Below are 60,948 nucleotides of genomic sequence, written 5' to 3'. Positions count from 1 at the left end.
ATAGTTGTTGTCTATCATATTTGTTTTTCGGTTATTGTTATGAACACACCTGGTCAATCATATTACAATCTTTAATTTCAATTTCATAAAAATATATTGGAGAAGTCTTTGGTCGTTTTTACCGAGAACCATCTATAAGTTTTGTGGCAGAAGATAACTTTCACCATTTGTTCTTTGCGAATAATTTTCGACGAACTATTAGAAATGTCAGAAGCATTCATACAACAATGTTTCCCTCAGTTTTGGTTTCGATGTGTTACTATTGAACGGCAGTATACTGCTTACTGTTGCCTTTTGTTACATTTTTAGTTTGTTATGAATTCTAATAATGTTCATCGGTTCCTGTCCATATTCTACATTTGCGGACATTTTGGTGTGCATTTACAAGGATTTGTATAGTATACTATACAAGTCCTTGGTATTATCAAGAAACGCCTCTATTATATATCTTATATATTCAAAAAAATCAATGACTTTTCCCTTTAATTGTCTCTGTATATATATATATCTTTTAATATTTTCTAATTAACCCGCGCACACGTGTAACTTTTTATCATGTAAAACGTATTTTCTTTTTGTCGCGCAAACGTATTGTTTTTCTTGTCGCGCAAACGTATTGTTTTTCTTGTCGCGCAAACGTATTGTCTTTTTGTCACGCAAACGTATTGTCTTAGTGGCGTATTTTTTAGCAAACGTAAGTCAATTTCGAGCAAACGCAACGTACCAGAAAAAAACACAAGGGAAATGTGCTCTACATCTTTGTTAGACTTTGCAAAAGGGTATACATTACTTCATTCTATAATTGATTTGACGGACATGTCAGTTTATATGTTCATATATTGATAGCAATGGTTGCATTCCGGTCTCGACTACATATTATTTGCGAAATAGTTGTTTTGAGTACGGGATACATGCTCCACCCTGAAAAAAGAAAGCAAAATAGATAAACATAAAGCACACAGCCCTGTTCGGGAAAATTTTAAATATCTTTGTGTTAATGGGAATTTTGAAATTATTGCACAATTTTATCAGCTTTTTCTGAAATTACAATCACTTATATCATGTATATCGCATTCTTTCAATCATCAAAAAATCGCAATAATGAATGCGCGCCAATATTTCTGAATCTACAGTATTATTTTCGGTTTGAACAATTAAAGCACACATTTTTCGAATACAACAAAATGATATGTTTGAAAAAAACGTCCTTGTCCTTCTTTTTTTTTTATTGTAACTACATACGTTTAATGTTTTTTTAATGCAGTTGTTGAATTCCTGATCCTCGAATTCGAACGTAATTAATTCGAATTAGACATATTTTTTTTTAAATTACATAAAATAGTACAAAAACTTTATCTAAAAAAACAATGATGATTACATGACGACAATTATTTTTATAATTCACCACGTAGGTTTGGGGTGACATTCACTTCCGCATGTTATCATAGCTTCTTTGCATTTGCAAGTCTTGGTTGTGCACGATCCTTTTCATTTTCACCTTTTGTTTGCGAGTGAAAAGCTAGCCTTTTTGTAGCTGTGTACAGTGATACCGAGGTCCGTTGGGCCAATCCTAAATGTCTACGGTGTTTTTAAGAAGCTCTAGATCTCAAATATCGTAACATGAATTCAATACACCATATTCACAAGACAACTAAAATAAACTATGTTACTTTCTAGTGACTTCTTGTGTAACAGTTCAATAAGAAATTTTTGGATTTGTTTTTTTAAGTCGACATATTGCCATTCACTCGTTATAACAAATTGGTAATGACCATCGATCGGTAATAACCATCGGTATAAAATATGTTTATTATAGTTTTGACAAGGAAGTAAACTGATTAACTATGTGAAACTTTTTATTTTTATTTAGCTTATCTTTTTATTACAATAAAATAATAAAATTACCTATATGATAGCGTCTTTGTAATGAACGGTCATATCATATGAAGAGTTAAGAAATATTAAAAGTAAACTGTTACAGAGTATTAATTACCTCGACCATACTCGTACGATCGGATCATACGCGTATGGTCGGACCATATAAGTATATACCCATATTGGCATGACGATACGCGTATGTCCAAATACTCATATGGTCCGGAAGATTTATATAATTTAACTTGTCCTAATACATCAGTTTGAAATAAAAAAATTAAAAACTTAAATAGTTTTTCATACTGCATTTAGAATTCGGCTAGACTTCAATCTTTTCACAACGTTTGAACGTGATTTCTCGCAAAATACGAGTCTACAAGTGAAGAAAAACATTTCCAGATACAAAAATAAAAATTAGTAGATGATTGCCATTGATACAACTCTCCACTAAAAACCAAATACCATAGAAATTAACAACTATAGGTCACCGTACACCCTTATTTAAGAAAATAACTCATACTGCATAGTAAGCTATAAAATGCCCCGAATTTACAAATGAAAAAAAAACAACAACGGATAGAGCTATGCACAAAACATCAAACGAAAAACAAAAACGTGTTTCATTAAATAAAGACGGTAACAAATTGTTCTTACGTTTTTGTTACAAAAGTTGTTTTACTCTGCTAAAAAGCACTTTATAACCATATTGGTCAATGAGAAATTGACAACACACAATTGAAAAATAAAAGGATAACAAAAAGGAGCCTTATGTCTTGGCAACCTGTCACAAGTTTGTTTCAGACGTAATAATTTTAGTTGATTGTTTTCTATATTGTTTTCACGTATGGTTCAAACAAATATTTTATTTGTTCGTTAAAATAACATTAAAAAACGAATCGAACCTCTTCTTAAATGACTTTCAATCTTTTAAAAGTCCTATCTCTTGGGGAATTATTATGTATCTACGAGATATCTTGTTTAACAGTGATCGCTTTAAAACAATTTAAAAGTTAACTGTTTATGTTCTAGGTAACAAGTGTTCTTTTTATTTTGAAGTGTTTTTTATTTCATTTCAAAAAATAAACTGTATTGTCAAGTTATTTTTTTTCAATACAGTTTAATTGACTGCAAGCGAATTGTCTTATCAGAACAGAAACTGTCAGCATGAATAAATCTGACATTTGACTAAAAGACTGAAAATGATTCAATAACTTATGATTGGTTTTTTAAAGAGCTTTTCAAATCATATTGAATGTTTCAGAATAATGGTTAACTGTTAACTGTTAGACTGGATAATATGCAGTCACGTCCTTTCGGAAATTGATATGATGCCTCGAGAATTAACAAGTTAATTGGACAAAATTTTCTGCATCAGATAATCAATTTTTCAATGATGCTCAAAGCCAAACTATTTGAAAATCTAAAATTCATTTACAAAAGGAAGAGCTTATACACCAAAACGGACAAAAAGTATATTCATTCATGAATCGCCTGCATATGGAATAAATATCTCCCAGCTGATACAAAATGCTAGAGCTTTCTTTTTTCTATCATGATTTCTTTGATAGAGGCTTGCACTTTACAAGGAAGATTCAAATGAAATCTATAGTTCCAAGTTGGGAATGTGATGTCAGCTTTCCGAAAAATTTACGTACACCATTAAATTGTTAACCGTTATGGAATATCTGTTTCACAGATGACGAATGATACGTTCCAATTGTCGTTACTCTAATTCCGTTCTCTTTACTTCAAAAGTTACATACCGAACAAGATTTATTTCGAGGTTTTTACTTAAATGATCAACACGACGGGTGCCACATGTAGAGCTAAACCCACTGCATTTGTTTGCACCTGTCCTAAACCAGGAACTTGTGGTTGTAATTTGTCGATGTGGTTTATAAGTGTTTCTCGATTCTCGTTTTTTATTTAGATTAGACTTCTGGTTTTTCCTGTTTTCCTGTTTGAATGGGCCCTTTATAGCTTGCTGTTCGGTGTGAGCCAAAGCTCCGTGTTGAAGGCCGTACTTTGATCTATAATGGTTTACTAAAAAAAAAATGGTGACTTGAATGGAAAGTTGTCTCATTGGTACTCATACCACATCTTCTTCCTATATCTATCTAAATCTATGTACTCTTTGGAACACGCGAGATCACCTCTAAATTTTGATTCAGTTCATGTTGATCAGTCTTTAGTTGTCTATGTTGTTTTTGTAGACTGTTTATATTCATATTTGTTATGCATTCATCACTTTAAATAGTTGCACTGTCACTTAAAATGATAAAACACTCAATTTTATATTTTATTTTATTTTGAACATATCGGTAATTGACATTTACCTTTTCACTTTCACATATGTACCCATTGGTTGTGCTGCACATAATATCATTCCATTGATAGTTATGTGACTTCCTCATTTCAAGGCAGTCCTGGTTTCCTCCACTGTTACTTGGTTGCCCAGGATACCAATCGGTAGAAGTTGTGTTTGAGAAATCTACAATCCATAACCAGTTCCTTTCACTGAAAACAGTAGCCCCTATCCATAAACTACTTCCTATAACTAAGGAATATAGAAAACAAATTGAACAAACCCATATCTCAGATATTAAAACTTTTGACAAATCTTTATATTAGAATAATGCTATAAGCTGTTCACGTGTTTATACTTTACCATTTATTGGATCTAGTTCATTTCACAACTGGTGTTTTAAGGGGGCTTAAATTTTACAATTTTTTAGTTTAAGTACAGCTTATTTGAAAAAAAAATGATAAAAAATATAGGTCACCGATGAGTTAAAAAAGATATTTCAATTTGAATGCAAAAATTGCACTTTTGCACCAAAGGGAGATAATTTGGAGCTTTTTCAAAAATATAAAATTTTAAAAGTCATCTGGGGCCAAAACAAATCGATTTTTTGGTTGGATTTTGTACGAAATCATAAAGTGACAACTAACAATATAAGAAATAAAACTTGGAATGAAATAAAAAACGTTTTAAATTTTGCTGAATTTCTTGTACCCTCGAGCCTCCTTGAGTGACTTTAAATGTTATAAATTAAGTTACTAGTAGACGCATTCAAAAGGTCGAAAAGGTCTGAAAACATATTAAAGGAAGTTTGCACTACCTGCATCCTTCGGTATCATATGCTACTCCCAGTGAATACTAAAATCTCACAAGGACATACCCGATGAGACAAAATGTGACGACTGATGGAGTAGTAATTATCAGCTAGTGGAAAGTCCTTTCTGTTGTTTTTTTTTTATTGTATTGGTAGTTTTTTATACGAAATATATTAAAATTATAGTTTTATAAGTTAATTCGTATCTAAAATTTATTGCATCTATACATCTACACAATTTAAAATTGCATGTAATGGTACAAAAATAAACATGGTCTAGCATTTCAATTTGCCTGCATTAGGTACATTTGTAACTTGTGTTACAAAAATAGTATATCGATAGGTTGCGCTTTCTAAATACAGCGGTTTCACAAACCATCATGCCTCTTTTATGGATTTATATGATATTTTACTTTTTGCCCATTTTTCTCCATTCTTTATATTTTAGAACCACACAATTCTCTAGTTTCTGTGTCTATTTTTCTCTTTTCTATACACTCTCATCCACACCCTCAGATAAGATCTCTATGTTTCATCTCATAGAGGAACACATTTTGTCCCCATTATAAATACGAACGGATAGCGGCCACATTGAATTCTGCGGAAGACCCAGAGTGAAAGGAGCGATAGTACAGAATTTAAGTATAAGTTTAAACCTTTGTACAAAAAGTACTGCATTAAATATTGCAAGGATATAATTCATTGTAAAAGTCGTACAGTTTGAATAAAGGCAACAGTAGTATACCGCTGTTCGAAATACAGAAATCGATTTAGAAAAAAAAAAAAAATCCGGGTTACAAACTAAAACTGAGGAAAACACATCAAATATAAGAGGAGAACTACAACACTAGAATGTAACACACACAGAGAAACGAACTATAATATAACAATGGCCATTTTCCTGACTAGGTACATGACATTTTAAAGAAAAATGGTTGGTTGGTTTTGTGGCTAGCCAAACCTCCCGCTTTTATGGCAATGTTAAATATAACATAAAAATGACAACATTACATGACAGGAGTACAATACAAAAAATCCGTAAGGGAACCCAGTGTCTCGCCTACTTTTGCTGTTAATCGCAGACTCAACAATAATGAGGAAAAACATCAATAAAAATTTCCCTCTCGATACTGCCTTTTGATTGAAAGAAGCTTCCAAGTTTGGTAAAAATCCAGGATAGTTTATGAATTTAATAAATGTTTTATAAACTTTGACTGCAGACTGTATGTAATGTTAACTGGAAGAAAAACTAAGTCCATTTTTACGTAAAATACGGAAAAAGTGGATTTTTTTTTACAAAATTTACTTCTGAATAATATCTTATGATCAGAAACAAGCTGTTGTCCAAGTTTAGTAGAAATCCAGGATAGATTAAGAACATTATAAAAATTGTAAAAACCTAAACCACAGAGTGGTTTGCTTTGTTTCTGGCAAAAAAAAAAATAAGTCCAATTATAAGTAACATACGGAAAAGTGGAAATTTATTTTTACAAAATTTTCTTCTTGATACTATCTTATGATCATAAACAAGCTTCTGTCCAGGTTTGGTACAAATCAAGGATAGTCTATGAAAGTTATTAAAATTTTAAAAACTTTAACCACAGAGTGAATGTAATGTTTCCTCGCAGAAAAACTAAGTCCATTTATAAGTATAATACGGAAAAAATGGAATTTTATTTTTACAAAATTTACTTCTGGATACTTTGTTATGATCATAAACAAGCTTCTGTCCAAGTTTGGTAGAAATTCAGTATAGTTTAAGAAAGTTATAAAATTTCAAAAACTTTAACCACAAAGTGAATATTTGTGGACGTCGCCGACGACGACGACGACAGAATGTAAAATCGCTTAGTCTCGCTTTTTCCACTAAAGTCGAAGGCTCGACAATAAATGGGAGAACATATAGGACAGAGAAATACACAAATAATAGTTATCAAAAGGTACCAGGTTTATAACTTAATACGCCAGACGCGCGTTTCGTCTATACAAGACTAATTAGTGACGATCAGATAAAAAAGGTTCGAAAGCCAAAACTTTACAGGAGTTCCTATCTTGGGAAATTGCATTTTCTCTATTTACAGATGTGTAACTAAACAATTCAATCGTTGATTATAAGTGCTATAAAATACCTGTTTATTCTGAATATACATATGCATATACATCATCAACAGTCTCGTCAATACTATAATGATTTGGAATATGGTTACGGAAAGTATAATAGTTAGCAAAAAAGGGAGGGAAAATGCTAATAATAATAAAATCTATAAAAAAGACAAAAATAGTTTTGACTTAACAGAAATGAATAACCTTATATGCAAACCCGTAATCATTTACTAAAACATACCACTCGCTTGTTGCTTTAACCAGGTACTTTCTGATTCATTATTCACTTTTGCCAAATAACCTCCGATCTTGCGACACGATCTCTGTAAGAATATAGTAAGTATATATAATTTATATCATTACAGAAATTGCATTATATTAAGGTGCTTGCAAAATCAGGATCTTGAAGTATTTGCTTTTGTCCCGAGAAATTTGTTCATAGTTATTTTTTGTTTAGATTTTAGAAATAGAAATAATATTTTGGAAAATGAACTGAACAAACAGGGATAAGTGGTTTTAATTGATTTCTTTTGAATAAACATAGAGATTTGGGTCAATATCGTTTATAAATGAATCCCTTAAATGTTCAGAGTTAGTTATAGATGATGACATTTGTTTGAAAAGATAACTAAATCAGGAGATATAATTATTACACATTTTGTCAGTGAACATATGTTGAATACTTGTAAAAGTGTATTTAAGCTTTGGTCTTGTATCATGCTGAAATTACTGAACGTGTATATATACAATATAGGGCCCTTGCCAGTCTGTGTAATATAAATCATATTTGCGACAAAAGTAACTATACAGGTGACTTGTACAAAACGGTTTAAAATATCTCAGTGCATTTTTGTCCTTCAATACATGCAATATGACGTTTTTGAATAACATACTTGTTCTAAGACTGAGCTATATTGTATTAACCCCGTTAGCGTGGTAAGTATAAGCTGTGCTTTTTCTATTTTGTCTTTTTCCTCTCGATTGGATACCTTACGGTCTTCTACTGTACAATATCTGGATATTTTTCAAGTAGATATTGTTGGTGGGTTTCATAGTAACATAAATGGTCTTATTTCATGCTTAAAAGAAACATGAATGGTTACCAATCATTGACAATTTCAACATTTGATTGGTTTGGATGTAGATAACCAAAAATTATCGAAAAAAAAAACAGCTTACCTCTGCTTCACTCCACGTAACTTTGGTTGGGATAAAGTTGTAGCAGTGATTTTCGAATTCTTTCCAACCAGGAAAACATCGTACAGACTTAGCTAAAGTGTAACAAAACAAAACATCGTTTGAAACTTACATAGTGTCCCTTTTTGATAAAGTCAAAACATCCAGTATTAAACTTTCTGTCATACAAACTTTCAAAGGAGATATGTTCCCAAGGTGTTTTTTTGGTATAATAAAGAATAATGAATAACCTATGAAAATAGTCCAATGAAAACAGGAGCATTGTGCACATAATACTTGAAAAGTACGAAAGCGTTCTGTTAATTGATGACAAAATAGATATAAGAAGATGTGGTATGGGTGCCAATGAGACAACACTCCATCCAAGTCATAATTTGTAAAAGTAAACCATTATAGGTCAAAGTACGTTCTTCATTTCTAAAAGACGCCAGTTCTGTCAGTATTCAATATTTGAACGCACAGAAGTGACATTTAACTTCTGTGAGAAAAAAAAAACAATAAAAAAGCGGTACAAACTACACATGACGGATAATAACCCACTTACGCATGAAAGCGTTCTGTATAAAAACAGTTTTGCTGTTTAATTCCGTCAAAATTCCATAACTTTTTTAACCTGGTCTTTTTAAACAGGTTAAAGTCTCAATTTTACTGATTACAATACAGGTATAGTTGTGCAAAGAGAATGTGACAATAAATAATCGTATCTATATTTCTGTCTCTGGGTTTTGAAAAGTTCAAATGGATGTTCGGAATTTATTACCAAATCCCCCATTGGAGGAGGACAATGAAGCTAGCTATATATTTGAAATGTACGTTAAGTGGTATATGTTCCTATTCGACTACAGTACATTTTTGCACGCATTTTTTGACAGAACTGTTTATATGTTTTTCAACTTTCTCAATGACTTATACTAAAAGTTATTTATCTAATTGAACACCTAAAGTTCAGAGGAAAATATTGTTATAGTATTTAAATTTAAAGATAGGTTTACTATATTACATGGTCAGTAGTTTCAACCGAACACGTTTTGTTTGTGCAATAATCGAGAATAAAAGAAAGTATGGTTGATTGTTGTCTCATTTTAATAATACTGCATCTCACTCTTTCCCTTTTTGTGCATTTATTCAAATTTAAGTCTTTGTATTTTAATATTTTGTCAGCACGTACAAATTAAATATATTTGTGTTGTTTATCTATTAATTGTAATTTATTTTATTCTCTCTCTTTTTTTAAATATTATAATTTTGCAACTTTATTGTTGTTTTAATATTCAAGACACTTTGACTTACATAATTACATATGAGAATGATATAAGATACGGCTTTTAAATGAACAAATCAAAAGTTCTTTTCCAGTTAAGACTCGGGACAATGACAGTTTCCCTTTTCTGATTGTTTTTTATGCATATCATGTCCACTGATTACGATTAAAAGGAGAAACAGTGAGAATAAAACGAAACTTAATCACATATTAATCCCTTGTAAATATGAATGTCGTTTGATTATTATAGGTCTGCGGTTAGCTCTAATGGACTAATATCCTTATCTCATTTTCATTGTTGTAAAATCAGTTCAATGTTGAAGATAGAATAATTTTCTCTATGATTTCATGATTCTTTTGTAGAAATTTAACATAATAAAATATAGTTTACCTTTCAATTTTGTTTCCAAGGTCTGTAATGCAGATTTTATACCATTCAATAAAACTTGCTCTTCATGTCCAATGCATGATTGAGCTGAGATAACAGATAGGCCAAAACACAACACTATAACGTTAAAAAGCATCTCTGAAATAACAAAAAAGCAGAGCAAATGTAAAGTAGCAAAGTAACAAACAATGAATTATCTAAAATCAACTGATGTTAATTCATATCCAATCTAATTAAAATTCAGATTCTGTGTCAAAACTTTGAAAAAAGGCTCTGAAAACTTTCCATTCTACCTTCTGTTTACACGAATATTCGGGATCCTCTTTTTTGTCGAATTAACACCAACCTTAAAGAATTTGAAGGCTGAAATTTCATTGACCGATGTTACATTTATCAGTAAAGAAAGTAATATGAGTGGTGTCAGATCTTTGTAGGCACAGCTTGAACCATAGAATTAATATTTTTTATAGGAGTGAGTCGTATTTCAATCGTGTGCGTCCTGACAACTGAAATGATTATACATGAATGAATTATTTTTTATGACTTCCTTAATATTTTGTCTCACACCTCCGAAATAAGTCTTTACTGCTTTTACATAGTCACTCTTTTTTTTTAAATAAAAATTGTCTTCTTTTGAATAGTGTGTTGAAAACCGTTTAAGCGACCAACAATGCAGTTAAGCTCCATTAGTGTCATTTTCATATATGATACACATGAAGATATAAATATAATTTAAAACTCAAATGGTATTTTTTGACAATCGTATTCGACTGTACTGTAGCATTAACATATTCGTGAATAATAAACTAATACAAAAGCATTAAAAAATATAGTACGTCTGTAATATAAACTTTACCTGTACCAAAATTAAACCGCTTGGTTAAAGCACTATTTTCAATATACAAAAAGAAATGCTGTATTATATGTACTCGTATTTTGTTCAATATTAACTGCGCATTTGTTTAGCGGAAGACGAATTTAACAACTACATGTCAATGTCTGTGAATATTTAATGCGTAAATATTTCGGAAATGACCTGTGTCTATATTGTTCACTTCAATTATGATTTAAAACGCCGTGTTCTTATATTTCTCTTAAGCGAATTCGAACAAAAAAATGAATCGATGTTAACTTAAACCTTTCAAGCTCACCTGTGTTTAGAAAACGTAAGCATCATTAAACCAAAGACAGTAAATCTGTTTCAACTTCATGGCAATCCAAGTTTAATACTGTTTGACTTCTATAAAAGTATATTAATCAATTAAAATAAAGGAAACATTAGTAAACCGTTGTTAAAAAGGCATCAATCGATAAAGGTAAAAATAAATCCGGGTCAAAATCCAAAACTGAGGGAATCACATAAATTATGAGAGGAAAACGACGGATTGACAGTTTTTGTTTATCTTAAACATACATATTTGCTGTCGTATATTTAAGTGTTTTCTTACTACTATTCATTGAAGAAAGCTTTAATTTGACTTGTCAATTTGGTGGCGTGTATATGCCACTGATCGTTTTTAACACGAGATTATTGTTATGTTTGATTACCTTATAAATTTAGAAAACATCATGAGATAGTTTCGACCTGTTGAATCTCAATTGCATCATCCACGTGTTATGTTTACGGAATCAACTTTTAAATTCAAACTTTGTTGTCATTAAACGTTAAAATCACTTGATGAGATAAGAATAAGTGTAGGTGTTGTTTTTCAATGCAGTTTCTATCGATATGTTCAGAAATTAAAATAACTAGTAAATCATAGTTGCACACTAAAAAGCAAATAATGTGAGAGGTGAATATCTGGGTTTACGTTTATCCTTTTCAAACTGCAACTTAAAAACATAACAAAGCTCCACGCGTATTTGGAATTTTGATCAAAGTTTTAAAATTTCAAAATTTCAAATTGTGTAAAAGTTTTGAAATTTTGAAATTTTAACCAAATTATTAAAATATTAAAATTCTAAATATCGTTTATAAATTTGATAGTTTAGGAATTTGATCAAACTTTTAAAATACTAAACATAACGTGCAATTTTGATTATTTCACTTTTTGAAAGTTTGATTTTTTAAATTTTTGATTAAAATATCAAAAATAGAAAAGGGGCGAAAAGAGGGGTACCTGTAAACACTGATGTAAAAACGGCTCTGATAACATTCATTCTTAGTTATAAATAAATAACACGAAATATATCAAATCATTTTTAATTACAAAATAAATAATGAAAAGAAGAAGTCGATTTTTTTTATGAAACATATTAGACATCACATGGGATAACAGTATCCTGAAATTTTAAGGTTGTGCATCTATCAAAAAAAAAATTTAGTTAAACCTATTTAAACCGGAATCACATAAGTTGATTTAAATCTCTTATATAAGGTTAGCGTTTGAGATAAATATTTGAGAGCTATTTGGTGTTCCCAGTGCCCAACATTTAGAAGTAACAGTGAAAACTGACCAACGCGCAGTAAACCAAATAGTTATTATTCGTCTTTTTGACGTTCCTAATGAAGGTAGATCCAGAAAAAGCGCTTCGGTTGCATGCAACTTTAAACGTTTTGTTTTCTTTTTTTATCGATAGCATGACGATAATATATTGCCTTTTGTGATTTATTTCAGTTCTAAGAAATGATACGGAAGGAATACTTAATGTATAGCGTCGCAATGAACGTTGTGCTAGGCGTGCTTCAGCTGGCCCTAGACAAACAAGTGTACTGGTTCAGTTATTATAGACGTCATACTTAACTCCGAAATATAACAATGAACTAAAATTAAAATCATACAAGACTTAAAAGGACAGAGGCTTCTGAATTGGGACAGGCGCACAAATGCGGCGGGGTTAAGCATGTTTCGTGAGATCACAGCCCTCCCCCATACCTCTAGCCAATAAAGAATGAAAAACACACAGTAATACGAACAGTAAAACGCACTTGAAAAGGAAATACAAGTCCTATGTCAGAATAGGAAACAAAAGAAACTAATCAAATAAACTCATCATAGATACCAGGACTAAATTTTGTTGTTACGGCCAGAAATCGCCTTTAAATTGTAGCCAACAAAAGACACAAATCAATAGTAAAATTTAACAATATTTAATATACAAAAGTTTACAAAAGGTATTATACAAATATTACTGTTAACTTAACTGTCAAAATATGAGTCCAATCTGTTATCTTTATCTGTATCCGGAAATCTTTCGGAATCCAATTTGAATATTACGTTCACTACTAATGTCACAATCCAGTATGATATAGTTTGTAGAATAAAAGTGTCAATCCAAATGCTGTGAATACTAATGTCTATCAATGTCTATGTCCAAGTTTAATTATGAGAGTTTAACTTTAGTGTCTGTATATATAGTGTTGTCATGGAAAATTCTAGAACACTCTATAATGGAACATTGTGGAAAATCCTGGAAAGTTACAACGGAAGTTTCTGGAATAACGTAGAAGTTTAAATTACGCATCTTTTATAAGGATCATTCTAGAAAGTTCCAATCATTCCTAAACTGCACAGTTATAAGATTATTTGGTAAACAACTATCAGGCCATACAACACAAATTAGGCCAACATAAATAAACATAATAATTACAATATCATAACACCTCCCCCCTTAAAAGAAGTTTTAGTGTAACAAAAACTTATCATGAATAATATGAACAAAAATACATAATATATACAAAGTGATTTAATAAGCTCTAGATAAAGCATCAGCTATTACATTATCTTTACCCTTAATATGTTTTACAATTACATCATATTCCTGTAACAATAAACTCCACCTAGTCAACCTCTGATTCTTGTTTCTCATTTTATGCATGAAGGTGAGAGGATTATGATCAGTATAAACAAGAATAGGATATACAGTGGGATTCAAATATACATCAAAATGTTGAAGTGCTGACAACATTGTAAAACACTCTTTTTCAATAGTTGAATAATTTTTCTGATGTTTATCTAATTTCTTAGAAAAATATGATATAGGTTTTTCAACATTATCATCTGTCTCTTGATATAAAACAGCTCCTATTCCTACATCGCTTGCATCAACGGCAAGTTTAAATTGTTTTTCAAAGTCAGGAGTAATCAGAACTGGACTATTAATTAAAAGTGATTTGCTATTTTCAAAAGCTTTTTGACAATTTTCACTCCAGATAAATTTAGAATCTTTTCGTAAAAGATGAGTCCATGGTTGAACAACAGTAGCAAAATTTGAACAGAATTTCCTGTAAAATCCTATCATGCCTAAATATCTCATAAGTTGTTTTCTATTTGTAGGAGGTGGAAATTTGGAAATAGCTTCCACTTTAGCCATAATAGGTTTTACTTGACCTTGGCCAACTGTATGCCCTAAATAATCAACAGTGGCCTGACAAAATTCACTTTTACCAAGATTAACAGTCAAATTTGAATGTGACAATCTATCAAAAGTATCATACAAATGTGTTAAATGCTGTTCCCAGCTATCACTACATACAATAAGATCATCAATATAAGCATAACAACAATCTAAATCTTTTATAACATTATTGATCATTCTTTGAAATGTAGCTGGAGCACTTTTCATGCCAAATGGCATTACAGTATATTGAAATAAGCCATCTGGTGTAACAAAAGCTGATATTTCACGAGCTCTCTGTGTCAATGGAACTTGCCAATAACCTTTCAATAAATCAAATTTGCTCACAAATTTTGCTTGACCAATATTGTCAATACAATCGTCTATCCTTGGAATCGGATAGGAATCAGATTTTGAGACTGAATTTACTTTTCTGAAATCAGTCACGAAACGAAAAGTTTTATCTGGTTTTGGCACAAGGAGACAAGGAGAGCTCCATTCACTGTTACTCGGCTCAATAATATCATTGTCAAGCATATATTTAATTTTTTTTCTCATAACTTCAAGTTTGAGTGGATTGAGCCGATAAGGATGTTGCTTAATTGGAGAAGCATCTCCTACATCAACATCATGACAAACAGCAGTGGTTTTGTTTGGCACATCTGGAAAAAGATTTTTAAAAGAAAATACCAAAGTTTTTATTTCTTCTCTACGATCAAAAGACAGATGTACAAGTTTTGAGTCTAAATTTGACAGAATTTCTGAATTTTTCAATCTAACCGTCTCTTCCATAGTTTTAGAACTAAAAGGTGGTTCAATTGCATCTGGTTTGTCATGATTGTTCTCAAATTTAACCATGCCTAAAGTGGCAACTGGTTTACTCTCACATTCATTAGTACGCTCAAAGTATGGTTTTAACATATTAATATGACACACTCTATTTTGTTTGCGCCGACCTGGAGTTTTTACAATATAATTCAAATCATTGATTTTACTCTCTATTGTATAAGGACCACAATATTTAGCCTGTAAAGGATGTCCAGGGACTGGCAAAAATACAAGTACCTTATGACCAGGCTCAAAAACTCTATCCCTGGCATCTTTATCATACCAAATTTTCATCTTGTTCTGTACATTTTTTAAGTTTTTCTGAGCAATTTGACAAGCAGTATACAATTTTTCTTTAAATCTAGATACATAGTCTAAAAGATTCAAGTCAGTATGTTCAGTAAGCCACTTTTCCTTAATCAATTTTAACGGTCCCCTTACAGTATGACCAAATACCAACTCAAAGGGACTAAATCCAAGGGATTCTTGAACAGCCTCTCGAACCGCAAAAAGTAGAAAGTGAACTCCATCATCCCAGTCTCTGTCAAATTGAAGACAAAAAGTTCTAATCATGTTCTTCAATGTTTGATGAAAACGTTCTAAGGCACCTTGAGATTCTGGATGATAAGCATTTGATCTGTACTGAGCAATCCCTAACTGGTATACGACTTGCTGAAATAAACCTGACATGAAATTTGATCCCTGGTCGGACTGTATAGACTTAGGAAGTCCTACTAATGTGAAAAATTTGATCAAAGCTTTGACAATAGTAGGTGTCTTGATATTTCTCAGCGGAATAGCCTCAGGAAAGCGTGTGGATGTACACATGATTGTCAATAAATACGCATTTCCAGTTTTGGTCTTTGGTAAAGGTCCAACGCAGTCAATTAAAACTCTGCTGAAAGGTTCGTCAAAGGCTGGAATAGGCAGAAGTGGTGCTGGTGGTATTTTCTGGTTAGGCTTACCAACAACCTGGCATATATGGCATGATTTGCAGTATTCTGCGACATCATTTCGAAGTCTGGGCCAGTAGAAATGCTGCAAGATCTTAAGGCAAGTCTTCCTTATACCTAAGTGTCCAGCCAAGGGGGTGTCATGGGCAAGACCAATAATTTCTTGCCTATAAACTTTAGGCACCACCACTTGGTATACCACTCTCCATTCCTCATCTGGGGTAGCATCAGGAGGCCTCCACTTCCTCATTAAAATGCCGTCCTGGTGGTAATAGCATTCGGCCACTTTATCTGCTTCCTCCTGTGGTTGAGCCCGCTGGTTGAGCTGAAGAACCTCGGGGTCTTTATGTTGTTCTTCGAATAAATTCTTTCGGTCTAATGAATGGCTGTTTACATCTGGCCATGGCATAATAACTTTTTTGTTAACACTAGGTGGTTTTATAATAGCCTTTTCTGAGTTACCAGGATCTTCAATATCAGCTATAAAAGTGTCAGAAAGGTCCATGTAATCAAACTGGTTTTCTTGCAAATCCTCATCTTGTTGTTTTCTAGCCATCGCCCTAGTGACAACACAAGCTGGATACAATTCAGCATCATCTTCAGGTAATTTAACACTCACCACTGGTTCACTGGTAACAATTGGTTCAACAACCACTTTGTTCCTAGCTAGATCATTTCCTAGCAATAATGTAACACCCTCAACAGGGAGATTAGGACGAACACCCACAATAACTGGTCCAGTTATCAAATCTGACTTCAGATAAATACGATGGAGAGGAACATCTATACAACCTAACTCTACACCTTGTAACAAAACGGAGGCACCAACAGAAGTCTTCTCGGACAAAGGCAACACACCTTCTAACAATAAAGACTGAGAAGCTCCAGTGTCCCGTAAAATCTTAATAGGCTGAAGAGTGGTATCATCAACAATAGAAATAAACCCATCAGACATAAAGGGTTTATATTCCTCCATGTAATCACAAAAACTGGACTTAAAAGCCTGACTCGCAGGACATTCCAACGTACTGGTAATATAAGGTGTCGTACAAGCACTGGTCATCGGCTTATTATCTCGTTCATTCTTCGTCTGGAGTCTAAAACAATCAGCCATCAGGTGACCAATCTTCTTACAATAAGCACAAGTCAGTGACTTTTTCTCAAAAGTATCAAATTTTGGACTAGACATATTATAACTGGACTGACTCTTATTCTGTGCAACAGGCTTACTATCAGTACGCTCAGTGCTTTGATTTTTGTAATTTCCACTTGAAGTATTAATATTTTGACCCTTGAAACTTCTTTTATGTGATAGAGTATAATTATCTGAAATAACAGCTGCATCATGTATTGTCTCAACAGTTTTGTCGTCTAAATGTGTTTTTAAGTCTAAATGAACACATTGTTTGAACTCTTCTGATAACATCAATTGTCTTAGGTTATCAAAATTGTTATCTGTTTTCTTTGAAGTAAGCCATTTATCAAATAGATCTTCTTTTTCACGAGCAAATTCCACATAGGTTTGCGAATCAAACTTTTTATAAGATCTAAATTTCTGTCTATATGCTTCTGGTACTAGCTCATAAGCTTTCAAAACTTTCTGTTTTACCATGTCATAATCGGAACTTTTTTCTGATGGAAGTGCGGAGTATATTTCAGCGGCCTTACCCTCAAAAACACTTTGTAGCATTGTAGTCCAATATGGCTTTGGCCAATTCAAATTATGAGCAATTTTCTCATACTGTGGAAAATATTTATCGACTGTTTTTTCACAAAATCTGGGAACCAAACGTATATTTTTTGCTGCATCAAAATATTCTGATTTCGACTGGACTTTAGTGTTGCTTTCTTCTTTGACCATTTCAATTTTCAGTTTTTCCATCTCTAGCCTTTCTCTCATTTCAAGTTCTTTTAATTTAAATTCATCTTCTTTTTCTTTTTTCTCTATTTCCAACCTTTCCTCCATTTCCAGCTCTGCTTGTTTTAATTTAAATTCATGTTCTTTTAATTTGAGTTCATGTTCTAATTCAAGCTGTTTTAATTTAAAAGCGTCAATATTTTTGACCTTAAGTTCAAGAGCCTCTTCATCTAAAATTTCTGCGTCAACTAATTTGTCTATTACCAAATTTTTTATAATTTGTTTTCTCATAGATACTTTAAAATCTAATTTCAGATGTTTAGCAAGCAACACTAACTCCTCTTTCTTTAAATTATCAAACCCCTCCAGGTCTGGCGTTTTCAAAAATTTACCAGCATCAAATGCCATTTTGTAGAATTTTGTTGGCTAGTTATAATACAAATACTAAACAAATTATGAATAAAATATTTTTAAGATCCCAGGACGAGCCCCCAAATTTCTGTTACGGCCAGAAATCGCCTTTAAATTGTAGCCAACAAAAGACACAAATCAATAGTAAAATTTAACAATATTTAATATACAAAAGTTTACAAAAGGTATTACACAAATATTACTGTTAACTTAACTGTCAAAATATGAGTCCAATCTGTTATCTTTATCTGTATCCGGAAATCTTTCGGAATCCAATTTGAATATTACGTTCACTACTAATGTCACAATCCAGTATGATATAGTTTGTAGAATAAAAGTGTCAATCCAAATGCTGTGAATACTAATGTCTATCAATGTCTATGTCCAAGTTTAATTATGAGAGTTTAACTTTAGTGTCTGTATATATAGTGTTGTCATGGAAAATTCTAGAACACTCTATAATGGAACATTGTGGAAAATCCTGGAAAGTTACAACGGAAGTTTCTGGAATAACGTAGAAGTTTAAATTACGCATCTTTTATAAGGATCATTCTAGAAAGTTCCAATCATTCCTAAACTGCACAGTTATAAGATTATTTGGTAAACAACTATCAGGCCATACAACACAAATTAGGCCAACATAAATAAACATAATAATTACAATATCATAACATTGTATATACGCCAGACGCGCGTTTCGTCTACAAAAGACTCATCAGTGACGCTCGAATCCAAAAAAGTTAAAAAGGCCAAATAAAGTACGAAGTTGAAGAGCATTGAGGACCAAAATTCCTAAAAGTTTTGCCAAATCCAGCTAAGGTAATCTATGCCTGAGGTAGAAAAGCCTTAGTATTTCAAAAATTCTAAATTTTGTAAACAATTAATTTATAAATATAACTATATCAATGATAATTCATGTCAGCACAAATAGTGCTGACTACTGGGCTGGTGATACCCTCGGGGAAATAAATGACAATGATAAATAATTAAGAAAGGACTGCTAATAAGCCAGCTCCAGACCTCAATTAAACTAATTGAAAGGTTATGTCTTCATTATGCACACTCCCTGTTGTATTTATTGCTAATTTGTTCCGGAACATTCATAAACTATTTGTCACTGGCAACAAAAAATCGATAATTTAAAATAGGTTGTTTACGTACAAATTACGAAGAAACGTAGGATTCAACTCCCTCGGACAAAGTAGCCCTTATTTGATGTGTTTTAACTTCACTTTGGCCAAACACCTCGTCAATTGTTTCTATTTTTATTTTTCTTGACTTTCAAATTTCAGTTTCAGTCAATTCTTTACTTAAAATTCAGCGTTTAACATTGTACTGTTTTTTCAAGAGCAACATTGGTGTACGGCCAAAAATGGAAAAATCCATCGTGCAGCTGACTGGATGTACATGTGTTCTTTTAGTTTGCTCAAAGTCGATTGTCGTACGATAACTTAAAAACAGTGGTTGATTTAGGTCCCATAATGGAGCTACGTATATGATAACCAGTCCAAACGTTGTCTATAAGGGAGCAACCATTTGACTTTAAAAGTGGGGTGTGGTTGTTTTGTCGAAGCGCTAACAATTTTATTAAGTTTTTCATCGCTATTATTCAACTTGTCTGGTTCAAAATTTAACACTATAAGGCATAGAGAAAATTTGGATTCAGAATTTTTCTTTTGTCTTCTGCTGGCACAGAATATTATTTTTTCATCAAATTGGGGATCAGAATATTTTAATGTACCATTATCGAAGCCCCTCGTGGTAGTATCAAAACTTTTGAAAAGAATTTTCAGTTTTCAAAATGCCGACACCTACAAATGGATAGATGGGCGCTTAATGTAGATCAACGGCAACTATTACATAACAATGAATGCTAGATGGGCGCTTAATGTAGTACAGCGGCAACTATTACATAAATATGAATGTTCGCGAAAATAATGTTTATGGTATACGTTTATATATGATATGAAAGGTTTCAACTTTTACAAAACCAGAGCTATAAGTTGGATTTAAACGTTTACTTTATTTGGCCTTTTTAATTTTATTTGACTTCATTTGTCTTTTAACTTAATTTGATTCCAGCGTCACTGATAAGTCTTTTGTAGACGAAACACGCGTCTGGCTCGCTCAAAAAACGGCAAAATTTATATCCTGGTATCCATCTATGATGAGTTTTTGTAGATACCTTGTAACAGTATCTTGGCTCCAATCTACTAATATTTGATCTTAGTACTCTTAATTTAAGCGTAAATAATATGTATGTCTGCCTGTGTGTAGTGACAACTGCAAATTATACCTTGTCCATCGGATTTCTTATAATTAAGAAATACCAGGCCTTAGAATATGTATAAAGTGCCTAGAAAATCAACCTAACTATGTTAGAGTAGATTTGAAAAAAAAAATATTAACTAAAATCATTGATACAAGTCAATATAATTATGATCGTCATACAACCGATAAAAATGAAAACAGTAACGTTAAAAGTTACGACCGAAGCGCTTTTCTGGATCGACCTTCTTAGGGAACGCTCAAAGCTGAATATTTAGGACCAAAAACTTACAAAGAACAGATTAAAACGTTAAAGATGATCGTTCATAATGTACATAAAATGATATATTCTTTAGCCAACATGATTGCCGAAAGTAAGAAATCGTAGAGCAAAACAGAAAAATTTGAAATCAAAAGAGATAATACACCGTGTATTGAGCCTTTTTATTGCTTAGAGTTCAGTAGAAAATATATATACACGCTCAACCTAACCATACTATTTGACCTACTGCGAGTTGTTCAGTTTTTACTGTTACTCCTGTTTCTCCTAAAATATCGGTGCTAGAAAAACCAGCAAGTAAAATGACCAATATCAGAGCCGTACATATGGTTTTGAAATGAATTCTCTTCTTTTGAGAAATATTTATTTTGTCATCCAATTTTTCACCGCTTACAACTGTCTGTCTGTGGTTTTATTTCGTACATTAACTTTTAAGTATCAGTATGTTTTCAATTCATATTGCTTCGTTTCATTCCGCTTTTATTTCGTTTCGCTTTTTACAGGTACCCCTCTTTTTGCCCTTTTTTATTGTTGTTATTTTAATCAAAAATTTAAAAAATCAAACTTTCAAAAAGTGAAATAATCAAAATTGCACGTAAGGTTTAGTATTTAAAAAGTTTGATCAAATTACTAAATTATCAAATTTATAAACGATATTTAGAATTTTAATATTTTAATAATTTGGTTAAAATTTCAAAATTTCAAAACTTTTACACAATTTGAAATTTTGAAATTTTAAAACTTTGATAAAAATTCCAAAAATCTAAAATTTCAAAACTTTTTAAAACTTTGAATTGATAAGTGTTACACGGACCTAGTTTGTCTAGTTTTATTCTATCAAATCCATGGATTTCTTCTAGGTACAAAAAATGATTCATGGTCATATCACTCTACCAAGTTCTGAATATTTATTTAATTTGGAACTGGAGGTTAAAAGGCCATCCGTTCATCCATCTTTAACATTGTTCTATTTAATTAGATTTGAGGAAAAGATCAAAATCCTGCGTCTAGTAATTTTTGCAGGATATCAGTTTAGTTTATTAATTTATCATTGTAAATATATCATGTCTTAAGAACACCCACGTTCTACAACTGGTGTTTACAGTTCTTATTCTGTGATGCTATACAACTGTTCTAGGTTAATAGAAAAATTTAGCGTTATCACGAATGTACATGTATAACCTGCTAGACTATGCATGCAACTGAGAAGATTAAAATGATGCCTTTGCAAGAATGATACATTCATTCTTAAAGCGCTCCAAGTTACCACTGATTATTTGCATCAACTGAAACAACTTCGTTTCCTGAAATAAAACATCATGGCAACATATTATATTTTTTAATGTCACTAAGAATTAGTTTAGGAAGTTTTGAAAATATGCGTAGATATATCTCACGTACATATGAATAGATAATATCGGATGATTTTTTCAATATGTCACTTGTATCATTCAAAGACACCAAAACAATAAAATGAGATCTGCTCTTGGTATGATATTGTTTGAGAATGTGATATTTAAAAAGTGATATCATTTATCACTTATTTATATACCTAGAGTTAAAGTTTTTTCCCCGAGAGATGACATAATACAGAGTGACGTAGTACAGATACGGTTTTGTTAAAGCCTTACTACTGTGACGGCTATCAATATCATCATGGATAGCCGATACAGCAAGATTTCCATTGATTGTATTAAATTCACTTGAATATTTAATGGATATATAATAATAAGATTCGTATGTATTTTCGTCATTTGTGTTAGTTTGTTTCGAAGTCAATGGTCAATGGTCCATTTGTGTTTTCAATAAAGATAAATATACTGTCATCGGAGAAAGTAAGCAACTGTTCGTAAAGTTAAGTATGTGATTGCCAATGTCTTTAATCAAACATTGTTTCCCGCATCGTGCTGAAAATTTCGGCTGAAAAGGTCACTCAACCAAAAAAACATTCAATATTTGTATTCCTAGACTTATATAATTATTTGATTTAAAATTATTCAATTTATATAATGGTTATAGTCATTTTGGAAAATGTCGTTCTTTTGACCATCTGCTTCAAGTATGTTTAGATGTTGCGTGTACCAGTATTCACATCACGTTTTTGTCTGATCCAAGATAGTGTCTGCAGACTTAGTTTGTTGAAAGACTAAATATTCATTAACCTCTTTTAATTTATTTTTTATAACACTAGTTTATCCCCGACACATGCTCGTGTACTGATAAGAGTAGGTATTAATCGTATTTCATTCTACTGAAAGTGAGGTTGAACAGATGATTTTACAAATAATTAATAAACTCATCATAGATACCGGGATTGAAATTTCATATTTACGCCAGACGCGCGTTTTGTCTACAAAAGACTCATCAGTGACGCTCAAATCAAAATAAATTAATTAATTTATAATTATGAACATATCAATGATAACTCAAGTCATCACAGAAGTGCTTACTACTGGGCTGGTGATACCCTCGGGGAAATAAATCTCCACCAGAAGTGGCATCGACCCAGTCGTTGTAAATAATCCCATTATAGCTACCAGGATTGGAATTTCATATTTACGCCAGACGCGCGTTTCGTCTACAAAAGACTCATCAGTGATGCTCGAATCAAAATAAAATAAAAAGGCCAAATAAAGTACCAAGTTGAAGAGCATTGTGGACCAAAAATTCCTAAAAGTTTTGCCAAATACAGCTAAGGTAATCTATTCCTGAGGTAGAAAAGCCTTAGTATTTCAAAAATTCAAAACTTTGTTAACAGTTGATTTATAATTATGAACATATCAATGATAACTCAAGTCAAGTGCTGACTACTGGGCTGGTGATACCTTTGGGGACATAAATCTCCACCAGCAGTGGCGTCGACCCAGTGGTTGTAAATAAACTCATCATAGATACCAGGATTGAAATTTCATATTTACGGATATTGTTGTTTGTAAAAATTAAAAAAATAATTCTCCACAAAATGGACTGGAAAATATCAAAAAGTTTAAAATAGTGGTGAACGGATAAGGAAAAAAATAGATGCAAGAATATCACAAAAATAAGATTATAACAGAAAATAAGTCTGAAGAAACAACAAGGCAAAATAGAAGCGGTTTATTTTATTTAAGGATTAACCAAATGCACGTATTTATCTTGTTTCATATTGCTTTTTTCAAAATTAATGAAAGAAAAACAAAAAACAAAAAGCAAAACAGAATGACAGAAAAATCAGAAAATATAAATTAGTAACACAAGATTATGTATGATGGAAGCTTGTACATTTGAAATGTCGCAGGTATTTTTGGATATTATGTATCAATCGTACTTTTTGACGATTTAATAAGGAATGAGAGAAGTAATTTAGCATACTCCCAGTCGTTACCTAATGAAAATTGCAAACCTGCTAAATAGGTACATGTAAAGCGTCTTGCTAATATAAAAAAGAAGATGTGGTATGATTGCCAATGAGACAACTATACACAAAAAACCAAAATGACACAGTCATTAACAACAATAGGTCACCGTACGGCCGTCAACAATGAGCAAAGCCCATACCGCATAGTTAGCTATAAAAGGCCCCGATAAGACAATGTAAAACAATTCAAACGAGAAAACTTACGGCCTTATTTATGTAAAAAAAAATGAACAAAAAACAAATATGTAACACATAAACAAACGACAACCACTGAATTACAGGCTCCTGACTTTGGACAGGTACATACATAAATTAGGTGGCGGGGTTGAACATGTTAGCGGGATCCCAACCCTCCCCTAACCTGGGACAGTGGTATAACAGTACAACATAAGAACGAACTATAAAAATCAGTTGAAAAAGGCTTAACTCATCGGATGGACAAAAATACTAGTGGACGTGGTGTTTTGATGACAACAATAGCGCAACTACATAGTTTTTAAAAGCCGATATGTACATGTAACTGTATTGCATACTCAAACGCCTAAATACAGTTAACACACAAGTAATTATAATTAATTGTTAATGATACCACACCTTCTCTTTTTATAGATAAAATTACATTAACTATCAGTTTTGATTACATGATAATATTTTTTACTTATAAAACACGAATCGTAGTTACAAGACGTCAATGTAGATTATAATACTCCTCTAGCTTGAGACTGTAAATCGTCGAATTTTAGATATGATCTCTATGGCCATGTTATCACGGGGGACCTCAAAATCTTTCAGAACCAAGAGGTCACAATCGTTTTGAAAAAAAAGAAGCAAAATATCATCCTTTATCTTATATAGATTGGAAACAGCGTCGTGAGGTCATAAAAGACACTCTTCCGTCGTATTGAAGCAGTTTGGGGGGGAGGGGTGTGATCTGATAAAAAAAAACCTCATGATTCTTATTTAAATAAATGTATGAATATTGCGGATATTCGAACATCACATTTTGAAAACAATTCAGAAATAAAAGAGTACATATGACGCCTATTTTCTGGAATAAAAACAAACTTCAAGTTCTTTCAAAGTAGTTTGTGTTTGTACCGGCCGACAAAGCAGCCAACAATGTGTTGGTGGTATGCCGTAAATAATACACGGATGTTCATAAGAATGACATTTTAAATTCTTCTACCTTCAAGTCCGTGCGCTCCACATAGATTCATATAGTAAACAAAAATAGCATAACCACATCACAGCTTAAGGCCTCTTCTTGACACTCGAAGGTCCCTACTATGTATTGGTTACCCTAAGTACACAAATAAAAAACCAGTAAGATATCGTTATAAATTATTAAGTCAGGGATTTCGTTACCCCAACTTACTTAACACCTTTACTAAATTCTTCCATAAATACAGATTTGGTTTCAAAGTTTGGTTGTACGTTTTTTACTGTAGAAAACTTATTTCAAACGGGATAACACATCCTCCATTTATGGAAACCTTGTTTACCGAGCCCGTAAATTAAGAAACGATCCGGATACAATTATCCATCCTTTAAAAATTTAAAAAGTTACCAACTCAACACTGTAATTATATTTGTGAATATATATATTTTTTTGGTATTAATATTGATTTTTTTATCAGTAGATTAAAATCAAACTAATATTATTTGTAAAGACACATGCACATGCATGGCTCTACAATCTGTTGATATCTGTGTCTTGGCACTGCACAATGTCATGTTTTTCTCTGACTGGTTATGACGTCTTTACACTAAACCTAGTGGACGTTGGATGTATACTGATCGATATTTTAGTCTTAGATGCATGGCTTCTTTTATAAGTTGTTATTTCATGGCTTTGAACTAGCTGTCAGTAACTGCGAGTCCTCTCGGATCTGTATTTTTTTGTCGTTGCGATGAATAAGTACCTATCCACGTTTACTTTGTGTTTTTGTTAGATATATTCCTATTAGTATTCATCTGGTGAGCCTTTTTCAACAGATTTTTATAGTTTTGTTCTTAAGTTGTACTGTTACACTACTGACCCAGATCAGGGGAGGGTTGGTGCATTCAAACTAGTATAACCCAGCCACATTCTGAATATGCCTGTCCCAAGTCAGGAGCCTGTAATTTAGTGAATGCCTTTTCTTGCTGTGTAGCATATTTGTTTTCGATCATTATCTATTACATAAATAAGGCCGTTAGTTTTTTCGTTTACATTGTTTTACATTTGTCATTTTGGGACCTTTTATAGCTGACTATGCGGTATGAGGTTTGATCATTATTGAAGGACAAACGGTGGCCTATAGTTGTTCATTTCTTTGTCATTTGGTCTATTGGGGAAAGTTGTCTCATTGGTTATCATACAATCTTCTTCTTATATTTAGTGTACAATTAGCCAAGTAAATGGAGTCATTTTGAAGAAAAATCGTATTTTAACGCTTCTTGTCACTCTAATACTCCTTGTTCTGATATCGTTCTTCAAATTTCACAGACAAAAAGTAAACCATATATTCTTTCTATTTTTCAACCGTTTCAAATATATTTTTTTGTTAAAATAGGACTCATGACTCGTTATGTATGGTTTTACACTCATTCTACTATTGATATCCCATGTAGTATATTTGACCATTTTTAACTTTTCTGATTCGATCGTCACTAATGAGACTGTTGTCGACGATTGCGCGTATGGCGTGCAAAAAAAATATGAGTTTAATTATACATCAAACGTGTTTTATTTTTGAAGTTGACAAAAACCCATCGGAAACAAGTTTGCATACTTCAAATATTGTTTTACGTAACAAATATATCCCTGAATGATACTGAGAATACCATTTGAACAGATCTAGACAAAAACACTGTTACGTACTGCTATTGACTTTGTATCTTTACTTGTCGACTTAAAATTCTCATTTTACAAATGTTAATGTATTAATCCAGTATCTAATAATCCATTTTAATGGATACAACCTTTAACATTCCCCATCAGACTAGTATTCTAGATAAACTGAAATGACAACCGTAAACTTGTCACATCGTTTTGTTTAGTGGTCACTTGATAGTATTGTATAGCATTCTCATGCAGTAAAGATAGAGGAAAACCCCATGTACTTGCAATAAGTCAGTTATCATTACTTTTAACATTTCCAGTGATATTTCCTGGAAATACTATAAATCCTTTCATGAATAGTATGGTTTCTGAAAACTAAGGAAGTATTATGTCATTTAATATTTTTGAAAAGAAAGTACGGACACAAGCTATACTATATTTACGAATTGACATCGGTTTTGGTACGTAATTCTGCTCATATAAAACGATCTTTTTGCATTTGACGATATATACAGATTTGTTTTGTCTGCTTCTATTACATACTTTAGAAATAGAAACAAACATGTAAATAACATTCATGTGCTTCCCAATATGCTGATCGTATTAGCAAAAACAAAACCACTTAGTCCAAATTTATAATACTTATCATAAAAAAAATGCAGTATATATAAGATTTAGAATTTCCTTCGGTCCGTCAATCTGCCAATCTGCCTGTATTTTGACTTCCACATGTATAGGGAACCGCATCTAAAAATAAATCAAAATTTTAATAAAATGTTTAAGAAAGTACGAATTTCGTCGTTAACTATTTCAAGAGTTTTTGTATTTGATTTTTTGAGAAACAAAATGTCGGTATTAGCTTTAAACGATAAATTCGGACATACTTGTTTGATTAAATTGTAACTATAACGGACTATTTCGACCACTATTAACAAGTTGATTTCGATTTAATTATGTCATTTTAATTAATTTCTAGATTTTGTCATCTCCAACATTAACAGTACAATGATGTCTGAATAAGATGGTTCATTGAATAATTGAATTTTCTAATTTTCTTTATACTCTATAGAAAAAAAAACATCTTGTAACATATTGATTTTAGGTTCTATAAATGTTCCTTCTACGAAGCCTGTTGATAATTAAGATTAACAACTTCATATGAAACATTATGCAGTATTTGGTGATTGAAATAAAGACATATTTAATTATAAGATAATAAAACATATCAACACTAATCTCGAAATTCCAAATATTTCATAATGCGTATAGGTCGATACTTATGTTGGTATGGTACCGTTTCAAATATAGATAAGATAGCTATACGATTAGGTTTAATCCTTTTTTTGTTTGTTGAAAATTGACATTCCCAAGATTAATATAACAGACGGAACGATATTTGCAGGTTTAAATTCTATCCTGTTATTGTAGTAAACCTTTGAACATAATTGTAATATATTGTAATATCTTCATAATCCAGTTAAGGGGCTACCCAACACTTTGATTACAAAAGATTTGACTCGTTAAGTAATTGGATTGAATATTTTATTTAATGTTTTTTTCATAGAAATATGAAACGCGCAATTAAGGTAGTTCGGGGGTTTAAATTTTCGCGCCGTCTGCGCATAAAGTTGCGCAATGATATCGTAAGTGATGTACAGTGTCGTAATTTTCCATAACAATAAAATATGATCATTTAAATAATCTTTTTTATTCAAATACATTGAGAAAGAGTTGAATAACTTTTAAATGCAATTTTAAAACTTTATAAAATTAATTGTTACAATTGTCATTGTTGAAATAGTACTTCCGTTCTAGAAATAAATATGGAGCATGTTTTTGACGTAGGAGAAGAATGAAGAGAGAATGACTCATATTTATCGAACACGTGAACTGCTTTTCATGAATACTGTAATGCAGATCGAAATTATAGATAACGATCTTCATTTTGGTAGCTTATGAAGCAGTTTCACCCTTGTCTTACACTAGAAAAGGTCCGACAAACATGCGAAAGATGATGTAAACAAATCATGAAAAGGGGGAAATTTAAACTGAAAAGTAAGTACTAATGAATTGAATATACATGCTCAAAGAGCGATTCACGACCACTGAAAAATAATATGTAAGCGTAAAATTAGCGGAAATAATTTCAAAACAATATCCGTGTCGAACAACAAAACAATGACACACTCCCCCTTTTTCAGGCTGAAAATTAATTATACTTCTTCTTCCTCTTGTCTCCGTATAAGCATCCTTTATAAGGATCACCACCATAAGTTAAGGCGTATAAAGGAAGCATTTGGAGCCTGTATCGGTACAGATTAATGTGAGCATTTGCCTACCCAATTCCCCAGCCAGGCCGTGACGGGTCTTATTACCAGAAAGTTACATGTAACCATAGGCATAGCTCATGGTACTTTTATCTTGTAATCTATTTGAAAATTTGTGGACCTGAGAAATATGTCATCTGCATAGGGTTCAGACCATTTGGGTTTCTGGGAGAAAAGGTCATGATTCATGAAAGTAGGGGGTTTATATAATTACATGTATATGCAAACAGAATTTTCTTGTTGTAAACCTCGAGTATTCGAATGTGAATGCAGCTGATTTTGCCCGGATTCCAGTTGTAACATTTTTGGTTAAGCATGCACACTTAAAATTTAGACATGTTAGAACATATCCATGATATCCCATCTATATAAAAAAGATGTGGTATGATTGCCAATGAGACAACTTCAATGTATCCAAAAGGGACCAAAATGGCACAGACATTAACAGCTATAGGTCACTGTACGACCTTCAACAATGAGCAAAGCCCATAACGCATTTTTATAGTCAGCAATGAAAGGCCCAGATATGACAATGTACAACAATTCAAACAAGAAACCTTTTTCAGCTGGTCCATTCATGACCAAAAGTTACAGTATAATTTCAACTCTTAAAATACTTCCCTCTTTGAGGCATATTTTTTAAAGGAATATGAAAAAAATTTCAAGATATATGTAATGTTCACACAAGAGTCTTTATTTTGTAAATAAAGATAAAATCAAAGGATAATAAATTATCTATGTTCCTATCTAATAGGATAGTAGGAACTTACCGATCTTAACCAACTTTGTGTGACCAGAGCTTACTAAATTAAAAGCCTACGGACCAAGTTTCATGGCAATTATAAGATATATATTATTAGACAAAATGTTTTTAAAGACTAATTTGGTGTACATGTATCAGACATGTCTAATGTATAAAAATTATTCAAAAGTCAAAATTATAAAAATGTATGAGTATGAGCCATTTAGCATGTTTAGTAGGTTTTTGAATGAAAAGGGGGGGTGCTTCTATGAAGAGGTGACATTTTCCAGCAATTTAAAACGTCGTGAATGTTTTTGTTGAATAAATAATCCCAGTGGCGGATCAAGAATTTTTCATAAGTAGGGGCTCACTGACTGTCTAAGAGGGGACCCGCTCAGGTCATGCTCCAGTGATTCCCTATATATTATTAACAAAATTTTCCCAGGGCCACCTCTGAATCCTCCCATATGTTTAAAATATACTTTAAATGGAAAGGAAATTACAAATGGCATAGTATATTGCATATAATAATTTAATAGTACATTATGTATTAAAAAGTCTTAGGCCAAAAACACTTGAAATAATTCAGGGTTAATTTAGGCCCCTAGCACATACTTTGTATTTACATTTAAAAATGCATACTACAGCTGTAGTTATTAAAATTTGCTTAATTGGGGGCTGATTTCTATTGTATGTAATTTTAATCTCAAGAGGCATACATGTATATTTGAACCACTTACTATCTAACAGTAGAAAAGAAAAATAACATGTGAAATACAGCAGTTACAAAAAATATTGTAAAATGCGAATATACTGAAATCTTTAATTTTATGACAGACTTTATGTACATACAAACCTCATCACATTTGTCTTGCTCTATAAAGCATCAGTAAAAGTCTGTCGCCTTAAAAACTAGAAATCTCGAGGTCCCGAATTTAAAGAAATTTAAATCCAAACATTCAGAAAAAAAAACTTCCCGGATCCCAAAACATGTGTAAACACGTCATAAAATGCTCGAATGAACCTTGTGCGTTTCAAAATAAATGTTTCGACTGTACGTAGAAAACTATGAGACATAAGACTTTCAGAAAATCAAAACAACCGCATTTTGAGATCTTGTCAATAACATTTGAGCCAGTGCCCTTTACAAGAAAGATAAATTGGTATGTAAAAGTGTACATTTTCTCCTAGGATAATGTCTTGCTTCATATTCATTTTGTCTAAAAGAAAAACTATGTGCAAAAATGTTCAATTTTTGTTAAACATAATTTTTGGCAATATCTTTTGTGTAATTACATGTGACACGTCTGTCCTTAAGAATGACAAACATGTTCCTTTGTCACTTAAATTGAAAATAAAGAAAAGGAATTATTTTTGCAATTCCATTGGTTAAACATTGCTTTTACAATTATTCTTCTTTGAAATACTCAATGTACCTGGTTTCATATCATTAATGTTCTATAATGTACATGTGTTCAAAAATATCAAGTTTTATTACTGTATATAGTATCATTTTGTCAGCGTTCTTTGTGTCATTTTATGTAGATTTTTTTAGCTATTAATTTTTTTTATTCAGTGAACCAGTGTGTGTGTGTATTTGTGATTTGAATATGCATTCCTTCTCCAAAATTGCGAGATAGGTTCTATCAACTTCAATTTCAACTCGCGGTTTCTGACAGTTTACATGTTACAATGATGAAAAAGGATAATAGAATACAAGAATCAATACAATCAAGGTATTTTTCAAACTCTGATAATATAATATAATGATTGTTGTACCTGTGCCTTTCAAAAAGAGTGAAAAACCAAAAGAACGAGTGATACAGCGACTATATGCTTAATGACTTACAAAGTGTTCATGACCAGATGTAGATAAAGATGATTCAATGTAATTTAATTTTGGATGTAACGTTTCGTGTGATTGGCTGACGGTGTTTTGGTCTATCATCTCAATAACATAATCTTGACATGTGACCATGACGTCCTCGGCTTTATTTCATGATTGACTCCGCCTAAACATGGAATTTAGAAATATAATAAAAGGAATGACTACACAAAAATTCTGTCTATTCCAAATATAATAAAATGTGATGCACACTTTAATATAACCCGTTACGCAGGTTATTCAGTGTGAACCACATTTTGATGTTATTCCCTCAAAGGCAGAAAAATATAACAGTCATTCCTTAAATACATCGTATATAATGAAAGTTTTTATAACCCACCGGCAACATGAGCAAAGCTGATATAATACATTCATATGACAATCTCAACAACATATATTCGCCTTCTTTTCTATTTTACAATGTAGTTAAACACAAGATATATAGAAAACAACTATATTATGTACTGCTTTAAACATTTAATAATAAACTGTTTTCTTTCTTGTTTACACCAATTTTTCTGTTTCTTCCCATCATCATACTATTTCAAAGTCAGACTATGATAAATATAAAGATGATAATAATTATAACAATAATGGCACTTATTATAATAATAACAAGTATTATATTAGAAGAAAAAAAATTCACATCATTCATACATCATGGCAAAGAGGGAAAATCCCATAGAAATAACGAGCATTTTATTAAGTATTTAAAATGGTAGCAAAACATTATTTCTCTTTATTTACCTTTACATTACTCTTTATAACCTGTATCGTATGTTAAACTATTTTTCTATATAACTATGATTTTATTTAAATTTATTCTTAATGAATAATATTCAGCATTTTGACTTTCCAAATAAGACTTTTTAAGCCTAAGATACACAATAACAAATAAAATGAGCACTTGCGATCACCCCTAGTTTTTGGTGGGGTTCGTGTAGCTTAGTCTTCAGGTTTCTATGTCGTGTCTTCTGTACTATTATTTGTCTGTTTGTCTTTTTATTTTTAGCCATGGCGTTGTCAGTTTATTTTTTAACTATGAGTTTGACTCTCTCTCTGGTATCTATCGTCCCTCTTTTCTATCTGATCCCTTCTATCTTTTCTATTCTATTTTTTGTGCAGGTAAATATGACGAGTATACATAAAATAGTGTTTAGATATATTCATTCTTGTTATTATTTTGTAGAATATTACCTCTGTAAATAGAATTTCTCCATCCAGCTCCACACATACGAAAGGATTCTCCTGGACAAGGCATGTTGCATTGATGGTTTGGAACACGTGGATAAGAAGGGTTATTCAGCGTATTTCCACAAAGACAGGCAGTTCTGTCCTATTAAAAAATGTAAATGTAATGAAAGAGCCAAATAATATTCATTCTTGTATATTAGTATTGCAAACCAATAAAAGGTTATACTATCACTCTGCCTGTCCTAAAGAGAACAATGTCAAAGAAATAAAAGTATTTTTTTTTTATTCTGTTGTTATTTGTCAGACTTTTACCATTTACTAAGTTAACATAATCATTCACATTTACGAATACCCTATTACTGAAATCATTCCAGTTTCTGGAAGAGGGAAGACGTAAAAAATAGCCTTTATATATTTATATTTTCTTAATTATCAGTCTATAATTTTTTAGAGTTGTTTCAAATATACTCATTCTCAAATGTATTATCTATTACTTCTTTCCTTAAGGAAAAAATACAAACAACATGATGTGCAGACTCAGACAGTCGTTGGTTATCATTAAATCCCCAAATAGATACATATATGATCGAATACACAGCATTTCGTTCTCCATCACGCTATCGAGCCTCGTAATAGAACAATAGCAAAAAATAATTGGCGCATTCTTCACTTAGTAAAGGTGTTTCCTAAAAAAATATAACAATGAGCATTATTTAAAGTGATATACTCACCTGCAATCCTGCATACTTGAAACCATGACAGTGTCGTTTGCACTTCCAGAGAGTAGTGTTACTTATGCGTGTGATCTTATGTTTCAAATGTCGGTTTCCGTTATCTTTGAAACAACCCATATACCCTGAAAAGGAAAAAACCTAAATTTTATTTATACTTGCGTCTTATAACCTGAAGTTGAGTTTCAAACAAATTCATCGTATATCTCTTCGTTATCTAGTCAATGAGTTAAAACAGTGAACCTAATAAAATCATCATAGATACCAGGATTGATATTCTGTATTTGAGACATACCCTCGTTTCGACTTCATAATACTCATCAATGATGTTCAAATAAAAAAATCTAAACAGGCCAAATAAAGTACGTAGTTGAAAAGCATTGAGGAACAAAAAGTTCTAAAAGTTTTGCAAAAAACAGCTTTGCACATGAAAATATAACATCGAACACCCCAACATACATGTACCTTATATTAAATATACTCAGTATACAGTTGTTTAAAACGCGTTTGCTTTTCATTAACATTTTCTTGGAATTGCTCAAAGAAACAAAACGTTCATTCATTTTTGTTGGTTAAAAAATTGTCTTACTGCCGTGCATGTTTTCGTCATAAACTCAAAATAATGATAAACTAATTTCTAGTTTAACATAAGCCTTAGAAATCATTTGCATGTGATTGAAAATGATTCTAAATCGTGTGCATATTTATTGAAAGGCATCGAACATATATCTGTACTTACTGCATTTACGTACTTACCATCTTTTGACAATGGGTGGTATGTATTTATAGTGTGTTTCAATTCTCGTTGTCGTTTTTCAAGATCTGATATTTGCTTCTTCTGATGGTTGATTGTTTCTGTTTGACTCTTTTGTGCTGCTTGCATAGCTTCCTGTTTTTGAAGAATGTACAATAGAACTCCGCCTCCCTTACTTAATTGGTCTGATTCCAAGAATCTTTCATTTTTCTCACAACTACAGAATACAATAATACAACAAAAAAAGAATTGAATCCACATTTCTTCTTTGGAGATCAACTCTCCACGTCAAACAGCAATTGCGTGATCTTGCTATAAAACATGTGCAAGTGTTTTATTGCAAATATGGATTTCTGAAATTGATACGATTACATCTGTTGTAAATATTGTTTCATGTATCTATTGTTGAAAAAATATCAATAAAAATATAAATTTCAAATAATAAAAACAAAAAAAATGATGACGTCGGCGCTGATAAAATTATATGATTGCATTTCATATTTCTACTTACTTTTTTTTCTTGTTGAAATCTTTTTTTTTTATTTTCCGTGCTTTAATCGTAAATATCTCAAGGTTTTAATGAAAATTAGGCGAAAGGAAAATCAAAATGCTATGTTGATATATGTGAAAGGTTGATGGCAAATGCTTCATTTCAGATGACTATGTGGTATGGGCTTTGTTCATTGTTAAAGGCCGAACGGTGGCCTATACTTGTTAATGTCTGTGTCATTTTGGTCTTTTGTGGATAGTTGTCTTTTTGGCAATCATACCACATCTTCTTTTTTTATATATATACTCGATTTTGTTAAGTTTTTTCGATTTTCCATCTGATACAAAAACGTCTCCCAGGTAAGTTGAAAGGCAGGTGTTGACAGTTGGTTACTTGTCAATATTTTTACATCTCCTTCCAAATTTATTTCTCCAATGCCTCAAATTGCAAGTAGGGGGTGAAATTACACTGTAGAAAAAGGAAAGTAGTGATTTGGTCCAGCTGAAAAAGATTAAAAATTAGCACTTCGGAAGCTGTCAAAAGATTTCAAGACGTCCTAAACATAAAATTGTCCATATTTTGAGCTAGAGCCGATGAAATTTTCTATACTTTTGATATAATTTGTCCCAAAAGTAGTATAACACACAGTAAAAATTTGATTGAGAAAGCGCAGGTGGAATGTTTTTAATTTTCATTTATGATCTAAAAGAAGTGCACTACGAATTAATTGAGGTCTCGGACCTTCTAATGACTTACCATCAAATGCAATGAACTCCTTTATTTATTTATCTATTTCAAAATAATCTTGCATCTAGCAAGTATAGTCAGTTATATCTATTAGTAAATACTTCATTTTTTGGTCGAGCGGATTCGGATGAGTGATTGATAATTGCTTACTTCATTACTTAATTGCATTTTTTTCCCTGCATATTCAGATTCTTTAAGAAGAAGGTGACTTAATGATATGTTGATTTTATGACGTATTTCCATGTTAAGCATTGGGAAAAAGGCAATTAACGGATGGTGTTCGAATTCATAATTCGTCTAAATGTAAACGAAAAATAAGGTTAATGTAAATCTGTTGCTATGGTGACCTGTTCCATTTGCCTGCGTCACACGAACCTACAAATCCTTCAGGTCATTACAACATGTAAGTTGAACAAGATGATGACAAATATGTAGCTTTCTATATAGGAAAAAAAGCAAGATACAGAAGGAGCTTAACTCTTCCACATGGAATATTTATGTAATCGTAAACACAGAAAGGGATGTGGATGATGCTGATTATCTATGGAGTGCAGATGGTTTTTTTTCAATTTTTTCATACTTTGATATAGAAGTTTGTTTTGTTGTTACCAAAATATTTTGTAGTAACTACGTGGCAGCAACCTGTCTTGGTGTAGCTTTCAATGTTGAGCAATTAATGAAAATGAGTTAAAACTGAAATTGTACAGTCACGTGTTATTTGCCTTGCAAAAGTTATCTGGATGTGGAGATAAACTATACTGTCGACACCATTTTGTGTTTTAACGTTCAAAATATAGTATACATTTGATACACAAAATGATTTTTAAATAGTTAATAGAAAATTAACGCAGAAAAAAGTAAACTACCATTCTGTATTTAGAAATAAATATATGTTTATACATGGAGACATTTTCATAATTCACATACATGTAGCTAATATTCAAGGAGCACTGACAAATTGATCAAAATATGGTATATTATCTTTGCAATATATATTCATGGAACAAGTCAAAATTGGATTATCTCCCTTTCTACAGAAAAACTTAAAACAACAACACATGTAGATTAGGCATGGGGTAATCGTAATCAGTAATTGTAATCAGCTGTAATCGATTACATTTTGCAGTGTAATCCCATGTAATCAGTAATTACCCCATTTCTGATTACAAGTAATCGTAATGTAATCGATTACATTGCCAAAAACAGGTGTAATCATGATTACTTTTAGATTACTTTAAGATTACATTCATATGATTACTTGCTGATTACAAATCTTGTATACTGGTATATAGATAGTATTTTTTTATAGACAATATGAAAATGTAAAGCATTAATAAAAACATCATGAAACTAGTATTCACTATGATAGGTCTTTGTTTAATGTGATAAATAGTATCATCTATATAACAAGTTTTGTATAAACAAGTGTTTTGTTTTATTATCAGTTTACTATAAGGAATTTGCTTTCCAGTGTTTGTGAGATTGAGCTCTTATTATATAAGAGTATGTCTTAATAGCTTTTTTGTTCATTGATTGAATACTTCTGATATTAACTCCAATTTCATATAAGTATGTCCAATATTTTTATAAAACTACAATGAAATTTAAAAGCAGAAAACATTTAGTTCCTTTAAACTTTGAGGGTCGACATATATAACTGCATGAGCCCTTTGAATTTTAATATATTACATTTGTTGACAATTTTAATATATTTTGTTTTCCATAAATATTATGATATATATGTATTCAAAACTTATAACTTTTTTTGATATTGCAATTAAGACAATAGAATTTTAATACCCAAGCTCACCTATTGTTTGTTAAAAAATGGAAGTAGTGATTAACACCTGTAAAAACATTTATGGATGTGTCAATTATGTTCTCACAGACAATAAAACTATACTTAATTGATTTTTCATTATTTGTCCAGGTTTTTTTTAATTGGGCAGTAGGTTAAAATTTGTAGAAAAAACAAAGTTATATCTTTTACATAGACAAAGGAAACTTGTCTATAGCTATGTTATCAAATTACACATGTTACACTGTACTTGTCTAAATTCATTTGAATAAGATTAATAAATTATGGCTTTTAAAAAAAAATCACCAAAATTAGCTTTTTCGTGAGGATAAAAGTTATTAGAAATTCTTTAATATTGCAATATACAATGTAATCATAAGTAATTACAAGTAATCCTGATTACTTTAAAAAAAAGTAATCTAATGTAATCAATTACATTTGAAATAAGGTGTAATTGTAATGTAATCGATTACATTTTTTAAGCAAAGTAATTGTAATTTAATCGATTACATTTTAAAGTAATCGACCCCATCCCTGATGTAGATACACTAAATATATTATTGTCCATTATAAATGCATCGTGCTCGATCAATAGAAAAATGAAGTTGATATGGAAGAATTAAGAGAAAATATTGGAGAATCCAGTATGTAAAGATATTAAGAAAGATAATTATGACTAATAAGGACTATAGTAGAATGTCATAAACCACAAAAACAACATCTTTGGTTGAATCAACGGAAAATGTAATATATTATATAATACATCTTTCGTGAAGTACTGATTACTGAGCTGACGAGACATAGTCCTTGTAAGCTAATAATCCAGTAGCCATACATGAATTTGTTATGTTGTTATTTCCCATAATATTTCATTTTTGAGAAAGAACTCCATAATAAAACAAAAGATATACCCAGTCTAGTGTCTAATTGATTTTACCCTGAAACGCATACTGCAATATAGAGATGAAAATAATGAAAATTCAAGGGACCTAAATTAAAATAATAAATGACGTACCACAACAATAACATAGTACTTATTTCAATAAATGTACAAACAAAGCAAGCAGATATATATAGCAATCAAGGATGAAATAAATCAAACATGAAAATGAAAATAATAAAATAAACATGCTAATTATGTAAACGTTTTTTTTATATCTATATATTCGTGACTACATTTTGTACTATAGCTAGGCACACTCATTTTAAAATGCTAATGCTAAAGGTGTATTTTAGACACGGCCTACATGTATCTATTCCCAATTCATTTCAAACTAGGGTCATTGTCAAGTATTCTTCCAATCACCTCTAAAGTTCACAAGCTGACTGTTTAATTATTGTTTTATAGATTTCGAAAATGGAACTTCAATTTATGACATACACCAAATAATGGCTTTAAACTGCAGTTTTGGTAAATTTTTCGTAAAAGAAAGAACCAACAAAGTGATTTAAAAGAACTCGATTAAAAAAATAAGAAATAATAGTAAAAGTAAATGATTTTTCTGTCATATTCAAATACATTGGTGTAATTTACATTGTAAATGTTCTTGTCCATTCGTTTTTTAGGTGTTTTGCTATTTGATTTTGACATGTGATTATGGACTTTCCGATTAGATTTTCCTCTAAGTTCAGTATTTTTGTGATTCTACTTTTTGTACGGATTTTATTTCCTGCTTCAAAGTTATGTGGAAATGTTTATTTTACATGAAGCTGTCAACAGCAACGGCTAACGATAAAATTGTTTTACAGTTAGACTTTTCTGATTGTAAAGTTATTTTGAAATCTTTAACGGTTTTAAATAAAGGTAAGGTAACAGAAGTATACCGTTGTTCGAAAGTAATTAATCGATTGAGAGAAAAGAAATACAAACAACTAGTTAATCATATTAAGAAATTACAAAACAAACAATATGAGTGCTTATTATCTAAAATTGGTTATTTTCATCATATCTGTTTCAATATTTGTCCTTTCCAAAAACTGCAGCTTTATAGCATAACAAATCTCCACACGTATTTAAGGCTTGAAAAAGCCTTATATCTAAGTCATTTTATATCATATACTTGACCTGTAAGAATTCTCCTCATTAAACAATGAAATTATTAGTCAATATCAACGTGTAGATGTGTATGGCTTCCTAAGTACAAATATTTTCTAGTTTCATAGGATTTAATAACCTTTATCATGTTCATGAAGACACAGGAATGCCAATCCAATTAGTAATCTGTTTACATTTTTCAAATATAGAAAAGTTGTTTTTATCTCATAGCGTCATCAACAGATTGTGATTTAATTAACGATGTGTGGAGTTCGTCAAATGGACTATCATTGACAACTGATAATTAAGCGATAATGAGTAACTATACGAAAGATTAACCGGTTTATATTCGTGTGAATTGGGTCCAGATGAACGACACAATTACAATACATTGAAGTTCAGGGCTTTGTTTGAATAGAAATCCTTCAAACTAATAGATTAATTTCTGAATAAAGGCAACAATAGTATACAGCTGTTTAAAAGTCATACATCGATTGAGAGAAAACAATGCAACATACATATAAACTAACTATTAGAAAAAAATGCCATATTCCTAACTTGGTACAGGACCTGCTAAGAAATAAAACGGTGGGTTGAACCTGGTGTTGTGGCTAGCTACACCACGCACTTTATGTCAATGATAAATATACCACTAAAATGACGACTGTTTATGACAGGAATACAGTCCAAAGAAATGCATTAACACTCAGGACAGAGAAATACATATTTGAATAATTAATATATTGAAAGTACATTTCGACATGTTAACCCCAGAATAATAACTAATACCTAGAATTTATTTAGGACAGTACAGTACACAAAAAAAAAAACAGCATAGCACATTTACAAACTAAAATGTATATAGATGATTACTGCTAGTTATTTTATAAATGTCAAATCAAATGTAAATTTGTAAAATTTACAATAAAACCTGTTTATTATGTCTATATTCACACCTTTCGGTATGGTGACTTGATTGGCTGTTTACATTGCATTTACCACCACTTCTAGTAATATTTGCTATATCATGCTCATCACTTTGTTTTATTTCCGGGGATGTTAGACTGCCAAAAGAAAGCTTTTTCCTATGTAAGTTTGTCTAATTTAAAAAATATTAAATCCCATGGATTCCATCTTGTCTCAGAATTGGGTTTATAATCATATCATACTTACCTGTTCTGAATATTTACATAATTTTTGACTTGATGTTAAAAGACCATCCATCCATAAATCTTTAACATTGTTTTATTTGATAAGATTTGAGTCAAATAACAAAATCTTGTATCTTGTAACTTTTGAAAGTTGTCAGTTATGTTTATTCATTTATTATTGTAAATACATTACGTCTTAAAACACCTATGTTCTACAACTGATGTTCACAGATTTTATTTTTTGATGATACACAACTGTTCTTGGTTAACAGAAGGATTGAGCAGTCACCCGATTAAACAACCTGCCACACTGCGAATGCGCATGATAAGATTACCATGGTGTCTTTGCAAATATGAAGTGTTTCAAGTTTACAGCGGTTATTTGCATACATTGAGACAACACTGTTTGTTTCCTGAAACAATACATGGAAACGTAATATATCTGTTTCGCGTCATTAAGAATTAGGTTAGGGACTCTTGAAACTATAAAAGATATATCTTTCATGCAGATAAACAGATAATATCGTATAGCTTTTTCAATATCACACTTGTATCATTCAAAGACACCGAAATTATCCCGTGAGCTCTGCTTTAGGTAAAACATGTTTGATTTTGCTTGAGAGTGCGATACTCAAAAAGCGATATCATATATAACCCAAGTAGAAGTTTACTCCTTAAAGATACATAATACAAACGTATTACATATAAGGATTTTGTTAAGGAAGCTCGCTTGTCATGTTTTGGAATTTTGGTCACATTTTCGGAATCCTCGGGCTAATGGGTGTTTTCAATAAAATTCAATATAATGCCATCAGAGTAAAAACTGAAAAAAGAAACAGTTTGAAAGTGTAGTATGTGTCTATAATCAAACATGAGCCAATTATTTTTCCCGACTCGTGCCGATGATTGCGTCTAAAAAGGCCACTCAACCAAAATAACGTTAAATATTTATTACCAAGAATTACTGGATTGAATATTATTTAACTGAATGTATATGTAATGGTTAGAGTATTTTTGAAAATGTCGTTCTTTTGACCATCTGCGTTTAAATGTTCCGTGTACTGTATTCACATCACGTTTTTATCTTGTTTAAGATAGTGTCTTCAGATTAAAAGAGGGACGAAAGATACCAAAGGGACAGTCAATTGCGTCTAAAAAGGTCACTCAACCAAAATAACGTTAAATATTTATTACCAAGAATTACTGGATTGAATATTATTTAACTAAATGTATAAGTAATGGTTAGAGTATTTTAAGTACATAATTAAGTTTGTTATATCACCAAATATTCATGAACCACTTTTATTTTATTTTCAACACTAGCCTATCTCAGAGACATGCTCGTGTACAGATAAGATTTTATTAATCTTATATCGTTCTACTGAGTGTGAGGTTGAACAAATGATTTTACAAATAACAAGATATTGTTGTTTGTAAAAAAAAAGATCATTCCTCACAAAGCGGACGAAAAGAAAATCTCAATGTTTGAAATAGTGGATAGCGGATAAGGACAGAAATAAATAAGAAAATTATCACAATCGTAAGATTATAACAGATGATAAATCTGAAGAAATAACAAAGCAAAAAACAAGCTGTGTTTAATCTATCATGTATTGATAAGCCTAATGCACGTAGTAAGCTTGTTTCATATTGTTTTTTTTTTCCAAAATTAATGAAAAAAAAATCAGAAAATATAGATTACATTCAAAGTGTCAAAGGTGTCTGTGGATTGTATTTATCAATCGAGGAGATGTTTTGACAATTTAATATAATTAAATTATGGATGTAATGTGTCTTCTGATTGGCTGACGTCTTTTGTTTATTAGTCCATAGACATAATTTTGTCATGTGACCGTGACGTCATCAACGTTTTTTTTCATGATTTACTCCGGTTTTAAATGCAATTAAGAATTAAATTATAAGAAATGACTGTAATATTTTTTCTGCCTATTCGAAATAACATACAAAATGTGGTGCACACTTTAAATAACCCGCGCGTTATTCAGTATGCACCACATTTTTTATGTTATTTCTTCATAGACAAAAAACATATTACAGTCATTCCTTAAATGGAATGAGAGAAGTAATTTAGCATACTCCAAGTCGTTGCCGGCCAAAATTGTAAAACTGTTAAATAGGTACATGTATAGCATCTTGCTAATGTCTTGTTGTGGTAATTTGATGACAGTAATAGCGCACCTACATATTTTTGAAATCCAATATGTACATGAAACTGCATTTCATACTTAAACGTCCAAATAAGTTAACAATCAAGTTATTATGATTGACTCATAATGATACCACATCTTCTTATGTATAGATAAAGTTACATTCATTATTAGTTTTGATTACATGATGATAGTTTTTACTCATAAAACATGAATCGTAGTTACAAGCCTTAATTTTTAATTAGACGTCATGGAGATCATTATACTCCTCTAGCTTGATTTTGTGTCCTTAATGCTCTTCAACTTAAGGTTGTACCTAACACTACAGGGAGATAACTCTGTAAAATCAGCTAAACGTTTTAATAACGTTGTGTTGTTAAAGGGATATTAAGCTTCTCAATGATCAAAATGAGTGTTTGTCAAACTGCTATATAACCAGTGTAATTTTTCTGATTAAACGGTTTGTTCAAAATTTTTTAAATTTTTATATTTTTTTCAAAGGGTCAAAGTAAATACTTTGTCAAAATTTTAAGAAAATTAAACGAACCAAATTAATTTTAGTTAAAGTGTTGGGTACCACCTTAATACTTGTTTGGCTTTATAACTATTTTTGATCTGAGCGTCATTGGTGAGCCCTATGTAGACAGCATCTGGCGTATCAAATTATAATTGCAAGCCTTGTACCTTTGATATCTATTGAGGCTGTAAATTGTCAAAATTTAAATATCATCCCTATGGCCATGTTATCAAGGGGGACCTTAAAACCAGAAAGGTTAACTCCGTATTGAAAAGAAGAACCAACATATCTGCATTTATCTATAACAATAGAATAAAAGCAGTGTCATCAGTTCAGAAGGCACTCTTTGTCATATTGTGAAAAATGGAAAAAATATGAAAAAAAAACCTTTCAGTACTTTCAAAGTAGTTTGTGTTTGTATCGGCCAACAAAACAGCCACCAAGGATGTTCTTAAGCATGACATTTTGCATTCTCTTATATTAAAGTCAATGTGCTCCACATATACTCATATAGTAAAAGGACATACTACAATAATAGTTGACTTTTACTAATTATGAATTTGATAGAGAGTTGTCGCATTGGAATTCATACCACATCTTCTTATTTTTATATTATAACCACCTCACAGATTAAAGCCTCTTCTGAACATTTTAAGGTTCCTACTATGTATTGGTAACCCCAAGTACACCAATAAAACCTGTAAGATATCGTTATAAATTGAATAAATCAGATTTATTCCCTCTTGAAATGGAATCAGTATGTAAGAACATTTTAGAATAACGCTTTTTGTCAATTGATATAGTTCACTCGACCACAAGTAAGGCTTTTGTAATGATATCGTTCTTGAAATTTCATCGAACAGACAAAAGTATACCTCATCTTCTTTTTATTTTACAACAACTTCAAATATATTTGTTCGTTGCAATAGCATCTGTGACTCGTTGTGCATGGTTTTACACTGATTCTACTATTGATATCCTACTAGTATGTAGTATATAAATCCATCATTTTTAACTATTCCGATCGATCGTCAACAAAGAGTCTGTATGTAGTTATTAAAGGTACCAGGATTATAATTTAATATGCCAGACGCGCGTTTCACCTACATTAGACTCATCAATGACGCTTAGATCAAAATAGTTATAAAGCAAAAAAAGACAAAGTTGAATAGCATTGAAGACCCATTATTCCAAAAAGTTGTTCCAAATACGGCTAAGGTAATATATTCCTGGGATAAGAAAATCCTGAGTTTTTCGAAAAATTCTCATAGACGATCGACGGATGCGCGTATGGCGTTCAATAATAAAACATTAGATGTCGTTTCTTTTTTAAGTTAAAAACTCAGATTCAAGTTTACATACTTCAAATATTCTTTTACGTTACAAATATATCTCTGAATGATATTGATATAATAATTTGAGCAGATCTAGACCAATTTACTGCTATGTTCTGTTATTGACTTTATATCTTTACTTGTTGACTTAAAATTCTCATTTTACAAATGTTAATATTTTAATCCAGTCATCTAACAATATCTTGCTATCCTATTTTAATGGATATGACTTTTAACATTCCTCTACAGACTAGTGTTTTAGATAAACCGAAATGACAACCGTAAAGTTGTCACATCGTTTTGTTTAATGGTCACTTAATAGTATTATTGACTTTTGTAAAGCATTCTTATGCAGTAAAGATAGAGGAAAAACAAATGTTCTTGCAATAAGTCAGTTATCATTTACTTTTAACATTTCAAGTGATATTTCCTGGAAACACTATAAATCCTTTCATTAATAGTACGGTTTTTGAAAACAAGGAAGCATTATGTCATTTAATATTTTTAAAAAGAAAGTACGGACACAAGCTATACTGTATTTACGGTTTTGGTACGTATTCTTCAGACATAAAACGATATGTTTTGGATTCGACGATATATAATGACTTGTTTTGTCTGCTACTATTACATACTTTTAAAATGGAAGCAAAAATGTAAATAGTATTCATATCATTTCAAATGTGTTTCTCGTATAAGCAAAAACAAAACCACTTCGTCCAAATTTATAATACTTCTCATAAAAAAATGCAGTATATATAAGATTTAAAATTTCCTTAGGTCCGTCAATCTGCCAGTCTGTCTCTTTTTGGACTTCCACATGTATAGAGATCCGCATCTAAAAATAAAAATCGAAATCTTAATAAGATGTTTAAGAACACATCAAGTACGAATTTGGCGTTTCCTATTTCATGAGTTATTGTATTTGATTTTTTTAAAATGTCGGTTTTAGTTAAAAATGATCAATTCGAACCTACTTGTTTGTTTAAGTTGTTACTATAATGGACTTTTTGGACCACTTATAACAAGTTAATTTCGATTTAATTATGTCATTTTAATTAACTTCTGTATTTTGTCATCTCAACATTAACAGTACAATAATGTATTAACTAGATGGTTCATTGCAGAATTGATTGTTCTAATTTTATTTATACCCTATAGAAAAACATGTACAATATTAATTTTAGGTTCTATGATTGATCGTCCTACGAAGCCAGTTAATAAGTAATTAACATTTACAGTTTCATATGAAACATTAGGCATTATTTGGTGATTAAAATAAAGATATATTTAATTGTAAAATAATAAAACTATCCTCGAAATTGCCAATATTTCATAATCCGTTTAGGCCGATACTTTTTGTTGGTATTGTAACGTTTTGAATATAGATAAAAGATGGACGAAAGATATCAAATGGACAGTCAATATACAATTAAGTTTAATCCTTATAATTATCTAAGGATAATCTAATAATTTTAATATCTTCATAATCCATTTAAGGGGCTAACCAACACTGTGATTACAATAGATTTGACTCGTTTAGTTATCATGAAATTTGGATTGAAGATTTGAATTAATGTGTTTTCATAATTATAAAGATTTCAAGATATATGAACCGCGCAATTAACAGGAATATTTTTATTGTAATTTTAGCAGTTTGACAAACACTATCACTGAGAAGCTTGATTTTTCTGTTATGAGATTATAGGATTAATAAATTCAGCTGAGTTTGAATGAGTTAACTCCCTTATGTTTTCTGTACCAGCTTGATTGATATCATGAGAGTGTACTGAGAGTAGAATTTTATAACATACTTGTAATTATCAGTTATACAAAGTATATAATACGTATCCACATTTCATTTAGTTTTTATATCACTATGTATTAGATAATCTTTTATAGATCAGACATAAACAAGGGCACACATGACATTGTGTATCAGCATTTTAATTCATAGTATCAGTCGATCAATCCTTTCAATTTAATTTCGCATCATCGAAATATTTTACCGCAATACGTCATCTTGCAACACCTCTCCTGTGACAACTTAGACTACATTTAAGCAAGAATTTACATAGTGTTTACATGAACTTTCAATTCTCCTATGTATACAGTGCTGATAAATAAAATATCATCAAACAGTACAAATCTTTCCAATAACTGTTTCGTTAATAAAAATATATGTTTTAAGTTCTGTTACCCATGTTTAGTACTAACATATTTGTCAATTTTCAGTACTATTTTGGGGGGTCATTTTTCGTTCTTCTACATGTATAGATAATTATTTTGTTTTTTTAAAAGAATAAGTCAAACATATCAAAGGATATGAAATAATAATGAAAAATGAAATATATTTTATCGTGACGTTATTCATAAATTTTCCGTTCTGATTCTGGTTTTAACGCGTCTTGGATGTAGATTATATTGACAAAAAAACCAACGCAGGTTGCCAACACGTTTTGTTAATTATTTAACTTCAAAAGCTAAATCCAGGGCGAATGAATCAAAGAAATGACACAGGCAACTCACACAATTGCTTAAATGCACTGGAGTAAACGAATTTCAGCAATTTACTCATTCAGATATTAACTCATCATAGATACCAGGATAGACATTTTATATTTATGCCAGATGCGCATTTCGTCTACAAAAGACTAATCAGTGACACTCGTATCCAAAAATGAGAAAAAGATAAAATACGGTACGAAGTTGAAGAGCATTGGGAACCAAAATCCGAGAACATTAATTTAGATAACGAGTTACAACTTAAAACACAGACGTTTTCATTTCATTAGTTTATAGTAACTAATGGTAATCATGATATGGAATATAAGAGAGGGACGAAAGATACCAGAGGGACAGTAAAACTCATAAATCGAAAATAAACTGACAACGCCATGGCTAAAAATGAAAAAGACAAACAGACAAACAATAGTTCACACAACACAACATAGAAAACTAAAAAAACAAGCAACACTTCACCGCAAAAATTAGGGGTGATCTGAGGTGCTCCGGAAGGGTAAGCAGATCCTGCTCCACATGTTGAACCCGTCGTGTTGTTCATGTTATAACAAATCCGATAAATAGTTTTATTCTTATACGTTCAGGTATTTCACATCTAATCGTTTTATGGTAATATTCTTGTTGCTACTTAGAAATGGAAAGTTCACAACTGGAAAGTTGAAATCATCTTTTTTGTCGTAAAGATTTGTTTTCAACCGACCTGCATTGTCAATTTCTAGATTTAAGTCAATATATTAGGTCGACTTAACTGTCTCTGTTGTGTCCTTTATCTCTTGTTCGATGGGATAGATGCGTATAACAAAGTCACTAAATTTTGAATTATAAATAAACTCATCTTAGATACCAGGACTAAATTTTATAAAGTGAGAGAACATCATCTATATAGTGGAAATATGGTGTTCAAAATTTTTTAGTTTACATCAGAATAGGGGAATCTGTATTGGTAGGGGTACTTTTGTGGTTATGAATAAATCATTCGCCATGTTGTTTTAAAAACATCACATCGATTGTTTAATCTATGAATACTAGATCATGTAGTCTAGAATGTATATTTCTTGGATTAACATTTGTATGGGTCTATCTTATTTGACATTTTTTTATTCCTTTAGTTGATCATGTTGATGTTGGTAACCTTGAATTGTCGTCTTATAAAATGATGAGATATAGTTTGAAAGCAATAAAACAACAATTGAACACGTGACATAAGCAGTTGCAGACTTTTTTTTTAAATAATGGTTTCCGTAACTGAAACGAAAAAACCTGCTATCGCATAACCTTCAAATCAATATATTCTTTTCTCTGATTCTTCGTCAATTTATCCCTTTTCTGTACCCATTGTATAAAAAAATTGATCAATGTGTGTTTCGTTTGATCCCTGTTCTTCATTGGTTAAAATCCATTTAAAAGTCGAATTTTCTTGCTTTTCTCTGAATTTACTATTGGGACGGCATGTAAAACCTTCCATGCTTGATGACGTCACATAGAAAAAAAGAAAAAAATAGTTTTGCCTGCGTATTGTTATAAAATCAGTAGAGTAACAGATTCCGCCACTAAATCTCATGTAAAACAACATTTATCCAATCTCGACAGTTTAATTTTAAATATTTAAAACGCTCGGCATACCTCGCGTTTTCAATTTGAAAGTTTAACCGTCTCGAGAGGATAAATATCATATCACACTCGATGCAAATGCAGATTCTAATTTTTACAATGTTGATAACTTACTAGCTTAATTCACAAATAAACAGTATTTTTTGTTTATGCATTTATAAAATTTATACATCAGTAAAAGTCTGTCGCCTTAATCATGTTAACTTAGACTTGTTTTCCAAGATTCTCGGCTTTCCAGTGTGAAAGCATTCTATAATTTGTGTCTTTAGTGCTTTCGCTGTTGTTAAAATCCCCAATTGACATCGAACAAATATGTCATAAACAACAAAAGGGCACTCAACCACTATTGTAAAGTACACACAGTTGTGATTATTTGTAACTTTGCAGGCATTATTTCGCTAAAACATACTATTAACTACTATTGAGAAAGAACGTAAAACCTATAACATGTTAAAAGCCACATAATATATTATTTCCAATAATTGATGACATTGTATGACATCGTGTCTAAACTGTTGTGTCGTATCAATCACGCTTTTAGTAACCGTCATACACAAATTCAAATTTTAAGAACGTACAGACTATTTAAACTTTAATATCAATAAAATATGAGGGTATACGACAACGAGGAAGCAACTAATACATGACGAGTAAGGGATAATTATAAAAGTAGCCGTTAGTCGATAGTGGCATCTACTTAAGCGAATAAATCGTTAAGAAGAAGGTCGAAGGGGGATGGGGGGGATCGGAGTTTTCCTGATCCCGAAATCCCGGGCTGAAAAACATGAAATTTCGAGGTCTCGAATTCAAAGAAATTTAATAATCCTAACATTCAGAAATTCGAAAAAAGCATTCCCTGATCCAAAAAGGATCAATCCCGAAATCCCGAGCTTAAAATCACTCAATCTCGTAGTCCCGATAAACGTCCGACCCCCTTAGTTAACATGTACAACGCAAATATATGTACGTTTCTGATTCTATTAAATAGTTTATTTTTATATTAAACAAAAGTAATTGTGTACCCGACGGTAACAATTGAAAATCAAAATATCGGTGATCACTTTTTCTTGATTTAGTTTTAAATAATGGATGTATTATATGATCGAAAACACTAATCTCGTATAGCTAAAATCTTTTACTTTAATAACTTTTGAAGAGACAATTAATCAGCGATATCTTTAGTTTTGAATTATGATTGGTTGTTCGTGGTCCACATTGCGGCGCTTTGACATCAAAAATAGGATTGACATTTTCCGCCAACTGACGGTATGCTATTCAATCATAGTGATTTAAACCAAATATGTTTCCTAACTAATTGGGTACAAGGTTATTTCCAAAAAATATTGTAGTCGGGTTTGAACTACAGGAGTAAAACTTGGTGTACATGTGAGTAATAATATATACATTCTATTACAGTTAACGACTCTTTTAAGGAAAAAAAAATTGGACCATTTAGCTAAGTGTATCGATAAACGTTCAGACGATCACAGATATCTTTCACTTGTTGTCGTTTATTCTTGACGTAACTAGTTAATCTTTTCAACTTTTAAATTTCAATCATTATTTTCACAACCTTGTAAAAAACAATAGAATATTTATACGCATATAACTAGTTTTGGAAGTAGGAAGCATCAACGTATTTGATTTACTTGTAGTAGTTTATTCATAAAAAGCACAAACAACTCGAACTCTGAGGTTAATTGAGAACGAAAAGTCCCTTATCTGGCAAAATCAAAAGCTGAAACATATCAAACGAATGGATAACAGTGTCATATTCGTGGCACAGGCATTTTATTATGTAGAAAATAATGGCTTGAACCTGGTTTGATAGCGCTAAACCTCTCATTTGTACGACAGTCGCATAACATTCTCTTAAAACGATGTGTGAACTAAACAAACAGAAATAATTGATAAAAAAAGTCAAAATTAGGGGAACAGCAGTCAACAGTGTGTTTAAATCTTAATTACAATAAAAGCTAACAAATATTTAAGTCTTTTTGTATATCAGTGTTGTAAATAGAAAAAGGGTGCTGTTTACAATAAGGCTACCTTGGCTGTGTTCACATTGACCTAAATTCGGTGTTGTGTTAGTGTAACTCACACGTAAACTAAACACACTTGCGTTCCCATTGATAAAACTCAATGTTTACATGTAGTTTAAATCATGTTTTGTCTACACACAGTCGATAGTCAATGTAGGCCTTGTGTAGGTTAAGTGTACACAAAACTAGGCATTTAGGACATTAGTTTTACCGTGTATATATTTAAGGAGTAAACTATTTTTGAATAAAATTGATATTTTGAACAATTATGAATAAAGTTCTTTACAGAAAAAAAGTCTGTTTCCAGTTTTTGTAGAAAAAAGAATGTTTTTGACCCTAAAAAATAAATTTGTTTGTTTCATCCTCAGCTGCCACTACATCTTTAGTATATGTAAAGTACTGCAAATAATCAAAATGACTTTCATAACGGAGCAACCATATAATTTCAAAAAGGTGGGGGAGGGGGGGGGGGGGGTATTTTTTTTTTATCTGAGTCAGATTTCGCATGAACGTTTTATTCCGGAGTTTTTTTTTCGATGATGTTATGAAATTTTGTTTTCAATATTTAACACTATAATGTGTGGGGAGACTCTTGATTCAGAATAATTTTTTTTATCATCTGTATGACAATATTTTTTCCCAAATAGGGATCGGAATATTTCCATCACCCTTTTTTGAAGTCAAAATTTTAAATGGTCGTTTCCTTTCTGCTAGAAAAGTTGTCCGAAACTTTTGCATTCGGTTCTACGAAATGATATTTAAATGACATATAATTTACAAGTGTGAGCAATTCTTATTTACAGGTTATAAAATGACTTTCATAACGGAGCAACCATATAATTTCAAAAAGGTGGGGGAGGGGGGGGTATTTTTTTTTTTATCTGAGTCAGATTTCGCATGAACGTTTTATTCCGGAGTTTTTTTTTCGATGATGTTATGAAATTTTGTTTTCAATATTTAACACTATAATGTGTGGGGAGACTCTTGATTCAGAATATTTTTTTTTATCATCTGTATGACAATATTTTTTCCCAAATAGGGATCGGAATATTTCCATCACCCTTTTTTGAAGTCAAAATTTCAAATGGTCGTTTCCTTTCTGAGGGAAAAGTTGTCCGAAACTTTTGCATTCGGTTCTACGAAATGATATTTAAATGACATATAATTTACAAGTGTGAGCAATTCTTATTCACAGGTTATTAAACAAGGTGTATAGATGTGAACAAATTTAATGTGAAACCAATGTCCATTACATGAAACTAATTGTAAACATGTTTACTGTACACGGCGTTTGGTGTGAACACGACCTTAGATGTGCTCTAACATTTTGTCTAACTATATATAAGTTTAATAATATTGGAACAAATATTAATAGGGCTAGCCATTTCTTGTGTAATGATTTAATTGCTTCACAGATGTGTACTACTAATAAGAACAACTTAGGAAGCAACGCAATTGCAAAATTCATAATACAAAGAGAAACTTGTCAACAACCAATCATGAATCGTAGATCAGTTATTTCAATATTTGTCGACATAGACATAGAGTTGAATAGAAAGTGTTACATCACCAGTTAATCGTTAATCTAGTATGTATACATCTCAAACTATGTAAATCCACACTTAGTATTAGATACAATACAAAGGTAACAAAGAAACAGACCGGTAACAACCATTATCTGACTACAAGTGCAGAAAAACTATTCGGAAGGTTGTTTCCGGCCTGTTTGTTTTTTACTTTTGTTTTGCATCTGACTTGTACGACGTTTAGGGGGGGGAGCTAAATTTATTTAAAATAAACAGGCTAGACCTTTATTTTGATGGAAAAAAGAAAGGATGTGCCCTTCCACCCCCTCCCCCCCATTCCTCCTTTGAAAAAAATGTAAAAATTGCAGGTTTGCTGCCAAATTATATGAATTCAATATTCAGTGGCGGATCCAGGTCGGTCCGGTGGCTGGAACCCCTTTTTTGGACGATCAATGCATTTGAATTGGGCATATAGTTGGACCCCTCCCCTTGTACTGGGTTGGGAACCCCCTTTTTATAAACGGCTGAATCCGCCTCTGATATTAGATATGAATTAAATTTATATATAAATTCAATAACAATATAATGTATCAAAAGAATGAATATCCTACTTCATTAGTGAATGAAATGTTATGAAAAACATGTATTTTGTCTTGTTGTTAACTTTGCTGCTTATTTGGACATGTATTACACGAATGCTTTTTATTCATAGGATCAATCGTGCATTGGTGATTTGATAGGGCTTTTATCTTTTGATAAGATTTGATTTTTATTTACATATTTCCTGTCTTTTTTATTGAAATATAAACGTCGGTATCATCATTTCGTTTCAGCATTGTCCAAAATAATAGTCGTGTCCATATATTGAAGTAAATACATTTTATGACCGATTTTTTTTTAAAGGGGCGGGATGTTCTTTGCTGACTATGAAATTATTTATTTTTTTCAACGCCAGCACCCAAATATTTTTTTCTTCAAATTAGCACTATTATATATTCGGTATTTGGAAATTTGTCATCTGCTTGATCACAGTATTTTTTCTCTCTTAAAATTAGGGATAAAAATATTTTTGTAATTAGGAAAAAAACCATACCCCCACCTTTTTTAAGTTACTAATATGAATAATATTTTACTGAAATTGTTTGAAAAAAATATTGATGCTAACGTTAATATCTATTCTAAAAAAAAAGACAGGAAATTTGTCGGTGAACCAAAAAGTTCAAATCTAATTGAAAGTTTAAAGTGCCCATGAACACACTGATCATGCACGAGTGATTCTATTCATCAAAGGAGTCCGTGTAACAACTAAAAAGAGTCCGTGTATCAACTAAAAAGAGTCCGTGTAACACCCGTTAATGTACTGTTTTTCTATAGCTCTTCGGGAGGCAAAGTCGTACAAGGCACAATAGAGTATAGGACACGAATTGTTAAATTAAAGATAACGCGAAAAAAAAATGTATTTAATTTTACAATTTTTCACAGTTTAAGATATTAACGTGTTCATTAGGTGAATTCGATTTTGATTTATAATGAAAATATGCATTTACTGTGAAAGCGAATATTCAGCGATAGTTCTGCTACTTCGCATTTAACCATGGTTCCAATTATTTCGAGAAGTCTTGATAACTGTAATGTATTGGAAGCACGTTACGAATCATATTAGAGATAAACGAAAAAACACCTAGTATGTAAAATAGTTTGATTTCTAGTCATTGTTAAAAGAAGATTAAACTGATCAATCTTCGATACGCAGTATTTTTTTCTACACTAGGGTAATATCTGATAGATTGAATGAAAGCCTGTTTTGCTGCTCCTTTGTCTCCTATTAATTCAAAAGTAATACCTAAAATGTTGTAAGATACACCTATCGTAATGTTAGTAGATAGAAGATAGTTTTCTTCTATAGTTGTTTGTAAAAGTAGGAGGGATTCTTGACAAAGTCTTGCATCGTTAAGATGGTTATGACAAAGAAAGCATAGAAAATGAGCATATACAATTGATGGTACTTTTAGTATACATGATTTTGACGGTGATACTTCAATTTCTAACTCTTCTAGTGTCAACATACAGTCTGGATATAGCACTACGTAATCTACCAGTAAGTATTTCCACAGTTTAACACTCATTTTTCTAAATACACGGATATTCAATTGGTCATGAGGAAAACCTGACTTCTTCATATGTGGGTATAGTTTTTCCGGTGTGCATTTTAATAAAGAATATCGAATAATGACAAGGGCAATTTTGAATTGTTTTGTTTTGTAGAAAAAAGAGGCTAACTTGAGCCATCCGGTTATAGAATCATGGTAGATATTCTGAACCAGTGTACTAATTCGAGTTTTGTACTCTTGATATTTGGATTTATTGTCATATATATCCTTCACTTGTTTCGTCTCTAACAACGTTATCATTCTTGACATATAGTACAGACACATTGTTTTTATTTTGGAACTTTTGTGGGACATTATCATATGTATTCCGTTTTCCCACAATTTATCTGAGGCCATACCATAACCAGTTATGCACTGAATATTTGAAGATAATAGTTTTTGTAGATTTGAATTATTCACACAATTTGTGTTTCGTTGATTAAGTTGAATCTGTTCAAAGAGAAATGATATCTCGGTATTCGATATTTCAAAAGGAAATACAAGGAATTTCCAACCATAACTGTAAATAATTTTCAACTTATGTAAAAGAGTTTCACGTGCTTTTCCTTTCATCTTGTCTTCAAATAGATTATTTTCGGGAATGAAATAATGAGGACAAACTGAGTATTCAACACAATAAATAAGTCTCCTACAACATCGCATAAAGCACGATATCAGATTTTCTGGTCTCCATATTGATATTGGCAATTCCTCAGATAACCAAAACAAAATTGTTTTCATGAAGTATGAACATAGCAAATCTTTACACTCTATGTCAATATCAATCTGCTCTTTTAGAAGAATTTTCATTAAAGAATAACATATACATTGTGTATGTGTAAATGTATAGATTAGAAATTTTTCTCCAACAGAAAACGAAAGTCGCCATTCTATTTGTTCATACGCAGACCCTTTAACACCTATAGCTACAAAGAGAACGCCATGTTTCATAATATTTTGTTTAACTTTAAATCCTGGCCATGAGTAATTTGATCGTTTAAGCCATGGTTGTGCTGGTTTAACCCATGATTTACTATGTAAACAGTATGCAACATCAAATAATCCAGTTTTGTCAGATAGACATGGACCATGAACACATGAGTAAACGTCGGTCATGAAGTTTTCTTTGAACAACACATTTGAAAAGTACTTATAAAATCTCATCTCATCACATAGTTCAAAGATAGACTTATCATTATTATGCAAAAAACGTAACCGTACAAAACCCGGCTTTGTATCTTCAGTTTCCATCAAGAACTGAGCTGTATTTCGATTTTTTTGAATTTTTGCTTCTTCAAAAACATCATATTCTTTAAGTACATGCATTAAATCGATATCACTACCTGACATCTGAATTACCTCGCCAAAACTTCCACTTGTAATTATTGTATTATACTCGCCGTTTGATAAATTATCATGTACTGTATTCATTATTCGGATTTTCTTGACGTAGTCCTCATCCCCAACGATGCATTCACACAAATACATGTATAGATCTATTGATAGACTGGCTGTGTTCGATTCTATAAAATATTCAATTTAAAATTGAATGAATCAAAATGATTGTATAATCCAATTAAAACAAAGAAAGTCCGAAATAAAGTCTGTTGTCAATGTTGAAAAAAAATCATATTCGATGTAGAAAACATAAACAATTTGATAAGACCTTCTTTTGTTATATTTTGCAGCGTTTTTTTTACATTGAAAATAGTTATTCCGCATATGAATGAAAATGGGTGAAAAAGCTTTTATTCGTCTAAGTAAATACGATACGGAATTTAAATAGCAGTCTGAGTATTTAAGAAAAGTGATTAACTTTGCATTTCAACCTAAAGATCGAGTCCAACTTTAAATAAGGAATGAAATAGTTTGAGACGAAAATATTTTGTCTCAGATTTCCAGTTAAACTTCAAACCAAGCTACATCATATACATGATACGTTCAAAATGTGAATTCATATTTAAATAAAGCAGTTCCACCTAAACCCTATAAATGTTGCAGTTCAATGTAAAAAGCAGTGTATATTGCATTACATTGTTTTTTTTTATAGTTTAATTAGAAGCACAAAGTTAAAAACAAATATTATTTATAAATGAAGTTGAAACTTGAAAGTGAGATATCAGATTTGCGTTAACTTAAATAGAGGAGTGATATATATGTCATTTTCCACATACTTCTGTTTACATCAATTTATATAACTAATGTCGATATTGGTCGAGAGAGTCAGTGAAGACATATATACATAACATGACAACGCCAAATTAACCTCATAGCTTTATACACTTTATGACATTATGACTGTTTTTACCCGTTTTTGTTTTATGTTCACAAACATGTTACATTCCTCAATCTTAGGGTTTTTTCGGCAAAAAAAAAAAAAAAAAACACACACATTGACATACATTGTGGAGGAGAATTTAATGCTAAATGTTTGTTTGGAAAACATTATAAAATAGTGAAACATTGTTTCCGGAATTGATTTTTTTTTTGGCAATTGAACGGAAAACTTTATTCGAACATAATTTTAAGAAAAAAAAAAACATAATATTAAGACAGATGCATGATATCAAGGTGTTAACTACCTTATATGTATTATTTCCTCTATAATTCTGAATTAATAGCATTTCAAAATGATATGCGCGTTGATGAATCTCTTCGTTCAAGTTAATTTTAAATGCTATTCACGCATACGTGTACCAAAAACATTTGATGCAGTTATTTAAATGATGTCCAATACTACAAATTGAATATAAAAATTGTTGTCTCATATCGGTATTTGAATAGTGCTGGTTTTAAACAGCATATTGCGTTGTGTATGAGTGTGTTATATACTGGTGCTAAGATCAATGTAGACTATTGGCCTAGCCCAATGTATTCATATCTCTGTATCTTTTTTAATTGCAGTATGTTTTAATGACGTAGCAATGCCATACATTGTTCAATTATAAGTTACTGACATTTTTATTACCACTTATGTTAAGGAACATGTAATTATTCTATGCATACCAGTTGTTCATGTATTTCAGTTAAGATCATAGTACATCAATTACTAACAAAATTTTAAGTTTGTAGAATAATTCGTAATGACATGTAGTTAGATTCAGCGATGAAAAATATGAGAACAGAACTTTGTCATTGAATATATATATTACCTGCCATTTTGTTGAATACAACGATGTCAAATTACCTGGGTACGTACACACGGATCACCAAAATAATTACAATAAATTATTCAAAGGTTAAATGGAATCTATATTAAGAATTAATACACCAATTGAAACCTTTAATATAGATTTTGATCAATTTTAAAGTTATACAAATATTACAACATACTACTTACCGATTCTCGTCCAATGAAAAGTTAATTTGTCCCCCTCTAATTTTCATAGTACATAGTTTTCCATGTACTATGAAATGCTATACATGAATGACTTTTCATTGTCAGTTAAATGTGAAAGTGAACTCTAAATAACTGCACTAACTAAGTGGCAATCCCCTGAGGCATTTTCCATGGGAAAAGAGACTAATGATTAAAGATGAAAGAGCAAAGATTAAAACAAAACATTTTGAATTTGCCAAATTTTCATACATTTTCTAATACACATATATACATGTAGAATTAACAAAAAACAAGTTGGGTAAGAATACAGGTAAAATAATATTTATTTAATTTATATACTTGACATTTAAAGGATTTTTCTTTTTTCTTTCAAGGACACAATGCCAAAACGACAAAACTGCTGATATATAAAGCAAAGGATGTTTTTTCAGAGAAACACAATACATGTAATTTATCAATAAAAAGTAATCATTTAATGTTGAATGGTCTGGATTTAAATATTTATACAGAGAGTTTTATATTTATAAATAGAAATCAAATTTCAAAAACGGGGTTTATATAACATTGTGTTGCTATTTAAAATAAAAAAATCTCAAGATGAATAAGTATTTTTTTTACTTGAAGCAGAAGAAAAAACAATTTATTCATTCGGTCCTCACAAACTATGTCAGAGCTTTTTCATTCTATCCATTGAAATGATGATTACCTATGGTTTACATTTAGTTCTTAATCTTATTTAGGTTTGAATATTACAATTGGAAAGGATTTATAATTGTGTAAGGTCACTCGAAAGTGTGAATATGTTCTAAATTGGTCAGACAATACTTGGTGATTTTTTATGAAGATTGTAGTCCTCGGCTTCGCCTTCAGCTTAAATCTTCATAAAACATGACCTAGTACTGTCTAACCTATGAAAAATCCCACGTGTGTACATATTTATCTGTTAAAATATTCCATTTATCATTTAAAAAAATGACATAATAGTTTACAGAAATATTTTATATGTTTGATTTTGGTTTGTCTGTCTTTCTAAGGTTTCAACTCGTTCTCGATTTTTAACAGATGGGAGAGTTTTACATATACGAGTATACATAATAGTGTAATATAATTACGGAAATAGATAATGAAATTCAAACATAAGCCTCATATAAAGACTTTTTTGCTGTTTACAAAAAAATACAACAGATAACCTGAAAACTGTCCATTCTTAAGATTCTAACAACATAATTGTTTTAAAGTTATATGAACATAGTAATTTTTACAATCTAAATCAATATTTAGCAACACGAACCCCACATAAAACTTGGGGCGACTTCAGGGTACAAAGAAACGGTGTATGTTTGAATAAGGCTGTCTTGGTATTGATAATATGTGTTTCTTGTTTGCCTTTCCAGTACGTTTATTTGCAATTTGCAATTGGTTGTTGGGTGTCGCACAATCCAATATTTTTTAAGAAATTTTTGGTTTGTTTGTTCACATATTGTTTTTAATATGATAAAATGTTATGCAACTGCCATACAAGTGAGAAAGGTTTCGCTTGCTATAATACGAGTTAAATCGAGCAAGCTAAATCTTAAGATTGTGTTGTTTTCACATCGTTGTCAATATAAAAAGTAAAATCACTAAAACACTGAACTCCGAGGAAAATTCAAAACGGAAACTTCCTAATCAAAAGGCAAAATGAAAAGCTCAAACACGTCAAACGAATGATATGTTAAGCGACTATATATCATACAACAGAGAGGTTTAAAAGCAATAACACTAGATTCAATGTATAATGTTCTACATTAGGAAGTGCCCATACCTACCAGAATTATGACAATTGTTATCAATTTGTTTGATGTGTTTGAGCTTTTGATTTTGCTATTTGTTTACTGGCTTTATGTTTAGAATTTCCCAGGAGTTCGGTTTTTAGTAATTTTACTTTTTACTTTGTTTTGCCTGAATGGAAGTATAGGATAATAGTAGATATACAACATACTTCTAATTTTTAGGGAAACATCGACAAGTATTGCTCATCCGCATTTTTTAATTCTCTAACTTAGCTAATATAAATAAGCTCTTAATTAGGTAGATATAAATTTGTTCTAGGGCATTGATGATTATGAACGATAAACCACAAAAATAAAAATTAATGTCGGACGAGCAGTAGTCGTGTCGAATTAAGGTGTTATTCATTTACAGAGTGTGTCTTGCGCATCGAATTTAGTATAACGTATAATTACATCAATGATCAATGAACATTGTATTTATCAAAAAAGGAAATTGTACCATGTAAAATCATGATGACAATATAAATTGATATCTCAGAACCATTATAATGGAACAAAGACGGTCCTTAATCGGCACTATTTATCATCTCGGGAGGATAATGACACAAAAGGAACGAATGGTCTCATTAACTTGAGGCAATTGTATGCTTTATTTTTAGAGTATATTGATGCATTCAACTTCTTTGATGATAATTCTAGTGATTTTTACATCATAATAAGACCTTATGCCTAATCATTCATTACTTGTAAAAATGATTGAGTAGATTAGTGATGTGAAAATAATCTTCTTTCCTTCTAATTATGTCTATCATTTGATGTCTGCTTGTTATCAGTTGCTGTTACTTATATAAGCAAATCCTGAATAGTATTACTTTTAAGACGTCATTGTTAAGAATACAGCAATTTATCAGTGATATATTGAAAAAATCAGATATAAAATGTATTAGCATTTATAGTTTCTAAATTTACATTTCGTATAATGGAGTGGAAAATATAAGTGGCTTTAATTGAAAATGC

At 31.2% G+C, this 60,948-nt stretch overlaps 1 protein-coding gene and 1 long non-coding RNA gene across 2 annotated transcripts; both read right to left on the bottom strand.

The window, feature by feature from the left end:
* Nucleotides 1-209: 209 nt before the first annotated feature.
* LOC143042460 (perlucin-like protein) lies at nt 210-10,935 on the bottom strand. The gene is made up of 6 exons (XM_076214757.1): nt 10,797-10,935; nt 9,944-10,078; nt 8,274-8,365; nt 7,336-7,417; nt 4,212-4,432; nt 210-921 (listed from the first exon to the last, which is right to left on the bottom strand). Exons 2-6 carry the CDS (start codon nt 10,074-10,076, stop codon nt 877-879), a joined length of 573 nt encoding a protein of 190 aa, XP_076070872.1. The 5' UTR covers nt 10,077-10,078; nt 10,797-10,935; the 3' UTR covers nt 210-876.
* A 21,563-nt stretch (nt 10,936-32,498) lies between these two features.
* On the bottom strand, nt 32,499-35,025 carry LOC143043494 (uncharacterized). Its single transcript, XR_012968424.1, has 4 exons — nt 34,733-35,025; nt 33,977-34,101; nt 33,249-33,387; nt 32,499-32,606 (listed from the first exon to the last, which is right to left on the bottom strand). It is a non-coding gene; the product is annotated as an uncharacterized LOC143043494 (long non-coding RNA).
* Nucleotides 35,026-60,948: the final 25,923 nt, after the last annotated feature.

This window comes from Mytilus galloprovincialis, chromosome 8, assembly GCF_965363235.1.
Source record: "Mytilus galloprovincialis chromosome 8, xbMytGall1.hap1.1, whole genome shotgun sequence".
In the NCBI taxonomy this organism is placed as follows: Eukaryota; Metazoa; Mollusca; class Bivalvia; order Mytilida; family Mytilidae; genus Mytilus; species Mytilus galloprovincialis.
This window is presented reverse-complemented; position numbering and strand designations above follow the sequence as displayed.

Excerpts from the sequence above, each read along its gene's own strand:
- LOC143042460 (XM_076214757.1), bottom strand. The coding sequence starts at position 10,076 with ATGCTTTTTAACGTTATAGTGTTGTGTTTTGGCCTATCTGTTATCTCA. Across the intron at positions 4,433-7,335 it reads GTTAAAGCAACAAGCGAGTG|TTATAGGAAGTAGTTTATGG; the intron begins GTATGTTTTAGT and ends TATATTCCTTAG. Across the intron at positions 922-4,211 it reads ACATATGTGAAAGTGAAAAG|GGTGGAGCATGTATCCCGTA; the intron begins GTAAATGTCAAT and ends TTCTTTTTTCAG.